Raw genomic sequence first — 72,089 nt, 5'->3', positions numbered from 1 at the left:
TTTCCAGCAATTCCCCTCCCTCCCTTCCATGACCCCCCCTCGCATCCATGCTCCTCTCTCTCCCATGTCCCAGCCTGGCCCGCCCTCTTCTCCCCCCCCCTTCGCATCCATGACCTCCCTTTGCATCCATGCTGTCGTTTCTCCCCTGCCCTCCCGCTCCCATTGTTCAACTGCCCAAACTCTTCTCTCCCCCCAACATCCCTTTTCTTTTTTTTTCTTTTTAAATTTACCTCCGTGGTGGCGGTTCCGGCAGCGCAGCGTCAGGGAAGGAGGCGGCGCTCCCGACGTCTAGCCTTCCCTTCGCTGTGTTCCGCCTTCTTCTGACGTCATCCTTGACGTCAGAAGAAGGCGGAACACAGCGAAGGGAAGGCTAGAGACGTCGGGAGCGCCACCTCCTTCCCTGACACTGCGCTGCCGGAACCGCCACCACGGAGGTAAATTTAAAAAGAAAAAAAAAGAAAAGGGATGTTGCGGGAGGGCGAGCGAGGTGAGCATGGTGCGGTGGCACCCCCCAGAGGGAAGCGCCCCCCTGCCATGCTTACCTCGCTTACCGGGTTAGCACGGCCCTGGCTCTAATAACCTCTTTCACTTCACATTTAAACCATGAAATACATCTGGTCTGGGATTTCACAATTGTATTTTTAAACAAAGTCCATGCCCGAAGTGGAGAGGCATTTTCGATATGACGTCTAAATCCGACTTTGGACATTTTGCTGAAAACGTCCAAAAAACAAATAATTTGAAAATAGTCAATCTTTTTTCTTTGAAAATGACCATTTCCTAGACGTTGTTGTGATTTTTGGACTATTTAAAAAAAAAAAAAAAAAAAACTCCAAGTAAAAAATACACAAAATCAAAGTAATTGTAATGTTGGAGGAGCAAGCTTTCCTAGTAAACTGATCACACAGGCATCCCAGCAGAGCAGTGTGACATCATCGAGGTCACTGCAGTGGACTTCATATAAAAGGTCCTAGGTACAAATATTTCTTTATTTATTTATAGCATTTATACCCCATTCCTTCCCGCTCAATAGCAGGCTCAGTGCGGCTTACACTGTCTATGTACATAGTATCACAGGGATAACACAATTTAAGGGTACGAAGTATCACAGAGGTACTACAATGTATGAGTAAAAAGTGTCATTAGGATATCACTATCACCCCCTTATATTGTATGGTGAGCCCTTCAAAAGCCAAAAAAATCCTACTGTACTCAACTATACACCACTACATTAGCCCTTAAGGCTGTTGGTGTCACCTATATGTGGGTACAGTAGGCTATGGGGGGGGGGGGGGTTAGGGGAGGGCTAGTATTTTCCTCCACAATTGTAATAAAGTGGTTTATGGGTCTGGGCTCCCTTCTCCACAGTGAACTGCACCGACTATGCTATTCCTGGAACCTGTTTGCTACTCAAATAGGACTGACCATAACATCTGAAGCTGTCATTGAGGCTGATATGTACTGTTTCATTTACTGCACATCATTTCAGGGTGAGAGGGAGTCAGTGACTACTGAAGGAGTAAGGAAGAGATGAAGCTACTGGGAGCAAGTGGCCCTCCACAACAACAGAGGCTTGATAAGATTCCCTATCTTCTTCCAAAACACCACTACTGTCTCTTACATGTTCAGTGTACAGCGCTGCATATGTCTAGTAGCACTATAGAAATGATACATAGTAGTAGTAGTAGTAAGTGCTGATGAAGTTTTTATGGGACATGGGAGACTCCAACACACACCTACTGCCCCTCACAAAAAGAACAAGGTTTCAACAGCCCCAACATAATATCACCCAATCCCAGAAAAAAAACATCATGATCAGTTCATGGAGCAGTCAAGGCTGCATTGACAGCAACATATCAGATTCAATCCTGAGTCCAGGAGTAGAAACCATGGGAATGATAGATACAAGAGAAAGACATACAGCACAAGAAGGAACCAGAAAAGGTACAAAACAGGTTCCCTTCTTGAGCCTTTTGCCTCCTCCCTGTAGCCTTTGCACTTGATTGTGGTTTCCTGCCCTACAGCAAGAGACAACAACAAATTTCAAAACTTCTTCCTGTGTACTCCCTGTCTTTGTCAGATATAGCAAAGGAGTTCACACACCATGGGTTGAGAGAAGATGCTCTATGGTTTTGCCACTGGTGTTCACAGCTGGCAGAAAATCTGCATATATATACAATGTTATTTCTGAGCAGTGTGCCTTGTACAATTTGTCCTTCTATTGTCCTGACGTCCAGCACGTCCTGCGCTGAAGAAGACAAAAGCTGGCGGGGGTTGGGGACCCCCACCAGCAAAGGTACCTTGTGGCGGTGGTGACGGGGGGGGGGGGGGGGGTTGAAAGTGGCGGGAGAGGGTCAAACGTAGAAGGGGCCAGTACTAAATCTGTGGGGGCCCATGCCACTATAGCCCCACCTACTGTAACTATGCCCCTGAGTGTTACTACATTTAATGCTATTTATTTTTCACAATAGGTCATAGCCAGGTTGCTTTTTTTATTGCATAGACTTTTTAATCAGTAAATATGATCAAGGATGCATGGAAGTATTTCGCATCTTGTTATATCTATGTATTTTCTCTGTTTGCAGTCTGACCTTCACCCTCCCCCTGGAGACCACTGATATCAGTGTAGCAAAAGCTATCTGTGTGGATACCTAAAACGTCAATCACCACATCTCCAAAGAACAAAAGTCTGCATTTTGACAGCAAAAAGATGGGATGAAACTCACAGAGAAAATATTCAGAGACTGAATTGCCTGTCTATTTCAATTACTCTTTTAATCCGCTCAAATACCTGTGTATCTCTAAGCAGATGGCCAGCCAAGAACTCTTATGATGTAATTTAAATATGTGACCAGCTACCCTACTCCATTTTCAAAAAGCAGAAAAGAACCTAGCCTGAGTTTTTATTGGATCAAATACACAATACCTGACTTCAGCCTATGGTCCAACAAAAAAGTATAAAACCCTGGAACATTTTCAGTTCCCTCTCTGTTCCTTCCTGCTTCTTCCTGATCTGCACCTCTATGGACCTTCACTGAATTCCTGGGCCTTGCTAGACTTCAAACACATCCAAGATAAGACTTTCTCTAGGCTCCAGCAACAACTCTGCAACAAAAAGACTTCTTTCCATTAAAGCCCCCATTATCAAAATGAGTTACTATTAATCCAGTCTAATTTATAATTCAGACTTTCTAACAATATTTATCTTGTGGCATATTTCCCTTGTGTAAAATCTGTAAAAACTGTCTTTTAACATTATTGCATTACCTATACTGTAAATAAACATTTTAAAGGTAAATATCTGGTCTTTATTGTCACGGCTGTGGCCATGCCCTTTTGTCCAGACCCATTGTTTCTCAATATCTGACTCTGCAAAATCTCCAGTCTGCCTGTTCTCTGTTGTTGATGTTCCTGCTAGCCAAGTCTCGCTTTGGTGTCCCTGAAGCCAAGCCTTACTTTGGTCTGCTTACTTCTGCTTCATTTCCTACTTGTGACTTCATCAGCCAACTCCATTATAAGGATCCAAGTACTTTCATGTGTGGTCTTTGCAACAGGTCTATTTTCCCTTTTCTTTTTGTACTGTTGTTGTTTGATTCTGTGGGAACTGGTCTTCTTGGATTACTTTCCTGTTAGCTATGCTCTCTAGCTACGCCTGTTCTGTTTTCCTGTGTGTGTGGTTCTTGTTTGAACCTGAATGGTTTATTTTTCCGTTATTTGCTTTCATGCACAGCCTGTACTGTGCCGGTTGTTGTCATCTTTTTTTCTTGATTACTTTGGTTCTATGCAGCTGTGTCTGCTCTCTCTCTCTCTCTCTCTCTTTCTCTCTCTGCCTGTTTCCCTTTCCCTGCCAGGTTGTGTGTGCTGGCTGAGTTCTGGTAAGAAGTTATTTCTTTGTTTGCTTTCCCTTGTGTCTGCTTTAACCCTTTGTGTGCTGTGTTTATTTGGCTATTTTGAGCACTACTTCTTTGCTGACTTATGTATTTAGAAGCACATTTTCATTTTAGTCTGCTTTATCCCTTTGTGTGCTGTGTTCGTTACCTGGCTCTTATCAGCACTACTCCTTTGCTGATTTGTGTATTAGAAGCAGCCTTTCCCTTTAACCTGCTTTAACTCTTTGTCTGCTATGTTTGTTTCCTGGCTGTTGCGAGTACTGCTCCTTATCTGACTTGTGTATGTCCTTTCCATTTTGCTGGTTTTTCCCTTTGTCTCTAGTGTCTGTTATTTGACGCTGTGGCATTGCCTTATGTATTCCTATGTGTGGCTTCCCTTTATCCTTGAGTGTGTGTGACACAGCCTTGTGTGTCCCAATGAGTGGCATACCTTTATCCTTGAGTGCTGTGTGGCACAGCCGTGAGTTTTCCTTTACTACGGCCGTGTGGCCCTGTCTTGAGATTTCCCTATGTGATTTCTGTTTGAGTTCTCTCTGTTTGGTTCTGTTTGTGATTGAGTGGGTTGCTCTTCTGTTTAGCTGTGACTACTAGCACAGCCCTGAGTGGCCTCTCTGTTTGATTCTATTTGAGTTTGAGTGGGTTGTTCTTCTGTTTAGCTATGACTACTAGCCCAGCCCTGAGCTACCTCTCTGTGTGATATTCTGTTTGAGTTAGTTAGGACTATTCGTCCATATAGCTGTGGTTCTAAGCATAGCCCTGTGCTGTCTCCCTTTGTGGTTTCCCCTATTATCTTTTACTTGTTGATTCTACTATGTGAGCCTGAGTGGGGTTATCTTTTCCCTTCTGTTTCTTTGTGCCTGTTTGTAGGGTGTTTTGACCTCCTGTTTGTGGCACTGCTTAGTGCAGTATGTGTGCACTGATTGAGTAGTACTTGCTCAAGAGATTCTGTTCTGTTTCTTTTCCCTTCCCTCTAGTACAAGTGGGTTCCAGTTTAGCCTTGCAGCCCGTAAGCTTGTCCTTCCTTTGTTCCTGGTTCCTGCTTTAGTCAAGCTCCATTCCTGGTTTTTGCTTTAGCCAGGCTCTAGTTGTACCTTACCTGGAGTGTGCACCATTTATTTGCTATGTCTTGTATCTCATCTGGATTAAGTGTCTGGCCCGCCTCTGCTCTGTGCCTTCCCAGAGGTCTTGTCTGCTGCAGTCCTGTCTGCAGTCCAAGGGCTCACCATCCCGGATTCCATGACATTTATGTTCTGAGCAAATGTCCTTAAACCTTACAGTGCAGGTTAATGTAATTCCCCAAATATATCCCTTCATCAGCCTTCATTCTCTTCCCCCTTTTTAAACTCTTTTTTACATTTTCATGTTATGACAAACCCAAAAGTGAAGTCAATAATTGAGATGTACTCGAGTTTTCATAGTCTGTATATACATGCAAGTCAGAAAATGTGTGAAGTATTGTAATGAGTAAATAGCTGTGTGTCTCTACAGCTAACTGACTGGTGAGGTGAAGTTAGGTCTTGATAGGGATTTGCAAAAGGGAAATATTACTTGTCTTCATTATGTATGCATTATAATTGGTTAAGGTATGTTGTAATACAACAGCAATAATAAATTCTACTTCTTCATACAAGAGTCCTATGTCTCAGTGATTTATTTTGAAAAGGGAGAGATTGATGGTAGATGGGTGAAAGGACAAGAAGGAAGGATAATACAGCATGGGAGGGGTGGGAAGTGTAGCCCCTGGTGTTCCTTGCCCCTGCCTGTGAATTTTAATTTTTCAAATTGTTAAATATTTCAAAGATTTCGAATCAATAAGAGTGTTCTAATGTAAGCCCTGCTATAAGACATTTTTACAATTACAGTAATTAATTTTAAATGTATAAATTTAATTTTCTCAAAGTTAAAGAGTGCATAACTCAACATTCTTTTGATTCAGTTAATAAAAATAAGAACAGCATTAGCTTGGGGTAACTTTTGATCTCAGAGGGTATGGCAAATTTCTTGACCCTTTGACAGTTAACAGGTGTAATTATAGTACCTAAAAGTTGTAGATGGGAAGTAGGACATTAAAGATGACCTGAAAGCCAACAGGTTATGGTTTTGTTGATCACATACAGTTTTATTTTCCTATTACTAAATAGGTCAAGGAATCCTTTGACTTTTTGAATTATATTTACTGTTAGTTAAGAGCTGGATGACAGCACATAGATTGAAACTCATGGAAAAGAGCCAAATTCTGTCTGACCAAGCTGATAGGACTTGCCCTACTGTATTAGGTTATCAATAGAAATCAAACAAAATAAAACATGGAAAAGAAAATATGATGATACCTTTTTTATTGGACATAACTTAATACATTTCTTGATTAGCTTTTGTTGAATAAAAGCATGAAAGATGGGGAGTGGAAAGCTCCATGATTACAACAAGCTGTTTCAACACTAAATCTCCTGAGGCATGAGAAGAAGGTGACGGACATTAAACATCAGCCAAAGGCACGGCTCCAGAAAGTCTGTAAAGAAGGGGGAGCAATAAGGGAAAACAGATGTAGCATGTTCTGCACATGATTAACAGCGTTGTGGTATTCAGAGACTTGCACAGGAATGTTGTATGAGAGAATTAGTCAGATGCCAAAGAAGAATGGTATAAAAACAGAGTGGAACAAAGAAGTAGTAAGCATTCTGACTGCTTTGTCTAGATATGCTTCCTGAATACCTCCATTGAAGGTATCCGGTAGAATTGTAAATAAACTTTTTATATTAAATATGAAATTCGTCTAGCCTTTTCTTCAAAGTGGCGACCACGGCAGGACTGAAGATTTATGCCGCACACGGAAAAGAAAGGGCGAGACGAATGACAAATTAAGTTTTTGTTGTTAATGAAAGTTTTTACAGGATTTGGAGAGCAAGCGTTGTTTAAGCCTGATTTCTGTGTACCACTGATTTGGGAGTGATCAACCTACTGACGTGGACATACAGGTGACGACTCCTGGGCTTGCTAAAAAGAAACGAGAAGACACGTGAGTAAGCTTACATTGTGGACTTATTAGTGGTATATTTGTTAGCTTTGTAGTTTTCTGTTTTGTATATTTCCTCTGTTTAGGTGCATTAGTATATTTTGTAGATTGTGGCTTAATAGGAGAAATTGTAATAGTCAGAATAAAATGGAAGGGAAAGGGGCAGATAAGAAAGAAAAAAAACCCTGTATATACTTTGTATTTAGATTTAGATAGTTCAAAAAAATGCACCCCTTTGCAGCATGTCATAGAATTATTCCCGTTAGAAAAAAAACAGATTGAAGAAACACATGAGAAATGGGTCAAATATGATGCAAAAGATTCTTTTTTGAGCTGGTCTCAGTATGGATCGTTTGATCGTCCAAAATTATTATCTCTCCTGAAATACATACAAGAAAATAAAAATAAGCAGAAAAGTTTAGAGAAACATCTTACAATTTGGAATTTATTTTCTGTAGCAGCAGATCTTTTTCATGGGCAGAAATGTATAAAAGAAATAATCCCCCGTCGTATGAATCTAGCAGGGACACGTTGTGCCCCCTAAGGGCGACTGATAAAATGAAGGAATCAAAGCCAAAGCGCCCTGTGCCATGCGCTGGGTATTTGGCTCTTGATGACCCCCCCAGTGATTCAGAAAGTGAAAAGGGAGGGGATAATGAGGACAGTGATGTGGGGACTAGAGAACAGAAAAGAGAAGCAAAACGAGTAAGAAAAAAAGAAAAGGGGAAAGGTAGCACAGAGGAAGGCAAATATCCCGATTTGAAAACTCTGGCTACGTCTGAAATGTATGATTTGGCCACACGGTGTCATTGTTTGTCTATGTAGATGATATTCTACTGTCTGCTGAGACTGAAGCAGAATGCCTAGAATGGACTAGAAAATTATTTTTGTTATTAGGAGAGTTAGGATATAAATGTAACAAGGAAAAATGTGTTATAGCTCAGTCTACTGTCACCTTTTTAGGACAAAATGTTTCTGCAGAACATAAGGTCATTATACCGGAGGTTATATCTATTTTAAATGAGACTCCGGTACCGCAAACAGTTACCCAGTTACGTGCTGTTTTGGGAATGTTAAATTACTGCAGACAATGGATACCAAATTATACACAAAAAGTAATGAGACTTTATAAACATTTGAAATTGCCCGCAGCCACACCAAAGAATACTCTGATTGTGTTGGACGAGCAGGATAAGATAGTATTGGCTAAGATTGTGAGGGATTTGTTATCCCCAGGACCCTTAGCAGTAATAGATATCCAATCACCTGTGCATCTGTGGGTAAAAGACATGGGAAACAGTTGGGCAGCTATGATTAATCAAAATAATGAAGTAAATACACCAGTAGCTTTTTTATCAGGCTCTTTTAATCATGTGGAAAAGGGAATGAAAGAAATACCAAAGTTACTGACAGCTATAGTGGCTGCAGTAGGCAAATGGAGAGCACAAATGCCTTTTGTTCCTATTGTAATACATACCAACCACACGATTAAAACGCTGTTGAGCCCTAGCCAAACAGCATTGACAGCCACTAGATTTGGAAAATATCAAGCAGTACTTTTAGGACAAGATATAAGAATAATACCATTAACTAAAGAACAGAGAAATAAGATAGATCTGCTTTTTCCTGTCGATCAAGAGATTGAGATTGATACTATAGAAATCCCTACATTTCACTGTCTTACTTTTGAACCCTTATCTGATGGGTTAATATGGTTTACAGATGGAGCTTGTGAAAGGACTGTTGCAGGCTTTGCCTGCGTGCAGGTAGATGAGAATCTAAGAAAGATAATGCAAGTACAATATAAAACCCCTCCTGACCATACTGCACAGCATGCTGAACTTTTGGCTGTTATTACGGCCTTACAACACACTGATATGACTCAAAATGTCACCATATATACTGATAGTGGTTACGTTGCAAGTTCACTACAGTATCATATATTAAAATGGCAACGTAGGGGGATGATAACCAGTGCAGGTAAAAATTTACAACATTACACATATTGGAAATTGCTGTTTGAAATTTTGGCAAGAAGGGAACGTGAAGGTAGAAAAACTGCAGTTGTGTGGACCCCGGCCCACACTGAAAGGCCAACCTTTGAGGCACTAGGTAATGCAATGGCTGATGCAGCAGCAACGGAGGTGGTTAAGCAAAGTGAAAAGATTTTGTATAATACTAGACAGACACAGGAAGGGCCACTTACGAATGTAGATAAGATTGAAATGTGGCAGCCAGAGGAACAGGAAAGTGAAAAATGGTTGAAGAAAGGATGTATGAAATTGGGAAGTGAATGGTTTAATGAGGAAGAAGGATTACCTTGCATGCCAATGAGCCAGGCGATTAAGGTATTGACTGGGTGGCATGCAACCATGCATTGGAACAGAGAAACAATGAAACAACAATTTGAACAAAGATTTTGGACTTTTGAAAATTGATAACTTGATTCAACAGGTTGTGCAAAATTGCATGGTATGTAATACTAATATACCTAAAAGAGGCCCTAAAATATCGCCTGGGACACTTCCAATACCAGAAGGCCCAGCAAAAGAATGGTATATTGATTTCACTGATATGATTGTTCCAGTGCAGGGAAAAAGATATTTGTTAGTTTGGGTGGATGCTTTTTCAAGGTGGATAGAAGCATTTCCATGTAAGAGGGAGACTGCGCATGAAGTTGTGCAATGTTTAATAACACATATTTTGCCAAGACATGGTTGTCCAACTAAAGTGATTTCTGATAATGGAACACATTTTAACAACGCTATTCTGGAAGAAATGGCAACAGTCATGCAATTGACACACAGAAAGATATCAGTGTACCGTCCTACCTCCAATGGACTGGTGGAACGATACAATGGTATATTGAAAACTAAATTGAGAGTATTACTGAAGGCTTTAAACAAGGAAACAGCAGGTAAACCATATACCTGGCTTGATTTGTTACCATTAGCTTTGATGGTTATGCGGGCTCAACCTAATACCCGTACTAAATTGACCCCATTCCAAATTCAGACAGGACGTCATTTCTTCCCAATGCAGACGGCAAGTACTGATAATACAGCTCAGTACTGGCAAAAGCTACAACCAATGTTGAACCTGACGAGTGATATGATCCGAACAAATGTAGCATCACAGGCAGGGACTACTAATGATGTTTGTGCTTTTAAAGTAGGTGATCTAGTACTAAGAAAGAACTTTACACATAAAACGTGGAAGGATCCTGTGTATGTAGGGCCTTTTGCTATCACGGCCCTTACTCAGACCGCTGCCCGTCTGGAAGGTCATACTTCTTGGATACACTTATCAGATATTCGACGAACTAATAATATTGAAATGGACAAAGAATAAACAAACATCATGTCCCTCAACATGATGGTATTGGGATGATGTTGTTTGTTAATGGACAATGAACACATATGAGAATAAACTTGTTACAGCGGCCAAGATGTTGAATTTGACTGATTGTATCATATGTGCCCACATCCTTGTCCTTGCCAGCTATGATATATGGGACTACAATGATAAAGTGGGTGGGCACCGTTATCCCAATAATACCTGTGTAAGGGATGGTGCAAACCTTCATTGGACAAATGAGACTATTTATAAGCAAGCCTTGCTTATGGACAAGTACCCACAGACATCATTTTGGTGTCTGATTAATAGTATGACAACTGGAAACATTCCCCCGATAAAGTGCAATTACACGCACAATGTTGTAACAGGTAATTGGTCTATAGAAGGAAGTACAGTGATCGTAAATGTCACAGCCACCAAAGAAAAGTGTGGCAATAAAACAAGCTGCAATAAGACTTTAACTCAATGGTATGTAACAACTGATTCAATGAATGTTATGCTTTTAATTTGTGTAATTTTTAATGCCACATCAGCTAATGAAAAGTAAGAATGAATGACAGTGTATTCCCCTTTGATGAAGCTCACTGTCCTATAAATTATATACCTCAAGAGATATAAATTTTGTACCCTAGTACAATTGAATCTGTTTAATGCTGTGTAACATGTGTATTAGCATGTTTGCAAAGATGTGCCAGGATGCTTTTAAAATGACAATGGTAACTGAAATCAGAATAGAACTTTAATATGTCAGCCAAAAATATTGAAAAAGCGTGCAGAAACTGAATGCCACAAACAGGGGGGAGGAGATTTAGAAGGGAGGTAAAAAGAAACAGACTGGAGCTGAAACAGATGTATGAGTCCTGGAACACACCAGAACTCAAGGGAGGATTTGTTGAATAAAAGCATGAAAGATGGGAGTGGAAAGCTCCATGATTACAACAAGCTGTTTCAACACTAAATCTCCTGAGGCATGAGAAGAAGGTGACGGACATTAAATATCAGCCAAAGGCACGGCTCCAGAAAGTCTGTAAAGAAGGGGGAGCAATAAGGGAAAACAGATGTAGCATGTTCTGCACATGATTAACAGCGTTGTGGTATTCAGAGACTTGCACAGGAATGTTGTATGAGAGAATTAGTCAGATGCCAAAGAAGAATGGTATAAAAACAGAGTGGAACAAAGAAGTAGTAAGCATTCTGACTGCTTTGTCTAGATATGCTTCCTGAATACCTCCATTGAAGGTATCCGGTAGAATTGTAAATAAACTTTTTATATTAAATATGAAATTCGTCTAGCCTTTTCTTCACTTTCAAAGGTTGCCCTTCTTCGTGTATTGAAACTAGGAGAGACAACTATCCCTATTGTACGAGAAGTTAACCAGTTTTGAATTATTCTTGATTCTACTCTTTCTTTAAAAAGAAAAAAAATTGTTGATCCTTGGTTAAAAAATATAACGGTTGTAAGAAGACTAAATGATTTGTTGTCCGAGTTAAATTATAGAAAAGTAGTGCAGGCATTAATTATGCCATTAATTGACTACAATAATTCTTTACTTCTAGAAGTTTTGCTGAAACATTAACAGCACAGAATGCTATAGCTAGACTTCTGTCTAATACCTTGAGATTTGACCATAATTTCCCTAGCGCTACAAACATTTCACTGGTTACCTGCTGGTCTTGATTTTCAAAGCAATAAAAATGAAGTCCCCCTGCCTTTGGAAACAGTACTGAGGGTGTTTTGTCCATCCTGAGCATTGTGCTCTGCAGAGAAACTTTTACTAGATGTTCGAGCTTTCAAACATATCAGACTAGATGATTACAGGCAAATAATATTTTCCATAGAGGATGCTCAATTTGGAATATGTTTCTAGTACATTTGTGTAGAAGGAAAACATACAGCTTCAAAAACAATTTTTTGTTTCAAAAGGCTCTTAATTGAAGATGGTGATAGTAATGGTGATTTGGTCATGCTAGAATGATTTTACTATTTATAAGAAGTTAATAGGTTTTAGGATGTCTCTTCATTTTAGCTATTTTTGATAAATATGTGTATAATGATATAACCCTCCTAGTATCTAGGATAGTGTGGTATAGAAACTGTGAAATAAAATAAATAAATACTGAGCAGATAGACTGTTTTGGAGCCTGTTACTATCTGTATAGGGGATGAGCATTTATGAGTAAAGAACTTATAAGTTTGACAGCAGCAAATACATTTTTACCATCCTTTGAAAATTTGCCTCAATGTTTACAGACTATTTTAAAGGTATTCAGTTTTCACAATTCAATCATTTCAACAATTTGGATCAATTTTCAACTTTCCTCATGGGGCGGGGACACAAGATCATGATAAATAAATCCTCCTCCTTATGGTATTTTTTAATGATATTTCTTTTCCTATTATATGTCCCCTTGTATTCAGGTCAGGTCTGAGCAGAATAATGTAACACTTGGGGATGAATATACAACCCAGTAGTCCAGCACTAGAAGCCAGAATTGCAAATATTTCCACAGCCACCATGGATTTGCCTTTGGTGCTCAGGTATGATGGGATGAAGGACACCCAAACACTACAGAACACCAGCATGCTGAAAGTGATAAACTTAGCCTCATTAAAACTATCTGGAACCTTCCTTACTAGGAAAGCCACACTGAAACTAAGAAATGCCAAAAAGAACATGTACCCAATCACACTATAAAATGCTGTAGTGGACCCCTCATTGCACTGTAAAACAATCTTTCCAGTAACAGATTGTGTGTCAAATTCAGGGAACGGAGGAGAGATGAGCAGCCATACAGTGCATATCACAATTTCACCAGAGGTGCAGAGAAGAACTAGATAGCTGGACACTCTTGTCCTAACCCATTTTCTTAAATTGCTGCCGGGTTTGTTGGCACCAAAGGCAATGACTACTGTAACAGTTTTTGCTAATACAGTCGAAACAGCAATTGTAAATATTATCCCAAAAGCAGATTGCCTGAAAAGACAGGTCAGTGTCTCAGGCTGTCCAATGAATACCAAGGCACAGAGGAAAGAGAACATGAGGGAGATGAGGAGGATGTAGCTGAGGTTCTGGTTATTGGCTTTCACTACTGGTGTGTCCTGATATTTAATTAAGATTCCCAACACTAGGACAGTGATAATGAATAAGAGAATAGAAATTGAAGACAAAGTTTCACCCAAAGGATCATCATAGGACAAGAAATCAATGTCTCTTGGTAAACACTCATCCTTCTTCTCACTGGGCCACCGATCTTCAGGGCACTTCAAGCAGTTCTCTGCATCTATGAAACATACATTTCTTAAAGATTAATTTGTAAATATTTAATTACCAACAAATCAGAGTTGTGAGAGAGTGTGAGGGGAGATATAAGACTTGAGGGTTGGCAGGGTACTGGGAGGATGAAGGGCACCACCTCATCTCTCACCTCAGGTGACAGACTGACTTGGGCCATCCCTGTGCACAGATACACAAAGGTAAGAATGAAAGGCATAACATTAGTTGGGTCATTTTTTTAACAATAGTTTGCATATGCTTCCACTATAGCATGTGGCTGTTTTATTTTTCCCCAGCTAGGTCTGTGCACACAATCACCCCTATTCTATAAATGAAGCTCAAAACTGTGTGTATAGAAATATGGATATTTGCCCAATTTGTGCACACAATTTAATAGAGCAATGAGCCAATTAGTGCCAATAATTGAGTGCTAACAGTTGATTACTGGTCTTAATTAGCCACATCTAAATATTTTGACATGGATCCTTGTGCTAAGCGCTATTCTATAAATGGCAAACAATTCAGAATAGAGAATATTTATTTATTTATTTATTTATTTATTTATGTATTACATTTGTATCCCACATTTCCCACCTATTTGCAGGCTTAATGTGGCAAACATAGTACCATAGGTGTTTGCCAAGAACGGCAGAGAAACAAATACAAGGTGATATTGTGGGCAAGTAAAGGGTCCATTTCTTTCAGGCATAAGGGAATCAGAGAGAGGGAAGGTTAAATAGTGTCCAATACAATCACTGGATTTGCTGCATTGTAGGGCGTTGGCACCTATGTTGGGTCAATAGTGTATGCCTTTCTAAATAGGTAGGTTTTTAGTGATTTCCTGAAGTTTAGATGGTCGTAGATTGTTTTCACTCCTTTTGGCAGTGCATTCCATAGTTTTGTACCTAAATAGGAGAAGCTGGATGCATAGGTTGTTTTGTATTTGAGATCTTTGCAGCATGGATAATGGAGGTTTAGATATGTTCGAGATAATCCGGAACTGTTCCTATTTGGCAGGTCTATGAGGTCAATCATGTATCCTGGGACTGCGCCGTAGATAATTTTGTGGATCAGGGTACAGAATTTGAAGGTAATGCGCTCCTTAATAGGGAGCCAGTGCACTTTTTCTCAGAAGGGTCTGGCACTTTCGAATCGGGTCTTACCGAATATCAGCCTGGCTGCTGTATTCTGGGCTGTCTGGAGTTTCTTTGTGAGTTGATCTTTGCATCCCGCGTAGATTCCGTTACAGTAATCTGCATGGCTTAATACCATTGATTGTATTAATTTACAAAATGTTCCTCTGGGAAGAAGGGTTTTAGGCATTTAAGTTTCCACATTGAATGGAACATTTTCTTTGTTGTGGAGTTTACTTGGCTTTCAAGAGTAAGGTTGCGGTCAATTATGACGCCGAGTATTTTTCAGTTGTCTGGGATAGGGAGGGTATGGTCTGGGTTGTTTATGGCTGTGGGGGTGAGCTTATTGTATTGAGATGATAAGACAAGGCTGTGTGGTTTTTCAGAGTTCAATTTCAGTTGGAAGAAATTTGCCCATGAGACCATTGTGTTCAAGCCGAGCTTGATTTCATTGGTAATTTCTGCCAAATCATATTTGAAGGGAATATAGATTGTAACGTCGTCTGCATAAATGAACGGGTTCAGGCCTATGTTGGATAAGGCTTTGGCCAGTGGGATCATCATTATATTGAAGAGTATTGGTGATAGTGGAGAGCCTTGAGGTACTAGGCAGCCAGATTTCCATGGAGGCGATATGTTTGAATTTGATTTTACTTGATATGTTCTGGTGGTTAGGAAACCTTTGATCCAGTTAAGTATATGTCCACCAATCTCGAAGTGATCTAATAGTTTTAGTAGTATGTTGTGGTTTACCATATCAAAAGCGCTTGACATGTCAAATTGGAGGAGGAGGATGTTTTTACCTGTGGCTATTTCCCGCTTGAATTTGGCCAGTAGAGTGACTAGTACAGTTTTGGTGCTCTGAAGGGGGCGGAATCCTGATTGTGACTCATGTAAAAATGAGACCTTGTCCAGATATTCAGTGAGCTGTTTGGTAACTAGGCTTTCCATCAGTTTGACTACTAATGGGATGCAACTGGGCGGTAGTTGGTGAGATCATTTGTTTTTTTTCTTGGTGTCTTTTGGTAAAGTGGTGAGTAGGATGCTGCCGTATTCCTCAGGGAATAAACCTTTTTGTAACATGTAATTTAGAAAGTGTGGTCTGCTAAGAAACAGTCGGGTGCGGATTTAAGTAGATGGCGGGGGCAGATGTCTAGTTTACAGTGGGTATTGGAGAACCTATAAGTCGCCTGTGTGACTGATTCAATGGTGAGGAGAGCAATGGTGTATGGTCTGCTGTGTATTCGCAAAAGGTTGGGTTCATTCCATTGATGAAGTTAAAGTTATCGAGGTCGGAAATGTGCTGAGGGAATAGTGTGCTAGAGAATAGCTTTCAGTGCTCAATGTTTGGCACCTGAATTGGTGCCATTCACTGAATCTAGTCCAATATGTGTTGCTACATAGAATGCTACATTGTTTCAGAAGCTAAGAGGCCATAGCCAAAAATTACCTTTATTGCATAAATCTGAATATTAAATATGATGTAGGATGCATAGAAATATTTATCATCTTGCTATATCAATGTATTTTCTAAGTTTCCAGTACCTATAGATGTATATCTGGTTCACATTAACATTAGGTATTTTATATTTATAAAACACTGTGATGTGTTTTGTCTACCTGTGGTATTAGAATACATCCCTTCAGAGCAGGCGAAACAGTCAAAGCAGCAGATCGGCTTCTCAGGATCAATGACTTTCCTGTATCCAGGAATACAGCTCTCAGAGCACACAGAGCGGGGGACCTAAGGAGAGGAAGAAAGAGAGAAATAGTCATAATCTCCAATCAGCAGTTGCCTCTCTCTATAAGAGAGCTTGTCTGCTATATCTGCTTCCAATACTTCTGATGTACTAATGACAACATGCTAAATATCCCCCAGTAAATAGAGCATTTCAGAGGTATCACACAACAGTTACATGAGACGTAATTTAAAGACAGACTGGGAATGTTTTCAACAAAGAGCAGGAATATTTATTCTATAATTATAAAAACGTGTGATTGCAAACTTTTTCAAATCCTTTTCTTCCTATGCCTTTTCTAAGCTGCCCTGTTCCCACATTATAAACCCTACTACAAACAGGATGGTGTCAGGCCTGGTTAAAGGGAGTTTTCCATCTGATGGCGGTAAGGTTCACAAAGAGTTGCTTGTCCTTGGGAGCTGAGGGCTTGAAACGTCCAACATGGATCCAGGCGGTTGTCAAATTAGGGAACTGAAAGACTTGCATGATGTCATAGTAAGTTGCAACATGTCTTTTGTCATCAAAGAAGATTTCACGTCCATCTGGGTCTTTAAAGTGAACCTCTTTTAGGTATTGGTTGAGCTAGAAAGATAATGTATAGTTAGAAATATGTTTTTTTTAGAGAGGGCTTGTCATGGGTGGAGAATGAACATAGTGGCATTAACCAGGTTGTGCTTTCATATTAGCAAATACTAATTGATTATCAGACACTAATGGACCCTTTTATAAAGGCGTATATGTTTCTACACACGTCCAGCACGTGTCAAATCGGCATTACCGCCTGGCTAGCATGTGTGCCTGATGGTAATTCCAAGTTTGGCGCATACCCAAAACACGTGATAGAAAATAGCTGGCAGTTGGCACATGCATGGATAACACATGAGCTCTTACCACTATGTCAATGCGAGTCATTAAGGGCTCAGGCTGTAAATAGACATGTGCTGGTTTTAGTTTTGCCACACATCCATTTCCTGCCCCTCCCCCCAAAAAAAACCCTTTTTTCCAGACGCAGTGGACAAATGGTTCAGCGAGCGTCCAATATGAGCAGACACAGTACCGTAGGCCACTTTTTGGTGCACCTTTATAAAAGAGCCCCTTAATTTAAGAGCCTTTAGTGCATCCTAAATGGAAGGTATTAAAGGCTTCCACATTAATTTTTTTTCAATCACTGCCTACTAATACAAATATTAGCATAAGGCCAGAAAAATATAATTTAAAAAACATATTTTATGTCCACTCTAGAAATGGGATTAGTGTGGGGAAAGTGCCCGCGTTAGCACTCCTTACGTCTATTTCTTAGGGCAGCTTAGTAGAAAGGCCCCTTAACTTATGACTGCAAGGTGGCATTCACAAGAGCATGGGTATGTCATGGATGTGTTGCTTAGGGCTCCTTTTACTAAGTGGCAGTAAACCCAATGCAGGCTTACCGCTCGCTAAACAGGAAGTACCGTTCAGCCATCGCAGCAGCCCAGCGGTACTTCCCATCCCTAGCTCACTGTCATTTCTTGCGCTACAAAAATGTATTTATTTTTGTTGTGCCAGAGTGTACCCGGTGGTACTCAGGCAGTGCCACGTGCTGACTGGTTACCACCAGGTTATCGCGGGAGCCCTTACTGCTTCCCCCAAAATGTCTGCGCTGCAAGTGCTTTACTTGCGATATGGCCATTTCGTGCAGGAAAGTGAGACTTCCTTTTACCAGGTGCAGTAAAAGGTGGCATTGGCACGAATGAAAAACACAGGTCGACGCCACCGCAGACACCTCTTTCCCGCAGCTTGGTAAAAGGGGCCCTTAGTGAGGTGCACAAATTATAGAAGATGTTGTACATAGAACATTACAAGCTTAGTTGAAATTTCAATAAGATATCTCACCTAAATTTTGGTATGCAAAAGTCGATTTATGTTTGTATTTTATAAGTGATTTATGGAATAGTTGTTAAGGTTGGTTTTTGTGTCATCTAGATTTTAGCACCATTCTATAGGTGATTTTTTGGTTTCTGTTTTTGTTTTTTTAAAGTATCACTCTGTGTCAGATGAAAAGTTGGTGGAGTCCAGCATCCTGTGTCAAGTGACATTTTCGAACGTGGATGGTCATCTCTAAGGGGGCCCATCTGTAAGGACGGTGCCACAAAGGGGCGGGGAAACCCGTATTATCGAAACAAGATGGGCGTCCATCTTTCATTTCGATAATACAGTCGGGGACGCCCAAATCTCAAAATTTAGGTCGACCTTAGAGATTGTTGACCTAAATGTTGAGATCGTCGACCTTAGAGATGGTTATCCCCAGTTTTCGGCAATAATGGAAATCGAGGACGCCCATTTCAAAAATGACCAAATCCAAGCCCTTTGGTCATAGGAGGAGCCAGCATTCGTAGTGCACTGGTCCCCCTGACATGCCTGGACACCAACTGGGCACCCTAGTGGGCACTAAAGTGGACATCAGAAATTGCTCCCAGGTACATAGCTCCCTTACCTTGTGTGCTGAGCACCAAATCCCACTCCCCACAACTATACACCACTACCATAGCCCTTAGGGATGAAGGAGGGTACCTACATGTGGGTACAGTGGGTTTTGGGTGGGTGTGGGAGGGATCACATTTACCACCACAAGTGAAACAGGTAGGGGGAGGATGTGCCTTGGTATCCCCATTGATTTCTAGGTTATTGGACCTACACTCCCAGTGGTCCCACAATTACCAGAAAGCAATCACAAACCTAACACACAAACCATCAGGATTCTTTATCAGTCCAGACAGATAGAAAAAACAAACAAATGTGTTTATTCTCACACTGGAACAATAAACAAAAAATGTGCAATTAACATACAATAACAGGTAGCTGAAATATGGATCTTTTATAACACTATCTATATATTTGCATACTGGCTAAACAATACCTGGGAAGACCAGGACATATAATTCACTGAGCCTCAGCAAAGAAATCTGTCTCTCTTTCTTTCTGGCTAGGACTGAAGCAATAGCTAGCATCTGCTGGATAATAATTTTCAAAACTCCAAGCCTATGAGAGCCCAGAACAGTAAAGTTTCAAATAAAAACTGGTTACATCACTACAGCCACTTCCTATTACCTGTGTGCCAAATAAAGAAAGAGGAGTCAGTTCTCTGTAATAGCTTTAAGCAAAAAAACCATGCACCATCTGCTGGCCAAACAGGAGAAATACACTTCAGAACATAATGCAGGAAAATATTCAATACATTTTACATTTAGCTCACACCTTTTTCAGTAGTAGCTCAAGGTGAATTACATTCAGATATGCTGGATATTTCTCTGTCCCAGGAAGGTTCACAATCTAAGTTTGTACCTGAAACAATGGAGGGTTAATTGACTTGCCCAAGATCACAAGGAGCAACAGTGGAATTTGAACCAGCCACCTCTGTATTTCAAGACAGTTACTTCAACCACTAGGCCACTCCTTCACTCCTACATGCTTAAAACACACTGTTTCTACACACCTCCCTCCTAAAGAGGGAAACCCTTGATTGTGGCCTCCACAGAGTACTCATTGGGTCTTGATAATCCAGTGTTAGGGTGGTTCTGATTTTTCTTTTCTAGAGAGGCCATCAGCATTACCGTGTTCATTGCCTTTCCAGTGCTGTATAGTGAAGTTGAATATTTGCAGGGACAGGCTCCATGAAGTAACTTCCAATTCGCTCATTCTGCCTCGCCTCACCCTATGCTTGGAACAACCTTCCTGAGCCCTTATGCCAAGCCTCCTCCCTGCCCATCTTCAAGTCTTTGCTTAAAACCCACCTCTTCAATGCTGCATTCGGCACCTAACTCTTACCGTTCAGTAAATGCAGACTGCCCCAATTTGACCGCCCCTATCGGACTGTCCGTTCACTTGTCTCTTAGATTGTAAGCTCCTTGAGCAGGGACCGTCTCTCTATGTTAAATTGTACAGCGCTGCGTAACCCTAGTAGCGCTTTAGAAATGTTAAGTAGTAGTAGTAGTACTTGCTTTTTATTTTGGGAAGTGGGCCAGTTTTGTATAGCTTCCACCTTCGCTGGTTCAGGCTTCAGCTATCCACATCTACTCTGTGCCCTAAATATTCACTTCTGCTGTTCCCATCTGCAGTGGCGTTCCTAGCCTGGCTGACACCCAGGGCGGATTGCCGATATGCCCCCCCCCCGGGTGCATTTTTACCTGCCGGGGGGGGGGGGGTGCCACGCACCTGTTAGCTCTGAGTCTGCTCGTTCCCTCCCTGCTGCTCCCTCTGCCCCGGAACAGGAAGTAACAGGCGCGTGGCACCCCCTAATGGTGTGCACCAGGGGCGGACCGCCCCTACCGCCCCCCCCCCCTTTGGTACGCCACTGCCCATCTGACATTTGCTGGGTTTTATAGTCAGCCGGGCCTCCCTAATCCAGTCCAGTATTCCACTTAAATGGATCAGGAGGTCATCCCAAGTCTGACTGTACACAGCAATATCATCAAGATAAGCCCTAGCATGCTCCTGGAGTCCATCTAACAGATGATTCACTAAGGACTAAAATGTACCAGGGGTATTTTTCATTCCAAAAGGCATTACAGTAAACTCATACAAATGAAATGGGGTAATAATTGCTGATCGCTCCTGAGCAGTAGCTGTTAAGGGGATCTGCCATAGCTAAGGTCCATTTTCGTCAGTTTCTGGGCCCCAGCTAAATGGTCTAGTAACTCGTCCATGTGGGGCATCTGATAGGCGTCAGATACAGTACAATTTTTTTTATTTTATTTTATTTATTGCATTTGTATCCCACATTTTCCCACCTTTTTGCGGGTTCAGTGTGGCTTACAATATGAGTTGAATGTTGGAAATACAATTTGTTACAGATAGTTATGGATTACATTGTGCAGAGTTATGCGAAACAATTGAGGTGTCGTTAAGGAATGTAATAATGGAACATAGACATTACAACTTTGGAAGGAAACAATGGGAGCTTAGAGGGCGATAAAAAGGCATGAAGGCGTATGGTATATATCTTTCTGTGAGTAAAGGTATGAGTGATGTGATAATATGGGAATGAAAATTCAGAGGTGAATGTATGATGCGCATTAGTGAACAGTAAGTGTGGACTTTATGTGTTTTGTTTCTTTCCGTAAATTTTTTCGAAAAGATGGGTCTTCAATAATCTGTGGAAGGAAGCTTGCTCATTGGTTGTTCTTAGGTTGCGCGGCAGTGTATTCCAACACTGCGTGCTCATGTGAGAAAAGGTTGACGCGTGTAGCGCTTTGTATTTCACGCCTTTGCAATTGGGGAAGTGGAGGTTAAGGAAGGTTCGGGATGGTCTTTTGGCGTTTCTGGGTGGTAAGTCTATCAACTCAGACATGTAGGCTGGGGCTTCGCCGTGAATGATTTTGTGGACTAATGTGCATACTTTAAAAGTGACGCGTTCCTTGAGTCTCCTGTAAATCAACACAGAAAAGGAGGTTGTGCCATCTTTCTTGGGAACAAGAACTATGGGAGAGGCCCAGGAACCATGAGGCTTCTTGATAACTCCTAGGGCTAGCATCACGTCAATCTCCTGGCTTCATTTGCCTCCCCATCTCAGCAGATATTCAATAGGGACCCTGCTTCAGCAGGTCATGGCCACCTGTGTTTACATTGTGATTAGCTAAATAGGTAAGTCCTGGTTTAGTGGAAAACACATCTGCATACTTTTGCAGTACTGCTTCTAACACTATCTCTGGGTGGTGGTGAATTGCTCTCCCACTACAATTTATTGTATAGATCCCTCGGGTAAGGTCTCTGCTAAGAGGTCAGGTATGGGCTCACTATCCTGACACTCTTCCAGTAGACTGCAAACAGCTAGCACCATAGCTTTGTGATTTGCATAGGCCTTTAACTACTACTACTACTACTACTAACTAGCATTTCTAAAGCGCTACTAGGGTTACGCAGCGCTGTACAGTTTAAACATAGAAGGACGGTCCCTGCTCAAAGAGCTTACAATCTAAAAGACAAGAGAACAATCTAAAGACAAGTGAACAATCTAGAGGACGAGTGAACAGTTAATCTGATAGGGTGGATAGATTGGGGCATTCTATATATCTCGAGCGGTTAGGCGCCGAAGGCAGCATTGAAGAGGTGAGTTTTAAGCAGAGATTTGAAGATGGGTAGGGAGGGGGCATGGCGTGTGGGTAAAGGAAGATTGTTCCAGGCATAGGGTGAGGCAAGGCAGAATGAGCGGAGCCTGGAGTTGGCAGTGGTGGAGAAGGGTACTGAGAGAAGGGCTTTGTCCTGTGAGCGGAGGTTACGGTTAACATATTTACACTGCTTTCTGTGTTGAGAGTCCATAGATATAACATAGTCATTCAGGCATCTTATCACCTTGTAAGGTCCTACCAATTAGCTTGAAGTTTATTCTGACAAACTGGGACCAAAACAAGTACCTGCTGGCCCTCATAAAACTCTCTATTTTGGGCCATATGATCATATCAGGTCTTTTGCTTAGTCTGGGCTGCCTGCAAGCTATCTCTAACAAAGCCCACAAGTTCTTCTAATCTCTGCCGCATATTAACTACATATTCAATTACAGGGGTGTCAGAGGTATCAACTTTCCCTTCCCAATGTTCTGTTATTAGGTCAAGGGACCCTCTCACCTTCTGGCCATAAAGCAACTCAAATGGGGAGAACCCTGTAGACTCTTGAGGTACTTCTCTGTATGTAGGGTAAGTATTTTTCTCAGTCTGCCTCCTGTTTCTACAAAAGTCTTTAAAATGTGTTTTAACGTACCATTAAATCTCTCCACCAACCCATTAGTCTCAGGGTGATATGTGACATGTACAGATTTCATTCCACAGATTTTGGAGCAGCTCAGACATAAACTTAGTCCCTTGGTCTGAGAGTATTTCTCATAGATATCCTACCTGGGAAAATGTTTCTAACAGCACAGTGGCAGTTTTCTCTGGAGGATAAGGCTACCGCTTCAGGATATTTGGTAGATATAACATAGTTATTCAGGTGCCTTATGACCTTGTAAGATCCTACAAATTAGCTTGAAGTTTACTCTGACAAACTGGGACCAAAAGAAGTACCTGCTGGCCCTCATAAAACTCTCTATTTTTGGACCTTATGATCATACCAGGTCTTTTGCTTAGTCTGGGCTGCCTGCAAGCTTTCTCTAACAAGCCCACAAGATAGTCCTTGAAATGCCTCAAGCATAGGCGGTCGATGGCCCAACTGTTTGGGGAGGCTAAAGGGGGCGGGGTTAGGGGTGGGGCTTAAATCCATAATTGTCTGATAACACACAGAAAAAAATAAATAAATAAAATAAAAGTCACAATTAATACCTTTTATAAATTTAGATATTAGATATGTATCATATGTCAAAGAATAAAGTGGTTGCTCAAAGCATATACTAACCACAATCGCTCAACTGTAAAACACTATGCACAAATTTGTGCAAAAACACACTCAGAACCTTATTGTACCATAACACTAGGCAGACCCTAATACACCAATATACCAATCATATTTTTATTTATTTTATTTTATTGCTTTTGTATCCCACATTTTCCCACCTATTTGCGGGCTCAGTGTGGCTTACAATACATTGTGATTGATGGAAGTACAGCTTGTTACAATTCAATATTGGGTTACATTGTGGAGAATTAAGGGAAGACAAAGTCAATTCAGAATATCATTTGGGGGATACATCAATGGAATGTAACAAAGGGGGATGATAAGACGATAGAACAGTAGCCTGAGAACGTTAAGGTGTAACAGTTTTATCTGTGGGTGGAGCTTTAGGTGTGGTGAAAGTATGGGGAGGAGAATTCACGGGAAGTGTATTGATGCATTTCTATTAGTGTGTATGGACTTCATGTGTTTTGATCCTTACAGTAAATTTTCTCAAAGAGATGAGTCTTCAATAGCTTGCGGAAGTCGGTTAATTTGTAGATTGTTTTCAGGTTGCGTGGTAGTGTATTCCAGAATTGTGTGCTCATATAAGAGAAGGTTGATGCATGTAGTACTTTGTATTTTATGCCATTGCACTTAGGGAAGTGGAGATTGAGGAAAGTTCAGGATGATCTTTTAGCGTTTCTGGGTGGCAGGTCTATTAAGTCAGACATGTATGCAGGGGCTTCACCATGAATGATTTTGTGAACTAAGGTGCATACTTTAAAGGTAATACGTTCCGTGAGTGGGAGCCAGTGTAGTTTCTCACGTAAGGGTTTTGCACTTTCGTATTTTGATTTTCCGAAGATGAGTCTGGCTGCAGTATTCTGGGCTGTTTGAAGTTTCCTCAATATTTGCTCTTTGCAGCCTGCTTATAGTGAGTTGCAGTAGTCCAGATGGCTGAGCACGAGTGATTGCACTAGGCTGCAGAAGACAGATCTCGGAAAGAATGGTTTAATTCTTTTCAGTTTCCACATGGAGTAGAACATCTTTTTGGTTGTGTTGTTCGCATGAGTCTCAAGTGTTAAGTGGCGGTCGATAGTGACTCCAAGGATTTTTAAGGTTTCTGAGATTGGTAGATTAAGTTTAGGTGTGTTAATTTCGGTAAATGTTTTCATGTTGTATTGGGAGGTAAGTATGAGGCATTGAGTTTTTTTTCTGCGTTCAGTTTCAATCGGAATGCATCTGCCCAGGTGTTCATGATGTGTAGACTTTGGTTGATTTCGTTGGAGATTTCATTAATGTCTTGTTTGAAAGGAATATATATCGTTACATCATCGGCATATAAGTATGGGTTAAAGTTATGGTTCGATAGAGGTTTTGCCAAGGGAACCATCATTAGGTTGAAAATAGTTGGCGAGAAGGGGGATCCCTGTGGTACTCTACATTCAGGTGTCCATGCTGCAGACGTAGTTGAATTTGATGTGACCTGATATGAGCGTAAGGTTAAGAACCCCTTGAACCAGTTTAGGACATTGCCTCCGATGTCAAAATATTCGAGTATGTGTAGTAGGATTCCATGGTCAACCATATCAAAGGCACTTGACATGTCGAATTGTAAGAGGAGTATGTTGGTGCCGGTTGCGATCATTTGTTTAAATTTGGTCATTATGGTAATTAATACTGTTTCTATGCTGTGGTTTGACCGGAATCCTGATTGGGCGTCATGCAGCACTGAGAACTTGTTGAGATAGTTTGTGAGTTGTTTGGTTACCATCCCTTCGGTTATTTTGATTATTAGTGGTATTGATGCCACTGGTCTGTAGTTAGTTATTTCGCTTGCGTGTTTCTTTGTGTCTTTGGGTATTGGGGTGAGTAGAATCTTTCCTTTCTCCTTTGGAAAAAGTCCATTTTGTAACATGAAGTTCACGTGGTTTGTTAGATCCATTATGAATTGTTGAGGAGCTAACTTCATGAGGTTGTTTGGGCAAATATCTAGTTTGCATTGGGATTTAATGAATCTTTTAAGCGTTTTAGAGATGAGGTCCTCTGAAAGTAATTCGAATTCGGTCCAGATCCTGTCTGCTGGATATATTCCGTCTTCTGGGTCTAGACAGTTTAGGAGTGTGGAGTATTCAGTAGGGCTGGTGGGTATTTTGAGTCGCAATTGTATAATTTTCTCCTTGAAGTATTTCGCGAGGTCATCGACTCCTGGTGTATCTTTGTTGTTGTTTGTAACTGGTGTGGTGTCTAGTAGTTTATTTACAAGGTTGAAGAGTTTGTGTGTGTCTTTATAGTTTGGTCCAATCATTATTTTGTAGTGAAGTCTTTTAGTCTGTTTTATAGTGTATTTGTATTTCCTCCGAAGTGATTTCCAGGCATTCAGTGTGTGTTCATCTTTCTTTTTGTTCCATGTGCGTTCTAGTTTTCTGACTTGTGTTTTGAGTTCTTTCAGCTCTTCTGTGAACCATGAGTTTGATTTTTTCCTATGTGATGTTCCGGTTTGGATTGGTGTGATTGAGTCTAATGTAGTCTTACATATGTCATCCCATTCTTGGAGGAATTGAATGGTGTTGGTGTATGTTAACCATTCGTTTTGGTAGACCTGTTGCCAGAATGTTGTGGGGTCTATTTTTCCTCTTGTGGTGTATGTTGTTCGTTCATGTTTGTTGACTGTGTTTCTGTGTATTTTTCGCCAGTGGAGGGAGACGTGTGCTTTGTGGTGGTCTGTCCATGGTGTGGGTGTCCATCTTGTGTCTGTAAGTAGGAGAGTTGAGTCTGGGTCGAATTTGTGTGTAATGATGTCTAGTGTGTGTCCTTTTTTGTGTGTTGTTTGATTATTAGGTGCGTGTAGATCCCAGAGTTTTAGGAATTCTTTGCATTCTTGTGTGCCTGTTGAAGTGTCGTCTTCAAGGTGCAGGTTGATGTCTCCTATTATGAGGATGTTTGAGGCTGAGACACATGTGTTTGAGTTGAAGTCCATGAGTTGTGTTTGGGAGTCTTTCCATTTTCCTGGTGGTCTGTAGAATAGGATTGTATTGAGGTGTCCTTGTAAGTTCGGATGGGTGATTCTTGTCGAGGCGATTTCGAGTTGTGGTGAGGTAGATTCGCCAGTGGTTGTGATGATGAACTCGGATTTGTAGATTATGGCTATTCCGCCACCTCTTTTTCCATTTCTTGTCCAGTGGGTGATTTTGTATTCTGGTGGGCAAGTCTCTATGATGGCGGGATCTGTAGGACCGTGGAACCATGTTTCCATTATGAATAGAAGGTCTAGATTCTCTATGGTAATCCAGTGTAGTATGTCTACTGAGTTGCTTATTGCTGATCTAGCGTTAATGTATCCTATTCGGATTGAGCGGTATGCAGACCGTCAACAATATGAAACAAGGGATCATAATATCACAATTCTCATGTAGAGCCACAAAACACCCTTTTAGGGTGGATAGTGTTCACAATGAGCTCCTTTTATTAACTACTATATGTAGATCCTTCAAGAGGTAGTGTGTCATGATTTACGCTGTACACCCTTTCTGATGTTTTGGTGCCACCTCAGTAAGGTCAACACACAATCTCTCCACTGCAAAACACTATACACAAACTTGTGCAAAAACACACTCATAACCTTAGCAAACCATAACAGCACTAATTCCAAGGACAGGACGAGCTACAACCTTATGCATGGAAAGGCAGCACTGTAATTACACCGGGCTCTAAAACCTAGTGAAACAAAAAAAAACCCCAAAAAGGGCTGTATATACTACACACTAGTAGAATACTGCACCTTGATTACACATGAAAAACACATGACACAACAGATATGAAGGCAAAACTGGAAAGTTACCTCAAGAAGTCAGACTCAGCATGCAGCAATACTAGAAAAATTGAAACTTACATGCAAAATATCACAGATGCACATTTCCAAAAGCTGACATATTCCAGTTAATAAATTCTGAATAAAATACTTTTTTCTACCTTTGTTGTCTGATCATTTAGTTTTTCTATTCGCTTGGTCCCAGGGTCTTCTTTCCATTTGATATTTTTTCTCTCAACATGTCCACCATCCTCCTGTGTCCTTATGTGTCCTGTCTACCATCTGTAGCCCTGTCCCTATCCTTTCTCCAGTTTCAGCATCTGCCCTCAAAGTGTTCCGATCCAGCCCTTAAATTCAGCAATTTTCCCCTCCATCCATAACCAGCATTTCTCCCCTCCCCTCCATCCATGTACATGTACTTCTGTCTTTCCTTCCCTCCATCCTTGTCCAACATTTCTCCTCTGTTCCCTGCCCTCCACTCCATCCATGTCCAGATTTCTCCTCTCTTCCCTCCCCTCCATCCATCCATACATCCATGTCCAGCACCTTCCCTCTTTCTCATACCCTTCTATCCAGTGTCATCCCTCTTTCTTTCTCCATCCTTCTACCCATTACCCTCTCCCAATCCTTCTGTCTATTGTCTCCCTCTCTTTCCATCCATTGTCTCCCTCTATATCTCCTTCCTTCTAAACAGTTCTCTCTCTTGACCCTTTTCCATTCAGCATGTCCTCTCTATCCCCATCCTTCCAGTGTCTTTCCTCTTTCCCTCTCTACCCTTACGTCCAGTGTCTTCCCTCTTTCTGCCCCCTCTTTCCAGCTTTTCCCTCTTTATCCCTCCTTTCATTCAGCATTTCTCCGTCTGACAGCTAGGGTCTCCCCCAGTTTCTCCCCAGCAGCTTCTCTCTCCTGCCCATGTCCCCTCTTTCTCCCCATCTCTCTCTGGCTCTTCCCTGCTCTTTTCCATGTCCCTGGCTTTCCCCTGCTCTCTTCCATGCAGGGCCATGCCAAGGGTCTGTGGCACCCCCCTGCAGAAGATCATTTGGCACCCCCAGCACCCCCCGCAGACGAATAGTTGGCACACGCTCGCCCCCCCCCCCCGTGAAAATGATCGCTGCACTCCCATCCACGCTCCTCTCTCCCCTGCCCTCCCGCTCCCATGTCCCAACTGCCCGCCTTCTTCTTCCCCCCCAAGATCCCTTTTAAATTTACCTCCGTCCGGCAGCGAAGGCGCAGTGTCAGTGAAGGAGGCGGCGCTCCCGACGTCTCTACTAGTCTTCCCTTCGCTCAATGTCCCGCCTTCTTCTGACATCATTTCCTTGACATCAGAAGAAGGCGGAACACTGAGCGAAGGGAAGTCTAGTAGAGACGTCGGGAGCGCCGCCTCCTTCGCTGACGCTGCACCTTCGCTGCCAGACGGAGGTAAATTTAAAAGGGATCTTGTTGGGGGGGAGAAGAGGGTGGGCAGTTGGGACATGGGAGCGGGAGGGCGAGGTAAGCATGGTGCGGCGGGGCGCCCCCCCCAGAGGACGGCGCCCTCCTGCCGTGCTTACCTCGCTTACTGTGTTGGCACGGCCCTGCTTCCTTGTCCCCTTTTTCTCTCCCCATCTCTCTCTGGCTCTCCCCTGCTCTCTTCCATGTCTCCTCTTTCTCTCCCCATCTCTCTCTGGCTCTCCCCTACACTTTTCCACTTCCTCTCTCTCTCCTCCAGCTTCCTCATGCATCTCTCCTCTTCCTCATGCATCCCACCTTTCTCTTCCCTCCCCTTCTTGCTTCCATCACTCTTACTCCTTTCTCCACCCCCCCTTTTCCCATTCCCATGCCCTGCCATTGCTTTCCTTCCTCTCTCTTCCCCTTAGATGTGGCATCTCACATCCTCCTCTCTCCACCCCCCTTTCCCTTTGGTTGGTCTGTCTGTCTGGCATCGCTTCCCCTCCTCCCCAGACTAGTGCGGTACCATATCGCTCTCCCCCTCCGCTCCTGTCACGTCGTCTTTCAACTTCGAGGCTTCCTTCCCGTAGCAGCAGCAGCAGCATCAGCAATGATGTACGCGCCGTTGCTTTCAGCCTGCCCCGGAAGCACTCTCTGTACAGCTTCAGTGTTGGAGGGACGCTGTCCAGAGAAGGCTTCCGGGGCAGGCTGAAAGCAGCGGCACTTACATCATTGCTGATGCTGCTGATGCTACAGGAAGGAAGCCTCGAAGTTGAAAGACGACATGACAGGAGCGGAGGGGGAGAGCGGCACCGCACTAGTCGGGGGGATGGGGGTAAAGATCGGGACCGGTACGCACCAGTCGGGTGGGAGGGATCCGGAAGACGACGTGACAGGAGCGGAGGGGGACAGCGATAACGCACGAGTCGGGGGTAAAGATCGGGACCGTCGCGCACCAGTCGGGGGGGGGGGGGGAAGGAGCCGGGAGGGAGATGTTCACGAGCTGCACCCGCCCCGCCCTTGCTGCACTTCTGACTGGGGAGGCTTAGCCTCCCCAAGTCTCTTATACCGGGCACCTATGGCCTCAAGTGCTCTCTACCAGTGATCTTTCCTCCCAGACAATGCACCCAGTCTTCTGAGGAATCTCATTGAGGCAGCACATTTTTCAAAAGCAGTTAGATATCCATCTATGTCTCCTCTTGTACCATCAAACTGTGAAAACAAGTTGGGTCCAATTCAGGTTGTGGATCCTGCCTCGGCCCTTGGCACAGGGGTTGTGCTTGAACTTTGGAGGTGAGCCATTTCCATCTCTATCTTTAATTTCTGCAGCTGTAACTCCCACTCCACATGCTGCTGTTCCCACTCCTCTCGCTGCTGTCGCTTCTCCTGTTCTTCTCACCGCTGGCGCTTTTCCAGATCCTCTCACTGCAGCTGGTCTAGTCGCTGCCACTTTAATATGGTGTGGCATTGGGCCCTGCGAACTCTCAGGTCTTAGCCCAAAAGGGATTCTACTCTTCCCCCAGGAGAACTCTGTGCAGGCCTCTCCTGCATCTTCTCCCCACTGAGGTTATTCGGTTGCTCTTGTGTTAGGTTAGGCATCTCCAGTGTCTGCAAGCTGTTGCCAGTCACCATCAGCACACTGCTAATCTCATAAAACTACCAAAAAATAACTTGAACTGGAAGGGACAATGGGGGCCCAGCACCGGGGCCTTTCTCTCTCCTACTCCTGATGGGACCCAATTGTTTGCATCCCAACAGCTTATCCTCATATGGCAAAGATTTATTACTTGTTACTGGGTGTAAAGAAGAATTTGAATCAAGCAGTAAGAACGGAAGAGCCATTAGAGGTTATGGATTTGAATTTAACCCAAACTTTAGAAGACGAAAATAAAAGATTGAGAACAGCAACACTGATTGTGACTTTTATATTACAACCAGATAGAGATTGGATATTAAAACAATTTTTTCTTAACAGATAACTACTTTTCCTGATTACTAAGGTCAGAATATTCCCAGATGTTTCTAGGGTTGCTCAAAAGAAACAAGAATTTCTTAAATTTCCTAATGGACAAGTCCATAAACCGCTACTAAACGGACTTGGAAAAATCCCAAATCCCAGGAATAACATGTATAGAATGTTTGTACGTTTGGGAAGCTTGCCAGGTGCCTTTGGCCTGGATTGGCCGCTGTCGTGCACAAGATGCTGGGCCCGATGGACCCTTGGTCTTTTCCCAGTATGGCATTACTTATGTACTTATGTGCCCAAAAGCTTTGCAACTGGGAGCTTTATTTTAGTTCAATTTTCCATCTAAATGTGTATTAAAGCTAAACTAAGTAAAATATGTATTTAATGATGCTAAACAGTTAAGTTTGTTCGTTGATTCTAAAATGGTGACTACACCTAAGTCAAACTAATTAATTGTATTTACGTCAACTCCGTGATTTAAAGTAATTAACCTGGAACCTCCCTTGTAAGCCTCTAATTGTGAAAACTTGTAGAGTTAATTTCTATAATTTCCTAAGAATTGAGAACTGCCCCTGATAGTGGACTATAGATGAGTGAAGGATTGTGATTTCTTGTAATATTGAGTGTAAAGAATATGTAATTAATATGGAATAGTCATCTTTTCTGTAAGATTTGTTCTTGGAAATTTTACAAAATGAAAAAAAAAACACTGTTTCTTCATGCTATCCCCCTACCTTTTGATATAGAAACTCCTCTAAATGTGAATTTTTAACTTATTATTTTGTAATGAGACAAAGGCAATGATCATAGAGTCTGAAAAGATGGTTAAAAGAAAAGCAACAATCTCCAAATCACCAAGGTAGACATATTTTTTAGCAACAACGTTAAGAATAGAAGAATCACTCTTATGACAAAGACCATTAGTGCCCAATGTTCCCATAATAAAATCCCATATGGGAACGTTGGGCACTAATGGGTTAACTTTAAAGAAAGAGTAAAAAGGACATAAAACCATTAGGGATAAATGGGTATAAGTCCATGCAGTATACCTTGAGGATTCACATTTATGGTACAATTGTCAGATCCAGATAGCAGAACTGGCAAACATTCACTTCACAGTCTATTCCAGCACAGACACGCAGTCTTTTAAGTTTATTTTTATTCAACCAAAACTCCCAACTGATAGGGTATTTTACTTTTCATTTTCTTGTCTCTTTCCATATCATCTCAACTGAAACCTCCCCTATGCATTGTATTAAACTATTCCTTTGTCTTATATTATCTCTCCCTTGTCATTGCAAAAACCCACAAATTTTTTAATGGCCCTTTTAAAAAAGCTTAGGGTATGCTGAGAAGTCTGTTTTATAACAATGAGCTTCTTAGCATTTAGTAAATAATCATTTTGTTAGTGAATGCTAAGTTTTAGAATAGAAAAAGGACCCTGAAATTTCTAATGGTGCCCTGATTAAATATGTTTTCTCAGGTACAAGAATTGCTGTATTTCTCTGCCATCCTATTTGGTCAACAAACTACTCCCTCTGTAACAAACCCAAACACTTCCCTGGAGTAAGTGACTGTCAGTGTCCAGTTGTAGCCATTATCTCTTGCTGAATTCTTCAAGGAATTAAGCTGGAATTGTTAGTCTTACCTAGTTATGCACAGGTGTACAAGACAAATATCTTTATCTATCTATCTCTCTATCGAGGATTGTAAAAAAAAAATTACAAGAGGTCCATATGAAACTGACAGTCTGGGCATCTAAATGGCAGATAACTTTTAACATGGGCAAGTGCAAAATGATGCATCTGGGAAAGAGGAACCTGAATTAAAGCTATGTAATGCAAGCTTTCACATTAGGAGTCACCGACCAGGATAGGCATCTAAGTTGTCATCATTGATGATACATTGAAACCCTCTGCTCAGTGTGCAGTGATGGATAAGAAAGTAAATAGAATGGTAGGTATTATTAGGAAAGGAATGAGGACATTATAAAGCCTTTGTATAGCTCCATGGTATGACCGCTCCTCAAATATTGCATTCAATTCTGGTCACCGCATCTCAAAAAAGATATAGAAGAATTAGAAAAGATACAGAGAAGGGCCGTGAAAATGATAAAGGGGATGGGGTGTCTTCCCTATGAGGAAAGGCTAAAGTGGCTAGGGCTCTTCAGCTTGTAGAAAAGAAGGCTGAGGGGAGATATGATAGAGGTCTACGAAATAATGAGTGGAGTAGAACGGGAAGATGTGAATTGCTTGTTTACTGTTTCCAAAAATACTAGGACTAGGAGGCATGCAATGAAGCTATAAAGTAGTAAATTAAAACAAATCAGAGAAAATATATCTTCATTAAATGTGTAAACTCTGGAATTCACTTCCATAGAATGTAGTAAAAGCAATTAGTTTAGCGGGGTTTAAAAAAAAGGTTTGGATGGCTTCCACTGTTTATTTCTACAACAAGCAGCATAAAATGTATTGTATTGTTTTGAGATCTTGCCAGGTACTTGTGACCTGGATTGGCCACTGTTGGAAACAGGTTGCTGGGCTTGATGGACCTTCTGTCTGTACCAGTATTGCAATACTTATGTACTTATAGATACATTTGATCTATACACCTGTGTACCCCTAGGTAAGTATTATTGTTTTAGGGCAATGTAATCTATAGTGCATAAAATTTTGCAACATTGAGATCTATTTCAAAATAGTGAAAACTAATTTTGAAAAGTGTATACTACTATGGTGAAATGGTGCATATTATTGATGATTAAAAAACATAGAAAGTCACGGGGTAATGTGAGTATTATATTTCTCATTTCACAACTTATATCCTGTATATACTTGACTATATATCTATCTGAAGATAAACTGAGATAACATTTGTCCCTTAGAAAAAGGGTGTGTGGGGGGGAAGTATGAACTCAAATATAAACTGAGGGGTTTTATTCAAGTATTCCTTTCTTCCCTCCCTCCCCCATAGTATCCTGTATTCCTCACCTCCTCTTCATTCCCCTTTCCTGCTTTCCCTGAGGTGTCACTCCTTGGCCGTCCCAACCAAACGAAAAGGTCTCTCACTTTATCCCTCCCTCACCCCATACTCCTGAGCTCAGAAAACCCCCTCCCATACACAACCTTAGGCCCACTCCCAGGCCTATTATAGTGGTCTGGTGGACAGTCATGGCAAGGGTGATCCCAGCTCACTGCTGCCAATGCTGTCTTCCTTAAGCAAAATGGCTGCCGTGACTTCCAGCAACTGCTTTGCAAGATTGCTGCAGAAGATGGTGGAAGCCATTTTGAGATTGGGGCTGGCACAGAAAGGAATGTCCTGCCTGTGATGAATCCAACACCAAAATGGCTGAAATGACCTCCAGTTTGAAAAATGCCAGACAACATGGGGGAAGGCTTGAATATAAACTATGATATATTTTTTGACGGTTTATTTAAACTAAAGAATTAGTTTTATAGCTGAATATATATTGTACATCCATACATAGGCGGTCGGTGGCCCAACTGTTTGGGGAGGCTAAAGGGGCGAGGTTAGGGGTGGGGCCAGGGGTGGAGCTTAAATCCATAATTGTCTGATAACACACAGGAAAAAAAAAATAAATAAAAATAAAAGTCACAATTAATACCTTTTATTAAATTTAGATATTAGATATGTATCATATGTCAAAGATTAAAGTGGTTGCTCAAAGCATATTCTAACCACAATCGCTCAACTGCAAAACACTATGCACAACTTTGTGCAAAAACACACTCAGAACCTTACTGTACCATAAATATTACACTGGGCAGAACCTAATACACCAATATACCACCCATACGGAAAATGTAGACCATCAACAATATGAAACAAGGGATCATATCATCCCAATTCTCATGTAGAGCCACAAAACACCCTAATTCATGTTTAGTATGGGATAAAATGCCATAAATAAGTAATTAAATATAAATTTTTAATGTTGAGCACCTGATTCTCAAAGTGGACATATTCCAAACACTACAATGAAAATAAAATTATCTTTTCTACCTTTGTTGTCTGGTGACTTTTTCTGATCATGCTGGCCCAGTATCCGATTCTGCTGCTATCTGTCCTCAGTGCACGTCAGGAAGTCATCCTCGTTAAATATCTCCCTGGCAACCCAGGACACCTCCAGCCAACCCCCCTGCTCTCCCAGCAGTAAGGTAAACAAATTAAACCAGAAACAAATTTCTACAACTGGTTACACAAGGCTAGAGGGCTTTCACTGCAGCTCCTGCTGTGAGGATGGAGGTAAATTAACAATTTAAACCCCTCAGGGCAGCGGGACTCCACAGCTGATCCATCCTGCTGCAGCAGGGGAGGCTTAGCCTCTCCAAGCCTCTCAATACCAGGCGCCTATGCATCCATAGACTCATTAATAGTTGCATCTGCTTCATTAGCTTAATCTTCCCACAGCTCAGTCCCTCTCAATTCTCCATGGCTCCTTGTATCTGTTAGACACTTGGGTCAAAAAGACAGCTGTGCTCCCCAGAGCCCTAGAACCCCCCTTTTCCCCTTTCTCCAGTGTGCAAAAATGAACAGAAATATGGCTCCAGGCTACATACTTTTTCATCTCTATCCCCTAGTTTTTATATTTGATTTTCATCTCTTTTTAATCTTTAGAAAGATTATTTTTGTAGTCTTCATTTACAACCAAACTAAAAAATTTAATTGCAGCTTTCCATATGGATTTATATTAAAATTATATATTGTGTTATGTACATTAATAATCTACAATACTTAGGCCAATAATTCTATATATACAATACCAAAATATCAGCACTGAAAACCAGCTACACACTTAAATTTAAGTACCATTTATAGAATAGCATTTAACACCAGGATCTGTGCTGATTTTTGAGCATGAAGATTAACACCAAGTTAAACCTGCTGTGTATACTCACACCTACATTGGGTGCGTATCGCTGTTATTCTGAATTACTGTGGCAAATTGGAGGAACAGCCCTGATCCACCTATAACCCTCCTATAGCCACACCCCCTTTTTGGATTTACAATTTAAATTTACATGCTTATCCTGGTGCTTAAGGAAGCATGTGCAAATTTAAATTAATACCAATTAGCAACAAAATTAGGGGTCTGTTTACAATGCAGTGCTAGCAGCCGTCCATACGCTAGTTCCGACATGGCCTATTCAAAGTGGGCTGTATCGACCAGCGCATGGACAGCTGCTAGCGCTGCATAGTAAACAGGAGCATTTGTTTATGAGTACCTAATAATCAGCACAAATTGGCTCATTTGGCAATTAAATTACATGTGCAAATTGGGAGTGTGCCAAAATTTGCTTTGGCAATGTTGGACACAATATATAGAATCTGGGGGTTAGCGAAAATGGATATTACTGTAAGCAAAAATAAACATTACACTTGCTAGAAAAAGTAAACCTGCAGATTTTACCTGCCATGGCTTAAATTCCATTTTAAGACTATTTCCAAGTTGGGACTTTGCTGTATAAAAGTTGTGTAAAGCATGAGCCAGGGCGTAGATCATATTATAAAGATTATATGGGAAATTATCCGTATCAAGTCCTGTGCCATCAATGTTAAACAGCGTCTCCGAAACTGTGATGTTTGCATGGTTTTTGAGCAAATCACAATTAAATATATCTTTGAACATAGATAAGAAAGTTGGTTTCAGGAATGTAGAGGAGTTGAGATTTTGGAAGCAATGTTCAGAACCTGGAATATCTCCTTTTGGGATTGAAAACCTTAGGGAGCCATTCAATGGAGTACATCTTGCAGGTGCAGTATTAAGAGATATGCTATTAACAGAAGAAGTCTCCACAGAGAAGATAAACAGTTTCATATCTGTAAATTTATCAGGGATGAGACAGAATACTTCTATTGTGAATATGTGTGTAGTGAGCATAATAATAACATTCACCTTTGATTTGTAGATCTTGTTGAAAATCTCATGAATTCTTTTCACTATTCCTTTAGAAGAGGAAATCATAAAATTTGGAATAGATTCCAAAAAATCTACACAGCCCCCACCCCTGATAATCTGTCTCTTCAGTTCCTCACTGTACATTATATCAGTCTCATCAGTTGAGGTGAGAATCCCCACCCAACTCCATCCAAAGAGTCTCAGAAGTGGAGTCAAACCATGGTAATCAGAATAATCATTTGGAAAACTATGATACAAGTATGGGAACTCAACTTGTTCATTCAGTGATGTTTCTGTCAATCCGTAACTGATCTAGGATGGAAAAGGTCAAAGGATTTCAAGTTTATAGATGTTAACACTTATTTGAGAGACTTTATACAAAACATTCAATTTGTGCAGTCAATCAGACAATCCAATGAAGGGTCACATAGAAAAAATTAACCCATCTCTGTACAATTTATAGAATACTAGGATTTTGTGTGTTAGAACTACTGTGCTAAGTAGCATGATATAATTTACACAACATGATATACACAACTTGTAGAACACATAAATGAAAGAGGGCATTTAACGATGAAGAGTATGGGTAGGTATAACTTTACAGAATACTGTGAGATACAAGCCACAGTGCCACATTTAGGTGTGAACATTTACCTCTGTCATTGATTTTGCTGTACAATTGTTATATTTCACCCCAAGTTTATAAACGTAAGTGAGGGCATTCTGCTCTCTGTATATCCATGGCGCAACTTGAAGGTGAAACATGGCCACATTAGGCTTTTAAAAAATGGCTTGTTTTGTTCTTCATAATACTAGTGTTTCTTAACTGTGGTATTCATATCTTTTTATCCATTTTATCTTGTTGGGCAGACTGGATGGGTTGTTCAGGTCTTTATCTGCAGTCATTTACTGTGTTACTTTTACCAAGCTGTGGGAAAAAAGGGCACTGAGGTGGCCACTTGCAGAGGCTACCTTTACAACTGGGGGAAAAAGACTTCTTCCAGTGCAGGCCCATTTCCTGAGGAAGGCAGTAAAGAATCTAGCGGTAACCTTCAGTGGTAGAAAACACAAAACAATTTTCTAGCCCGAGAAATGGTGTACGGTGGGGGACCCCACAATTATCTAAAATATGAACAGGTCAAAAAACGCAATACCAACATAAATGTTTATAAGTTGGAACATAAATTTTATGCGAGCTATTTCAGAATTATAAACATTTATTGTTCTTGATGATGTCACAGAGTCAGGTGTCCATTGCTAGATTCATCATGGTTTTTTGATGGCACATCAACCACTCAAAAATTAAGGGGACTTTGATTTTTATGGATATAGACATGCGTTCTACTTCTCAACTGAGAAGTACACATTTATTTTTTTAGCTCCGCCAACAACATGCCCAGACCACACCCCAATGACAAATGCATGCTTTTTTTGTTGTTTTAGATGATTATATCCCAAATGTTAAAAATTAATTAGCAAGATAATTCTTTTCAAATAGAAACTTGAAAACTGAAAAGTAATGAATAAAAGAAATTATAATTTATGTAACAAGTGGATTTTTCAGAGGGGCATTTTCAATGTGATGTCCAGGTCCAACTGAAGAATTGTTGGTGAAAAAAATCTAAATATTTTCACTCTTTACATAGCAATGTTCAAGTTGGAAAAAATGTCTATTTGTATGTTTCAAAAATTACTAATTTCTAGACATTTTTGTGCTCAGTATTTCTTTAGTTACTATTTTCAGAAACAAAATGTCCTAGAGAAAAATGTTCAAAAAGAATTCATAAGGAAGGCTGTGTGGCACCATTTCTAGTAATCTGGCCACACAGTCTTCCCAGAAAAGCAAAGGGGCAGTCTAATGGTCAGTGCAGTGGACTTTACAGAAAGGGACCCAGGTACAAATTCCACCTTTTTGTTTTTGAGCCCTCCAGGACCACCTGTAGGCCTACTTTACTTAACTATACATCACTACAAAAGCCTTCATGTCTGATGGTGTCTCCTATCTATAGTTACAGTTGGTATTTTGTGGGTTTTGGAAGGCCCACAATTTCCACCACAAGTTTACTAGTTAGGGTGGGATATATACCTGGGTCTCTTTCTCTACAGTGTGTGGTGCTCTAATAGAAGAGGCCATGATATTTGAAATGGTCACAGATCCTGGTATCTACATCTTTTGGGGGGGGGGGGGGGGGGTTGACAAGTGCAGTATTCTGAGAACCTGGGAATGTGGGTTCAACAAGCCACAGGACCGTCTATCACCCCAGGTATAAAATAAGTACCTGTATATAATATGTAAACCACTTTGATGATAACCATGGAAATGCAGTATATCAAATCCCATTACCCCATTTCCCTCTCATGCCCCAATATCTCCAGTGGTCTGTTAAGCCAATCTTTGACATTTAAAAAGGTACATATAAAAAAAAATTCCCTAGATACTTTTATTTTGTTCCATTATCCCAGGAAAATATCCAAAGTCAGTATCCACCCAAACCCCACCTAAAATATGCCTCAGCACACTCCCAACACCACCACCACCCATCTTGTGAAATAGATTAAGTGCATAGAAATCAGTCTCAAATCTGAGTTTGAAAATCACATCTTGGACATCTCCCATAAAAAAACATCCATCTGGGGCTTTGTGCAACATTAGAGATAATGTTCTTTTTTTTTTTTTTAAATCAGCACCTAGGTATATTAATTTCCTTCAAGAAATGTGTACCAATTCAATGCTGTAGAAAAACAATACTTTCCTCCAACATAAATGCTAGCTATCTGATAATGAACTGGGGTGGTCAGAGTTGAAGCAAAATGTGGACATTGGGTAAAACAGAACCCAGTATTTAATGCCAGTAGGTAAATACAAGCTGACAATGACAGTCCAATTTCAGGGCTGACCCAAAAGTACATTCAGACTATGAACTGATAGCAAACTGAATAACATTGGGAATGTGGTTTTGCTTTCTTAACTTTATCAGTTTCGCTGTCTGGTTAAAGCAGCTAAATAGTTAACCTTTGGTAATGTTAATGCTCTGCTATGTACTGACCCAGAACTGTCTGGATACCACCAAGGTGGTCAGAGAAAACTCATCAACAGCACCATCTAATCATTGACTGTAATATCCTTCTTAATAACACTTATAGGATTAGCAAAACCTGCAAATCTGCTAAATGCCTTTGAGTATCACCCCTAGAATTAACATTCGATATACTAGGAAGTTCTACATATGGTGTGTAACAGTCCAGCTCATTTTTGAAACTTTTTGCCGGCAATCTTACGACAGAAATTGGGAGATCACTGGCAATTTCGCAAAAGCGGCAAAATCCATATTATGGAAAGGTGCATTATTGACAGCATCGCCGCTTTCCCTTCGCCGCGCCGGTGAAAGTTCAAGGGGGTGTGTTGCCGGGATAGCGAAGGCGGGACATGGGCGGGCATGGGTGTGGCTACTAGACGGCCGGCTTTCGCGGATAATGGATAAATAAAACCAGACTATAATCAGTATTTCGCCGGGTTTACTTGGTCCTTTCATTTTCACAACCAAGCCTCAAAAAGATGCCCCAACTGACCAGATGACCACCGGATGGAATAGGGAATGACCTCCAAGTACTCTCCCAGTGGTCACCAACCCCTCCCCACTAAAAAAATAAGAACAAACACCTTTTTTGCCAGCCTGTATGCCAGCCTCAAATGTCATACCCAGCACCCTGACAGCAGTATGCAGGTCCCTAGAACAGTGTTTGTTGGGTGCAGTGGACTTCAGACGGGCAGACCCAGGCCCATCCCCCATTTCACCGGGCCAAACCGTATTATTGAAAAAAAGATGGCTGGCCATCTTTTTCAAAAATACGGTTCTGGCCAACTTTTACTTCGCCGCCAAAATAGATCTCCGGCGACCTATTTCGCCGGCAACATTCCATTATTCCCCTCAGTATGTGCTATTTCTGTATGATTGTTTGGCATGGAAAAGCATTAGAACAGAAGCAAGACACCAAAAAGGGTCAAAAACTGCTGATCCATACAGAACTATAATTATGCGCTCTGTTATTTAATAGCGCCTAAGTGTTTCCATGTGGATCTGAAAAGGGGGTGTAAAGATGGGATGGAAATGATCAGGTCAGAGTCGTTCCCTTAAAATACGCATGGTGTTAAGAATTACTGGGATCCACACCCAATTTTCACACTGGGATTTACATCGGGTTTCAGTTGGTATCTTGCTTCTGTTCTCATGCCCCCCCCCCCCCCCAAAAAAAAAAAAAAAAAACTAGCCCATAATATAGACAATGGCCAAGACAAGTCTACATCAACATACCGCACTAGAAATTTACTCAATTATTAACCCTGTCTTTGGCTTTCTTAATTCCCTTTGGGATCTACAAGTGATAGATTATTAGAAAATAATCAAAGTTACAAGTACTGTATATTTCTCAGTATTATTAAGGGATGATTGAAAAATTCACTATAGGTGTAATACAACTATATATTGGTAATATTTAGTCTAATCCCTGCAAACAAACTTAGGTTATTTCTGCCAGTTTCTTGTGAATCATTGTGACTTATCCAAAGCATAATTTTGTGTAAGGAATTTCCTGTGAATTCTGTTCAGAGATTCATGAGAATTTGACAAGTAAGTGTTGAATTTTAACAATTCTAATATCCCAGTAAGATAGCAAAACAAAAAACCCAACAGCAATAATCCAGGATAACAAAAGATGAACAGGGGAAAAGAGAAGTTAACACACCAACATTTTAGAGATTATAAATTGAGACTGGTTTTTGCTATACCTGTGGGTATCTATAGATCCCTGTGAGTCTGGCAACTGCATGTGATGCCAATGAAGGGAGTCTTCCAATGAAACCTACAACATGGCTCTTTGGATAACATGTATAGCCAGGAACAAGTTCTTTCTTTCCAGATAATATGCTCAGAATACCACACAGTGAAAACCAAGCATCAGAGCAGGAGTCAATGATATGCAAGCCCAGGGTGATATTGGGTAAGATTTCTGCATTTTGGTTGATCTCCTCGATGGCAATAAAAAAAGTCAAGAGATGCCGAAGGTAACTGAAGGGGTCGACTCTGTGAGCAAACAAACACATCTGAGAAGCATAAGCTATATATAAACTATACAACTGTGGTATCATATCCTACCTTATGCTATGAGTTTATCTTGTTGGGGAAACAGCAAAAGTAGAGGCTGACAAATGCGCAAACCAATAGGGAGATAATATCAAAAACCAGTTTATTCAGAATATTCATATCAATGACCCGACACAGTCCGTGTTTCGGCGCCAAAGCGCCTGCCTCAGGGGTCACAATCAACTTTCTCTGAGAAGAAGCTGATAGGCTTGAATGATTCCTTTATGTATGCAAGTTAATCCACAGAGAGAACAAAAGAACAGCCAACTGATCAGCAAACACCATGTGACAAGAAAGTTCTCAGAGAAAGTTGATTCTGACCCCTGAGGCAGGCGCTTTGGCGCCGAAACACGGACCGTGTCGGGTCCTTGATATGAATATTCTGAATAAACTGGTTTTTTATATTATCTCCCTATTGGTTTGCGCATTTGTCAGCCTCTAATTTTGCTGTTTTGCTTTGACTTTCCGTGGAGGCTCCTCCTGTCTTCTTGGATTTGTTTATTACTACTACTACTATTTAGCATTTCTATAGCGCTACAAGGCATACGCAGCGCTGCACAACCATAGAAGAAAGACAGTCCCTGCTCAAAGAGCTCACAATCTAATAGACAAAAAATAAATAAAGTAATCAAATCAATTAATGTGTACAGGAAGGAAGAGAGGAGGGTAGGTGGAGGCGAGTGGTTACAAGTGGTTACGAGTCAAAAGCAATGTTAAAGAGGTGGGCTTTCAGTCTAGATTTAAAGGTGGCCAAGGATGGGGCAAGACGTAGGGGCTCAGGGAGTTTATTCCAGGCGTAGGGTGCAGCGAGACAGAAGGCGCGAAGTCTGGAGTCTTGTTGGTAACACTGGATGGACCAAACAGGTCACCATTATCTGACGTCATCTACTATGTTACTATAAAAATTTATACTAACACAGTATATTCCTGATTTACAGGAACCCCTCCTTTTCCACTACCAAAATATATCCAGCAATTCTGCCACTGAATCTAAGCTAAACCCTGGAAGATCTTATGTTTGTGTAGTACTGAGATCCTCCAAAGATCTGCTGAAACATATTAATTATTAACTGCTTAACCCCTGAATATTTTCTTATTATAACTCATATACAAGCATACACTCAATGCTAACTTGCAGAAATGTTTGATCTTTCCATGAAGGATCATAAGCCTCTCACTGTTCCATTGCCTTCAGTATGACATCATGCACCATGCTATTTTGGGACCTGGGGTTAGAAGCAGGGCTGGAACTTATGAAAGCTTAAAGTCAAAAGCAGCTCAAGAGTTCCAATAAGATTGAAACAGGATGGAACTATGCAAAGCAGAGAGCTCTGTTTGGGAAATACGTAGAGGACAATAGTTTACAAAGATCAGGTATAAAACACGGGTTAGAGTTATTTTGGGCTCAATTTTTCTGTAATTTGGCAACATATGTGCATAAATAGCATGTTGTAATATCCTGACAGGAGTAAAGGAATGTTTTTTTGCCGGATGAACAGAACTGTAGTTTCATTCTGTTTTTTACAATTTTATACCGCTATTTATTTTATGGTCCAATTTAGAGTTTCTTTAATTTCATCTTATTATTCTCATGTGATTTACAGTTTCTTTGGATGTTTATCTTTTCAATACATGATTTTTATGTCTCCGTTTTTTAAAACCTTATTGTTTTATCAGTCATTACCATTTATATGATTTTTCTAAGTTTTATATATTTTTGTGTACTGCTATTTATACGACCGTTCTAGGTTCTATTTATTTGAATGTATTATAATTGTATACCTCTCTTGATTTGTAGACACCTGAAGCAGGCGTTTTACGCCAAAACATGGCTCCGTGTCAAGTCTTTTTACATTTTCTTCTAATTAAACATTTTATTACTCTTACCCACGGTGTCTTGGGAGTGTCGTGTTGATCTTGCTACTTTTTTGCTGTTCTTATAGATTTATTAATAAGACAGATCCCACTTTGAAGATTTGTCTCCCTGCAGGTGCTTTTTAGAGTTAGAATTATCTGGACTTTCAAATACTGGTTCATATTTGATTATTTTTTACTATAATTGTGGAAATTCTTTTGAAGAAGTATATAGTGTTTATTTGTTTTAGCAAAAACAGTAGATCTCAAAACTCCAAGATGTGCAAGATGTACATTTATTCACACTAAAATAATACATAAATAATTAAAAGCCCAACATGGTCATGTTTCATATGTAAAAATCATAAATAATTGTTAACCATCCATCTTTACCAATACATACCCAGTGGTGTTGACATACTGGTTTTAAACTACTAAAAACGAAAGAGAAATTATAAACGTTTTGAAGATAATTGAAAAATAAATAAATAATAAAAATTACATACTAAATAATATTGTGATTGTGCTATGATAGAGGCATCCTATTGATTCTCTGAAAACAGCATATGGGACAGAGGAGATAATACACATATCAAAATAAATGTACTTCTATTCCCATTTGTCAGAGTTAAGGCACATATTTTCCTCAAAATTTACAAAGTCAAATGAAACCTCATTACAGCAAAGTACTAGTGTTTCACCTACTTAATACATAATGTTCCACTTACTGATAGCTACAGCAAAACCCACAAAATCAGAAAGCAAAGCAAATAATTCTACCAACCACATTTCCAAAAGCACAAAAATGGTAGTGAATGTAACAGAACACAGATACAGCTTAATAAAAGATCCTCAAGGAGTTAAAGCAAATAAAAAACTTAGAGCCCTGTTTACCAAGGTGCGCTTGAGCCATGCTAGCGTTTTTAGTGCACATTAAAAACATTAGCACACGCTATCCGTGTAGATGGCCATAATATTCCTATGGAGATTTGCATGGTTAGCATGTGCTACAAATGCTACTGCACCTTGGTAAACAGGTCCCTTAATATGTAAAGCCGTGAAAACAAGGTACGACCACCTAAACTTCCTGAAATCACTAAAAACCAACTTGTTCAAAAAGGCATACCCCACCGATCCTACCTAAGTGCCTAAACCCTGCATCACATCGAAACCAAAGCTTGTAATGAACATTGCATAACTCTTCTTATCTGTGATTCCCCCAACGTGTCTATAACACATGAACCTTATTCAACCACAACATCACTTTGTATTTGTTTCTTTACCGGAGATGGCGAACGCCATTACGGTACTATGTAAGCCACATTGAGCCTGCAAATAGGTGGGAAAATGTGGGATACAAATGTAATAAATAAATAAATAAATAAAATAAATAAATAATGTTCCAATTGCTGATAGCTAGAGCAAACTCAACAAAAGCAAAAAGCAATACAAACAGTTCTATCAAACGCAATTCCAATATTGCTATGAGGATCCTTTATTAAACCAGCTGTTGATGTGCTTTGGTAGGTTAACCACTGTTGCTGCTGCTGCTTTTGATGGGAGATGTATATGTGAATGATTCGTTACTTAGCACTATTTGAAATATGTTTGAAAGAACTGTTTGTATTGCTTTTGTGACATTTTCTATAGCTATTAGCAAGTGGAACATTATATATTAAGTATTTGAGACACTAGTACTTTGTTGTAATGAAGTTTAATTGACTTTGTAAACTTTGAGGAAGATGTGTGCCTTAACTCTAGAGAGTCCATCTTTTATCAGACATGTGTGAATAGAAGCGCATTCATTTAATAAGTATATTATCTCCTTTTTCCCATAGGCTGCTTTGACAGGATAAATGTAGGATGCCTCTATCATAGCAACATCACAATACTATTTAGGGTCTTGTTTACTAAGGTGTGCTAGTGTTTTTAGCATGTGCTAAATGTTATATTTGCCCAGATATCTTTGTACATTAATTGTAATAATACTCTGTTCATCTCATGCCGTTAATGACGACTGTCATTGTGGCATAATGTAAGCCACATTGAGCCTGCAAAGAGGTGGGAAAATGTGGGATACAAATGCAGCAAATAAATAAATAAGTATTTCTATGAGTGACTTAGCATTTAGCACATGCTAAAAATGCTAACATGCCCTTACCACGGCTTAAGAAACAGGGCCCTTAGTGTGTAATTTACAGTAGATTCATTAGGTATTTGTTTTATTGAGTTTATTTGTTTTTGCATGAGTCCTAAAAGTGGGGAAGTGGGCTATAAGCTAATATAAATATAAATTGACCCCTACTGATTGAAGAGGCTGTTGGTAGACCACAGTCACTAACACTAGTTACATTTTCTACATTGCCTACAGATGATCCAGCTCACAAAGTTGGCAACTTCATAGGCAGGAGCCAAACTTCAATCTCTTGAATAGTCTACATGAAGTTTCAGAAAATGTTATATGATTTGCTTATGTATAAAAGATTAAAATGCTGTTCTTTAAGGCATCTTTTAAGGAAGAGAACAGTTAGCATAAATCTGTTGCATGTTAGTGATCTGTTGAGTCAAGACTCTGTCATGCATAATTGTAAAAGATTTCACTTTGTTTCAGATGATTCTATGCAAAAAAAATGTAAGTTAATACTTACTTTCTGCAGGATTCAATTTCATTGGTGTTTCTAAAGTTTAAGGATGTCTTCCATGCAGGGTAGCTGATCTTAATTATTCCACCCAAGATCAGGTCACCTTCCAGAAAGTAGCTCTGGTCTGTATAATAACCTTTCTCATGCGCAAGGATAGTTGTCTGGCATCGGCTAACTATTGCATACACTCTCATCAAGACCTTACTCAATCCTAGAAATAAGAGACATAAAATCATTTTCTCAATCAAAAGTCTTCTGGGCCAGCTCTAGTTGTATCTACATCAAAGCTTTTTTGTAACTTTGTCTTAACAGAGTCATCCTTTACTGAATGCAGAAGGAATACAGAGCTTCCCCTTAAAATAATGTGTTCTGCTGTCTCTCTTGACTCTAGTGATTTGTTGCTTGATCTACACAAACATCTATTTCAGGAGAAACTATGATTAGTTTCTCTGTCCTTGGTCCATGGTGCCCTCTAATTGCAGGCCACATGTATATAAAAATACAGAGCTGTGATGATACATTGGTTCAGGTCTCCTGTGGACTGGTCTAAGATAGACTAACATAATTGTCCATTTCAGCTAATTCAATAGAGGGAAACATGAACTTCTAAACTTGTTATTGATCCTGTGTTCCCATAATTATGTTTGAGCGAAGAATGACACTGTGAATGAGAAAGTTGAGAAAAACAACTCTCAGAAAATGTCATCATAACATGCCATCATTAGGTTACTTTAAAGGGTTCGCTAAGAAAGAGAAATATTTAGAATAATTTTCTTTTCATCAACAACTTTGCACAACTTCTTCTCACCCTCATGCACATTCAGTCACATCTCACTCTTACACTTTTACAAACAGCTCCATTTCTCAGTAACCTTTTAAACACTTGCAATTTCTATATATCAAAATAAAAATCTGCCATGTTCAGCCATGTTCCAATATGATTTTTAGCTGCCCAAAAGTCCCCACACTGAGAGCAGGACTGTAAATTGCATAACATACATTGTGTTAAAATGCAAGACAACATGTAAATTCTCATATCAACGTCAATGTCTGATATTTATATGCAAATAACTTGGGATCAATATTCAAAAACCTGCTAAGATCAGACATTAACTATGGTAGTTAGGGGGACTTATACATTTTAGTCTGCCACTTAACTTAGTACAGTCTTCACTATGAAAAGCCTTATGCACAAAAGTTCAGAACCATGTCAAGAAATGCTTCCAACCCTGATTCTACTGTACTTATTGATCAGGAAAACACAAGGGATCAATTGTGTGTGGTGGATGGACTTGGGGCATTCTGGGACCAACCTCACTTAGAAATATATTGATCAATATTTAACCAGTTCCAGTGGGCCTTTTTTTTTTTTTTTTTAACTGTTGGCTGAATTCAACCCAGATATCAAGTGCTGGTCTGTGTTTGAGAACTGGCATTGAAGATTCAGACATGACCAGACATTTGTTTCCCAATGGCAGTTAGATAGGTCCTCGCTGATATGCAGCCATTACCCACATAGTCCTGCCTGAATATTGATAGGACTACACTGAGAGGGATCAGGGAGTTCCCCTAAACCACCCTATTTGGTTCCAATCTACCTTGGTCCTTAGCCCCTATTCTAATCCCCTGCACCTGAGCATATCTCCATCTGATCCCCTGCTTAAGCGTGAAACTCTCCTGATGTGGCACCCCCTGGTTCTGATTCCTGCCCCATTTCTGATCCCACCTTACCACTGCAATCTGGTCCCCAACGGCTCAGCATCCCCAGTGGTGCACTCACTGGCTTACTCATCGGACCCGGATGTTGAAGATGTTAGTCCATTGGACCAGAAGTGGGTGCAGCAAGAGGGTGTTCCTTTACCCCTCTTATCACTTTATTTCCTCTTTCTCACCATTTTAAATCAGGACAAAAAGCAGCAGGAAAATCATCAAGTATTGATGTTGTCATTAATTTTGACTTACATGCAGATCTGCCTATGTGCTATTCAGTAATACTAAAAGCTTTGAATATCATTGAGAGGACATTAACAGACTTATTTTTGAAAGAGATCGCCGGCAATCTTCCGACACAAATCGGGAGATCGCCGGCGATATCTCAAAAGCGGCCAAATCAGTATAATCGAAATCCGCATGTCGGTGGCAAAGCGAAGGCAGGACATGGGCGGGCATGGACGGGGTTAACAGATGGCCAGCTTTAGCCCATAATGGAAAAAAAAGCGGCTTTAAGGAGCATTTCACCGGTGTGACTTGGTCCTTTCATTTTCACAACCGAGTCACAAAAAGGTGCCCTAACTGACCAGATGACCATCAGAGGGAATCGGGAATCACTGTCCCGTACTCCCCCAGTGGTCACCAACCCCCTCCCACAAAAAAAACAAACAAAAATAACTATTTTGCCAGCCTCAAATGTGATACCCAGCTCCCTGACAGCAGTATGCAAGTCCCTGGAGCAGTTTTTAATGGGTGCAGTGCACTTAAGGCAGGCAGACCCAGGTCCATCCCCCCCTACCAGTTACACTTGTGGTGCTAAGTGATGAGCCCTCCAAACCCCCCAAAACCCACTGTACCCACATGTAGGTGCCCCCCTTCACCCATAAGGGCTATGGTAATGGTGTAGAGTTGTGGGGAGTGGGTTTAGGGGGTATTTGGGGGGGCTCAAGGTAAGGGAGCTATGCACCTGGGAGCTATTTGTGTATTTTTAAAATTTTTTAGGGTGCCCGGTTGGTGTCCTGGCATGTCATGGGGACCAGTGCACTACAAATGCTGGCTCCTCCCACAACCAAATGCCTTGGATGTAGCCAGGGTTGAGATGACTGTCACACAGCAAATCAGCTGATCCCACAAGGAAGGAAGAGAGAAAAGAATCAAGAAGATCCTGTAGCAATGGAACAAATCCAAAGACAATCAGAAAATGTTTGTGAGAATATTTCACGGGGACCGAACAGGAAAAAGATGAGGAATTAGCAGCAGGAAGCAGAAGAGAAGAGAGAACCTGCAGGTGACTCACTAGAAAGAGTCCCAAAGTATGAGAGAAATTGCAGGGAGCTTAGTAACATCCATGGGCACCAGAGACACTTAGCAGAGAGACCCTTTCAAAATAATAATAGTAGTAGCATGACTTCTATCCTTGAGAAAGGAGAGGAGAAAAGAAAAAAAGACCAGAAAGGATTTATATGTATTACATCTAAGAAGAGTATCTGTTTCGTATGTCCTCATGGTCTGATGAGCTTCCCCTGGTCTTCAAAGCTCCAAATACAGAAAAGAAGTTACAAAAAAGACAAACGAGCAAAACCATTTATATGTACTGAGTGTAAGGAAAGCTTTGCTTGGCTTTCAGAGCTAAAACAACACCAACTGCTGCACATTGGAGACAAACAATTTACATGTAAATGCTTCAAGAACCTTTCAGAGCTCAAAGGACACCAAATGAGCCACATGGGAGTGAAACAATTTACATGTCCCGAGTATAACAGAAATTTCGCTTGGTGTTCAAGATTAAAAAATCACCAAATACTTCACATGGGAGAGAAACCATTCACATGTACAGAGTGTAACAAAAGCTTCTTTCGCTTTTCACATCTAAAATTTCACCGAGTGATCCACACAGGAGAAAAAACATTCACATGTATCGAGTGTAACAAAAGCTTCTCTCAATTTTCGAATCTAAAACATCACCAGTTGATCCACACAGGAGAAAAACGGTTCATATGAACAGAGTGTAACAAAAGCTTCTCTTTTTTTTCAAATCTAAGATATCACCAAATGATGCACAGGGGAAAGAAACCATTTACATGTACTGAGTGTAATAAAAGCTTCATTCAACTTTCACTGTTAAAATATCACCGAATGGTGCACAAGGGAGAAAAACCATTTACATGTTCTGAGTGTAGCAAAAGCTTCATTCACCTTTCACGGTTAAAATGTCACCAAATGGTGCATAGGGGAGAGAAACCATTCATATGTACAGAGTGTAACAAAAGCTTCTCTTACTTTTCAAATCTAAAATATCACCAAATGATACACAGAGGAGAAAAGCCATTTACATGTACCGAGTGTAATAAAAGCTTCAGGTAGCTTTCACAGCTAAAAATGCACCAAAAGAATCACACAGGAGAGAAACCATATACATGTACCGAGTGTAATAAAAGCTTCAGGCAGCTTTCCCACCTGAAAATTCACCAAAAGAATCATACGGGAGAGAAACCATTTACTTGTACTGAGTGTAATAAAAGTTTTACCCAACTTTCATATCTAAAATATCACCAAAGGATTCACACTGGAGAGAAGCCACTTACATGTACTGAATGTAATAAAAGCTTCACTCACCTTTCATCTCTAAGATATCATGAAAAGATACACAAGGGAAACAAACCATTTATATGTACTGAATGTAATAAAAGCTTCACACCAGCTTTCAGACCTACAAAAACATCAAAAGCTGAGTGTAATGAAAGCTTCACTCAGTTTTGAGACCTAAGAAACCCCCAAAAGATCCACACTGCAGTAGTAGATTTGAGAGACTGAGATTATACTCCAAATATCCTGGCTTAGGAGTGAGGTTTATTCCTTCAGTATGCACAATATAAATCCATTTAGATAAATTGCCCTAGAGAAACATGTCATGATTGTAATAAAAGCTTTGTTCTTTCGAATCTAAAACAAAAGCACACCAAATGAACCACATTGAAGGCAAACGGGGTTAAAGGGAACGCAGTATAAATTCAGCAGCAGTCACTGGTGGATTGTTGTGCATCTCTGAGAGGGTGAGAATATTTTTTCTCCCTCAGTCATTCATGTGGTCACCATTGTATAACATCTTTAGTGAACCTCAGCTGTGCACGCATCAACCTTTTCTTATATGAGCACGCAATTCTGGAATACACTACCACGCAACCTGAAAACGATCTACGAACTAACCAACTTCCGCAAATTATTGAAGACTCATCTCTTTGATAAAATTTATTGAAAGGATCAAAATACATGAAGTCCACACACACTGTTAGTAATGCATCAATACATTCTCTTCTGAATTCCCATCCCCCGTAATGTTACCACATTTATACCTTTACTCACAGAAAAATGTTATACCGAATGTTCTCCTACTTTTGTTTTGTTGCCCTATCAGTTTCCCGTTGTTTCTTTCCATTGTTCTTTTCCATTGTTCTATTCCCTTAACGATACTCTGACTTTGTCTTCGCATAACTCCTCACAATGTAATCCATAACCGAGTTGTAACAAATTGTATTTCCATCATTCACAATGTATTGTAAGCCACACTGAACCCGCAAATAGGTGGGAAAATGTGGGATACAAATGCAATAAATAAATAAATAAAAAATGGCCGCTTTTAGCTTCCATATCTTTGATTCCTCTCTCTCCTTCTCTGCCCATATTCAACAGATCGTCAAAACCTGTCGCTTCTTTATCTACAATATTAGCAAAATTCCGCCTTCCTTTCTGAATACGCTGCCAGAACCCTTATCCACACCCTTGTCGCCTCTTGCTTAGACTATTGCAGTTTACTTCTCACTGGTCTTCCACTCAGCCATCTCTCTCCTCTCCAATCTGTCCAAAATTCTGCGGCACGACTTGTTTTCCGCCAGAATCGTTATACCCCACACTAGCCCGCTCCTCAAGTCACTTCACTGGCTCCCTGTCCGCTTCCGCATTCAGTTTAAACTTCTCGTACTGACTTTTAAATGCATCCACTCTGCAGCCCCCATTACCTCTCCGCTCTCATCTCTCCCTACATTCCTCCCCGTGAACTCCGCTCACTGGACAAATCTCTCGTCGTCCTCCTTCTCCTCCACTGCTAACTCCAGGCTTCGCTCATTTTCTCTAGCGGCACCTTATGCCTGGAATAGACTTCCTGGACCTATATGTCTAGCTCCATCTCTATCTGTTTTCAAATCTATTTTATTTTGTTACATTTGTACCCCGCGCTTTCCCACTCATGGCAGGCTCAATGCGGCTTACATATTATATACAGGTACTTATTTGTACCTGGGGCAATGGAGGGTTAAGTGACTTGCCCAGAGTCACAAGGAACTGCCTGTGCCTGAAGTGGGAATCGAACTCAGTTCCCCAGTTCCCAAGGACCAGAGTCCACCACCCTAACCACTAGGCCACTCCTCCACTATGCTGAAAACCCACCTTTTCACTGCTGCTTTTGGCTCCTAGCCACAATTGCGCTCCCCTCGTCCCTTCCTCCCTTCTCACCCATTACTTCCCTAACCCGTAACTTTCTTGTCTGTCTGTATTATTTAGATTGTAAGCTCTTTTGAGCAGGGACTGTCTCTTTGTATTGTGTTCAGCGCTGCGTGCGTCTGGTAGCGCTATACAAATGTTGCTAATAATAATAATAATAATTATTATTATTATTGCTGAAAAACAAAAGTGGCCATCTCAAACCCAGCTAAATCCAAGGCCTTTGGCCAATTCCAACCGTATTATCTAAACAAAAGATGGCCGGCCATCTTTTTCGATAATACGGTTCCGGCCAGCTGTTGCGCCGCCACCAAAATAGATTGCCAGCGGTCTATTTCGCCGGCGCCGTTCCATTATGCCCCTCTAAGGGGCAGGATCACCACATGTCACATTCGTTGGCGTAGACTGGGGGGGCGAGGGGGGGCAGTGCCCCCCCAAATGACAAAGATGACGAAGATGACATAATCTTCTTTCCTGCAGCGGCGAACGGGTGGATGATGCGTAAAAGCAGCAAGCAAGCAGTCAGACTCGACTCCGTCCATCACTTCCTAAATCCTGCCCTCTCAGCGTCCCGCTCGCCTGAAAGGAAATGCCATCAGAGGAAGGTGAGACGCGGAGAGGGCAGGATTCAGGAAGCGAAGGACGGAGTCGAGCCTGGCTGCTTGCTTGCTTGCTGCTTTTACGCGACGCTCGCTGTGTCCTGGGACTCCTAATCCCTCTCTGGAATTTAAAAAAAGGAGGTTTGCCCATTTCAGGTACTCGGAAAACAGATCGGGCTGGAATAGTTTGCAGCCATTAACTAAGGTTCACAGAGTGTATAGTAAAGCAGAATAGTAATACTCATTATGAACCTGCTTATCGCGCCAAATCCTAATAGTGTATCTAAGCTCTAAGATTTTAGCAGTCAGAGCGCTATTTCCGTTATACAGTTCCAGCTGTATACTCTGAAATGCAGTATAGCAGGTTTTTCAGTGTCACATAGTTACTGAGAGGAGACCTCATTTGAACTCATAGAATTTCTTAACTTACAGTCCTAGCAAACAACAGATGCTCCAGGAAAAAAAAAATTTGGAACATTATCTTTTATGGCTGTTACTCAGGAAATTATTTCATAAGTACATAAGTACATAAGTAATGCCATACTGGGAAAAGACCAAGGGTCCATCGAGCCCAGCATCCTGTCCACGACAGCGGCCAATCCAGGCCAAGGGCACCTGGCAAGCTTCCCAAACGTACAAACATTCTATACATGTTATTCCTGGAATTTTGGAGTTTTCCAAGTCCGTTTAGTAGCGGTTTATGGATTTGTCCTTTAGGAAACCGTCCAACCCCTTTTTAAACTCTGCTAAGCTAACCGCCTTCACCACTTTCTCCGGCAACGAATTCCAGAGTTTAATTACACGTTGGGTGAAGAAAACTTTTCTCCGATTTGTTTTAAATTTACTACACTGTAGTTTCATCGCATGCCCCCTAGTCCTAGTATTTTTGGAAAGCGTGAACAGACGCTTCACATCCACCTGTTCCACTGCACTCATTATTTTATATACCTCTATCATGTCTCCCCTCAGCCGTCTCTTCTCCAAGCTGTATAGCCCTAGCCTCCTTAGTCTTTCTTCATAGGGAAGTCGTCCCATCCCCGCTATCATTTTAGTCGCCCTTTGCTGCACCTTTTCCAATTCTACTATATCTTTCTTGAGATGCGGCGACCAGAATTGAACACAATACTCAAGGTGCAGTCGCACCATGGAGCGATACAACGGCATTATAACATCCTCACACCTGTTTTCCATACCTTTCCTGATAATACCCAACATTCTATTCGCTTTCTTAGCCGCAGCAGCACACTGAGCAGAAGGTTTCAGTGTGTTATCGACGACGACACCCACATTCTGGCAAGACTACCTTCCTCCCTCCATATTAGCATATTCATGTGAATAAATATATATATATGCAAATGAATATGCTAATATGCTCCGCCCCAGCCTTTGCCCCCCCCCCCCCAAATGAAACAGTCAAACTACGACCATTCCAAACAGGTTCATTCTTATGTTAGTCACTATTGCATTGACAAAGTATTTCTTTGCATTCCAGGGCACATTTTTTCACCAATCCAAAGACACTGCTATCCAATGCACTGGACCTGGAAAACCTGTACGTTGCTCATTTTGAAGATACTTTTCTAACAGACTATCCGTTCACCTATGAGGTCTGATTTTATAAATGGTACATTGATGACATTATCATATGAAAGGGATCTATTTCACCTGACTCAACACCAGAAATCAACATTTGAGATTTCATATGCAATACCATTATGACACCATTTCTCTTTTAGATATTTTAATTCACAAAACTTCATATTCATTCACTACTACCATAAATAGAAAACTGACAAATAAAAACACATATCTCCATTTTGAAAAGCTCTTATCAGTAGGCATTGAAACATCATCCACCATATTCACAATTCCTTAGGTTGAGATGACTGTGTACAGAATTTTGGTGACTTCAAAGAGGATACCCTGAGAGGTCAATTAGAGAAGGATATCACAAAGCCTTCACAACCGAACGTGAAACCTTACTTGCATCACAAGAAGAGAGATCACTGCCGGACCTGGCATGCACTCTGAAATTAGTTCATTTATCTTACCACATTAAAAGGATTATTAAAAGGTTTTGGTCAATTCTTGAAAATCACTCATGTTTCAAGAATAAAACCATCATTTTTGTACGAACTCGTAACAAGAACCTTTGAGATATTTTGGTACCATCTACATTGCCTGCTGGTATTATACCTACTTCCGTCAGCATTAAGGGGCATTATCTGTGTGGACACTGCTCAATTTGCACACATTCAATGAAGATTACAGATTTAACAGATCCAGAAACCAGCAAAAAGTTCAGCTTAAAACATTATTCAGATTGTAATACTTCTTCTGTAGTTTACGTGATCACAGGGGGCGTATCTGCGTGGGGCCTCAGGGGCCTGGGCCCCCGCAGATTTTGCCCTGGACCCCCCTACCGCCATCAACCCTCCCCCACTGCCGTTCTTACTTTTGCTGGCGGGGGACCCCAACCCCCGCCAGCCGAGGTCTGCTTCCACCTGCCGCTGCCGTAAAAACTTCTTCTTCAGCCGGCGGGGGACCCCAAACCCCCGCTAGCCGCCCCGCGGTGTTTAAAATTCATCTTCGGCCTCCGTGGCCGTGTTGCTGTGATAGGCGCTGTTGAAATCCACTTCGGAGTCTGACGTCGCAGCACGTACAACGTACAACGACGTCAGACTCCGAAGTGGATTTCAACAGCGCCTATCACAGCAGCACGGCCACGGAGGCCGAAGATGAATTTTAAACACCGCGGGGCGGCTGGCGGGGGTTTGGGGTCCCCCGCCGGCTGAAGAAGAAGTTTTTACGGCAGCGGCAGGTGGAAGCAGACCTCGGCTGGCGGGGGTTGGGGTCCCCCGCCAGCAAAAGTAAGAACGGCAGCGGGGGAGGGTTGGCGGCGGGAGGGGGGTGGAGAGAGTCATTGGTGGCGGTGGGGGCTCGGCGGTGGGGGCTCGGCGGCGGCGGGGGCGGCGGGGGGGGCTAAAATGTGCCCCCTCCCTCTGGCTCTGGCCCCCCCTACCGCCGGAGTCCAGATACGCCCCTGCGTGATCATATACCCATGCAATGGAAAAACGAAAAGAAAATGGTCCTAACAAGAATCATAGAACACAGAAGTTGAATCAAACACTGTATCCAGTCTGCGTCACTCACTGAAAATTAGCAAACAGCTGACCACACAATTGAAGATTTAAAAGTCTTTGTTTTAAAACATTTGACCATCAAATGGCACCAAGGTGATATAGAAACCATACTAGAGGAGAACAGAAATTCATTTTCTACTCAGTAGTTTACAGCCTGTGGGTTTCAAGTATGAAATCAATTACATCCTGTAGATCTGATTTTGTCATCTACTGTATAATATACCCATCTGAGAAGCTTTATGTAGGTCAAACTTCACGTCCATTATATGTAAGACTGGTGGAACACAAGAGTGCTATTGGGACCCCCCCAAAAAACTTCACTTTTAGCTAATCATTTTATCATGTTTAAACATGTGTTTGAAATGCTTTGGTGTCTTGTGTTACAACAGGTTAATGTGTTTCTACATTAAATAGAGCAAAATGAAAATTGGAATAAACCACACAAGAAACTAAGGGGTCCTTTTACAAAGCTGCGGTAAAAGTGGCCTGAGGTAGTGTGAATGCATGGCATTACTGTGCACCAAGGCCACTTCTTACAGCAGCTGGAATTGTCCTAAAGGGAGATCAAAATAAAAATATTGGCAAGCAGCGATTTGCTGTCTGAGCCCTCATCACCACCTATTAAAGAGGAGGTAAGGCCTCACGCACTAAACAATGGTAATTGGCCATTTAAATTGCTTTGAATGTCAGACTCAATAACGTTGTTGTAATGGAAATACATTGGTATCATCACCGTAAGAGAATTATGGAGAATCAAGAAATTATAATTACCTGGGAAATCCTCATTTCCACAAATCAAAAAAGTTAGATGCAAGGAACTCATTATAATGGCAAAAACACCACACCGGCATTGATGATAGAGGTATTGGCTTCAAGCAATTAAATCTGTGAATTAGATGGAGAAGGACAAGGTCCTTAAATATGGTTTATGATATATTTAACAATATACTGCCATTCATGTATACACAGCAATGTGGTTAATACTAAGTACTAAAAAATACATTCAGATACAAAGACAAAGTAGCAGAAATATTTTTCATTGTATTGGGAGCAACAGGCTTGATTTAAATTTCAAGCAAAGCTAGATAGGTTGTCTATATACGTTACATCTAAGCAGTGGATTTTCCTCAAGTCCATTTTAATAATGGTCTATTGACTTTTCCTTTAGGAAGCCATCCAAACGTTTTTTTAAACCCCGCTGAGATCATACTTCACATACTGTGAATTAGGAATGGTGTCATGGAGGGGCATAATCGAACGTCGCCGGCGATCTATTTTGGCGGCGGCGCAACAGCTGGCCAGAGCCGTATTATCGAAAAATATGGGTGGCCATCTTTTTTTTTCGATAATACAGTTTAGCCCGGCCAAATGCCAGAGTTCGCTGGGTCTGAGATGGCCGGTTTTGTTTTTCAGCGATAATGGAAAAAATGCCGTTCATCTCAAACCTGGCAAAATCCAAGGCATTTGGTCATGGGAGGAGCCAGCATTTGTAATGCACTGGTCCCCCGCACCTGCCAGGGGACCCTAGGGGGCACTTCTAAAAATGTTTTAAAAATACAAAAAAAAAAAGCTCCCAGGTGCATAGCTCCCTTACCTTGGATGCGGAGCCCCCCAAGTCCCCCCCCAAACCCACTCCCCACACCTCTACTCCATTACCATAGCCCTTATGGGTGAAGGGGGGCACATACATGTGGGTACAGTGGGTGTTGGGGGAGTTTGGAGGGCTCAACACTAAGCACCACAAGTGGAACAGGTAGTGGGGGTGGACGTGGGTCTGCCTGCCTTAAGTGCTCTGCACCCATTCAAAACTGCTCCAGGGACTTGCATACTGCTGTCAGGGAGCTGGGTATGACATTTGAGGCTGGCATACAGGCTGGCAAAAAAGTGTTTTATTTTTTTTAGTGTGGGAGAGGGTTGGTGACCACTGGGGGAGTATGGGGAGGTCATCCCCCATTCTCTCCAGTGGTCATCTGGTCAGTTGGGGCACCTTTTTGAGGCTTGGTCGTGAAAATTAAAGGACCAAGTAAACCCGGCGAAATACTGCTTAACGCCGCTTTTTTCCCATTATCCGCGAAAGCCGGTCATCTGGTAGCCACGCCCATGCTTGCCCATGTCCCGCCTTCGCTTCGCCAGCGACATGCCCCTTTGAACTTTCGCCGGCGAGGCGACGGGAAAGCGGTGATGCTGTCAAAAAAGCAGCTTTCGATTATACCGATTTCGCCACTTTTCCGAGATCACCGGCCATCTCTCGATTTATGTCGGAAGATGGCCGGTGATCACTTTCGAAAATAAGCAGGATTGTATGCACAAAAATAGCAAATTTGTCAAACTTAACAAATATCCCTGGAGAGTTCTGCCGTAAAAACTCTAGGGCTGCATAGAAGTCATTGATCAGTCAATGGAATGTTTGCTTTTTTAAAGGTTTGATTTTAATAATAAATAAGTAAAGCTATTTTCATATCTCCACTCCTCACTCCAACTATTCAGCTTGTGGTGGTCCAAAAATTGACACAAAGTGCAGGTGGGCATTTTATTTTCCAAAACGTCCAAACTGTTATTTTTGAAACATATATTTCAGATTTTTTTTTCAAGCTGTTCATATGCAGTACAGTGCACTCCATTTAAGTCCACGTCGGATAAGCGCATGCTCTGTTTAACTGCATGCTGTATTTCGCTCCAGTTTTTGGCGCCGTCAATTTCTATGGGGACAAACTTCGGTTTAGCGCACCACTGATAAGTGCAAGATTCGCTTATATGCATGGTTTAAGACCGCTCCTCTGCAGGAATGGCTCTGCATAAGCATGCGCACGGAATATGGAAGCCGATTGGCGCGCGACAACTACCGAGATTTCAAATTTACTGCTCCTTTAACTGCCACAGGCAGAATAAGCAAAAGAAAGTTGTTAGAGTGTACACTAGATTCGTCGTCATCATCACAGCGGAACTGTAAGACTTTAACACTGGCTGAACGAACAGAAGTTCTTAAAAAATTAGAAAACAAACAAAGTCAAGCATCTATTGCTAAAGAATATGGTGTCAATCCCAGTCAAATATCACATGTCTTGAAGCAGATAGATCAGCTCCTGGAAGACTGGCAAAACAATACAAATCCACACAGGAAACGTAAAAGGGCGGGAAAAGCTGAGGAGGTAGAAGATGCTCTTCTTCGGTGGTTTTCTCGAGTCAGGAGCAGAAAGTTTCCTGTCAGTGGTCCACTGCTTATGGAGAAAGCTAATCAGCTAGCTGAAAGTCTTGGACTAACTGAATTCAAAGCCACTGTTGGATGGTTGGAAAGATGGAAGGAGAGGAACAACATAAAATTCAAGAAACAGCATGGTGAGAAACAAGACGCTGTTGACTTTGGTGCTGAAAATTGGGTTGTTTCAGTTCTACCTACCATCTTGAACGAGTTTGCACCTCGTGACATTTTCATTGCTGATGAAAACGGTCTCTACTGGCGAGCGATTCCTGATGGAACACTTGCATTCAAACATGCCGAAACTACTGGAGGTAAAACGTCGAAGGACCGACTGACGATCTTCCTTTGCTGCAATATGGATGGGAGTGAGAAGTTGGAACCCCCCGTCATTGGAAAGAGCAAACAGATCCGTTACTTCAAGAAAGTTAAGCAACTTCCTGTGTCATACAAGGCTAACGCAAATTCATGGATGATTGGGGAAATTTGGAAGCAGTGGCTAAAGAAGTTAGACACTAGAATGCGGGCACAAAAGCGTCAGATTTTGTTGCTTTGTGATAATTGTGCTGCACACAGGGATAATGTCAGACTGTCTAACATCAAGGTAGTCTTCTTGTCACCAAACACTACCTCTCTGATCCAACCTATGGATCAGGGCATAATAGCCAATTTCAAACAACATTATTGGGCTCTTGTGCTATATCGTCTGATGAGCGTTATGGATGACCAGACTGGCAAGGATAAACATGCTGTTGAACTGGCTCGTAATCTATCACTGTTGGATTCCCTACATATGCAGAAAGAAGCCTGGAATCATGTTACACAGGCAACCATTCTGAACTGCTACAAGCGGGCAGGCTTTGTTAAGGATGTGAAAAGGGACATATTAGATGCAGCTGTTGCAAACGCGTCAGATGAACAGGTTATTGACATCCCAGCCGGTGTTACTGAAGAGGAGTTTCATCGCTATGTAGCTGTTGATTACGATCTACAAACAGCTGACGACAGCACTGATGTGAAGATATGCGCCTACACGCGGGCAACAACGGCCGATGATGAAACAGGAGATGAAATGAGCAGCAAGGCACATGCTGACGAAATTCAACAACCTCCTCCTGTCACTTTTGCAAGAGCGCTGGAAAGTCTCAACACCGTGTGGGCCTATCTGGAGGCCACTGGATGTCAGTGCTATGACTGTTTTTACCATCTGGCAGACGTAGTCTATGGAACTCACAGACCCAATAGAGTACAGAGGACTATAACTGATTACTTCAAGTAAGCCTAACGTCAGTTAACGGAGACTGTATACTGTACTTATAATAATAAACAGTACTGTACATATGTTTTTCAGATGTCAAGCTTCTTTGGGTCACAACGGTTAAGTGCACACTCCGGTTAACTGCATGCATTTCTTTGGTCCCAGACCTTTGCACTTAAGCGTATTGCACTGTATATCCAAATCACAAGGGGGCATTTTGAGAGCGTTTTTCTGCTATAATGAAACAAAGCAAAAATGTCCATGGCTATAATTTAGACGTTTTGGTCTACACTTGTTTTTATCACAACTAAGTCAGAAAAAGGTGTCCTAAATATAACCTGGTGGGTTATATTTATTTTTTTTAATTTTTACCTGGGGTCCGGGGGAGGCCCCCGGCTTCCAGTGATTGTTGGTGGCCAGTGCTGTATCTCCAGAAGTGGTTGGTTTCACTGTTGTTCTTAAGCTATACCGCTGCACCCGTTAGGAAACATTCTGTTATTAGTTTATGTTTAAATGTATTTTTATGCAACAAAAGAACCTAATGTTTTAACTCCACATTTTCTACTCCCCAAATTGGGTTTAAATAAACAACTAGTAACTTACCATCTGTCTGGTTACTGAGTCCTAATATCCTTTTAGTTTTCTTTCTTCTCCATGGTCTAGGACTTTGGAGCTGAGGTTAGTTTAATTGTCTCTGAGATCAGAGGTGAACTGCAGGCTTGAGGTATTCAGCTACAGGTAATAGTAGAGCTTGCAGGGCCTTCTGAGACAAGAAGCTACATAAAATTACCAGATGACCACTGTAAGGACTAATGCATGACCCCCATTACTCTCCCAATGGTCACTGACCCCCTTCCACCAGAAATATGAAAGAAGCAGTAAAGTTCTATGACAGTTTCATATGTTATGGCCAGTTCTATTAGAGCAGCAAGCAGGTCCCTGGAGTAGCCTGATGGTCACTGCAGTACAATGTAGAGTAGGGAATCCAGGCTCATATCCCTCTCCAGTGACACCCCAAACCCCACTTTCCCCCTGGGTTTCAGTTCCACCCCCCCCCCCCCCCCACCCTCTTCTCCCTCAACAGCCCTCCTTGGTTTCCTTCCATCCAGCCATAGCTTAAAACTGATTTTACTAACCTGGCTGAAGTTGTGACTGCAAAAGAAGCAGAGTACAGCCGGCTCTCTTTCAGCTTTCCCCTTCTCTCTCAGCGTCCCGCCCTTGCATAAACAGGAAATGAGGGCGGGACCACAGCTGAGAGAGAAGGAGGAAGCTGAAGGCTAGCCGGCTGTACTCTGCTTCTTTTGCAATCACGACTTCAGGCAGATTAGCAAAATGAATTTTAAGCTATGGCTGGGCGGCAGGAAACCAAGGAAGACTGTTGAGGGAGAAGAGGGAGGGGGACTGGAACTCATAGGAGAGGGGGAGGAGGAGAAGGGGTCTGGAACTCGGAGGGGGTACCGTTAGGGGCTTCACGGCTGACGTGTCTGTTGGTGGCCGCTGCCGTTCAGCTGTCCGTGTGAGAATCTGTTTCTAGGCACGCGGGTTGAGCTATTTTGTTGAGTCTGTTTGTGTGCCTCGTGCTGCTGTTGTGCGGTTGGTCAGTGCTGCGTGTGACGTACCCGGAAGTACGTGACATCAATTCAGGTGATGGATACAGCCTTACAGAGAGCACAAATGCTTCAAGGCTTCATTTTCTAAGCTTCAGAACGTTGGAGGTGCTTTTTATTATATAGGATATATATATCTATATATATATATATAGATATATATATACATATACATCCACAGGAGGAAGAGAAGAGATGAAGCTACTGAGAAAAGGAGCGAGTGGCCCTCCACAACAACAGAGGCTTGGTCTCTTACATGTTCAATGTCTAGTAGCACTATAGAAATGATCAGTGTGTTTTTTCTAGAGAAAAAGGTGCCGGTACTCAAATGCTAGGCCACCCTTGAGGGTTGGGGTGATCATTGAGGGACCCACCCCACAATAGCCAGCTGCTCTACAACCAGTCACAGAATCTATGACAAGGCAGAATTGGTGTGTAGGCCCTAAGCTCTTTCATTAAAACTTGGGGACCATGGGCCAAATTTTAGCAGACAATGAAAAAGGTGCCGGTACTCAGCACCCCCTAAAAAAAAGCCCTGGAAATGATACATAGAAGTAGTAGTAGTAAGTGCTGATGAAGTATTTATGGGACATGGGAGACCACAACACACATCTACTGCCCCTCACAAAAAGAACAAGGTTTCAACAGCCCCAACATAATATCACCCAATCTCAGAAAAAAAACATCATGACCAGTTCATGGAGCAGTCAAGGCTGCATTGACAGCAACATATCAGATTCAATCCTGAGTCCAGGAGTAGAAACCATGGGAATGATAGATACAAGAGAAAGACATACAGCACAAGAAGGAACCAGAAAAGGTACAAAACAGGTTCCCTTCTTGAGCCTTTTGCCTCCTCCCTGCAGCCTTTGCACTTGATTGTGGCTTCCTGCCCTACAGCAAGAGACAACAACAAATTTCAAAACTTCTTCCTGTGTACTCCCTGTCTGTGTCAGATATAGCAAAGGAGTTCACACACCATGGGTTGAGAGAAGATGCTCTATGGTTTTGCCACTGGTGTTCACAGCTGGCAGAAAATCTGCATATATATACAATGTTATTTCTGAGCAGTGTGCCTTGTACAATTTGTCCTTTTATTGTCACAGTACATTAAATACAGTTCTATGAATCTTACAGACTGGCCGCAGCAACAGAGGCAAGAACAGCTAAAGAAGAAAGAAAAGAACAAAGATAGGAGTAAAGGCAACAACAGTACAAGGCTGATGGAGTTTCTCTCCGGTCAGCATTTAGTCAAGCAGTGGTCAGCATTTTTTAAGCGTTAACTATTGTCGGCTAAATTAGACCTAGATATTCAATGTTGGGCCATAAAGAAGTATGACTATTTTTAGGGGGATGTTTTCTAAGCTGTGATGCAAAGAAGTTCATATCATTGACTGTGTTCAGGATCACTGAGTTAAAAGTTGCCAGTTTGCCAAAGTTACAGTAAAAAGTTGGAGTTTTTTATTAACCCTCCTAGTGTGTCACGTGGTTCCTGGACTGGAGAACTGACTGGAACCCGAAAACTGGAACAATGTCAAACCCCCGAATCGCCATTCCGAACCATTACCCACCCCGTCTCAACTACAAGGAGACTGGAAGAAAGTGCAGGGCACGTGTGGTCTGTGAGTGAGCAGAGACTGTAGAGTTGAAGAAGTGTGAGAGATTGTTTTTGTGGCCCAGGTCCAGAGCTAGTACCGGGTGAGACCCGGGTTCCATGTGTTATGCAGGTCATGGCTGAATATTATCTAGAAACCGCATAAGACCAGAGGCTAGCGCAGACCAACTAAACCTCAGATAGTCAATGCTGGGGAGCAGACATGACCTGACATTGAATATCCAAGGCTAAATCTGTCAAAGGCAGTAAGAATTAAAAGTGCTAATTACCATGGGCTAAGCATTGATTAGAGTGTGGCTGTTTTCCTCTATCCTAATAGTTACAGTTTGCTACTACAAATGAGTGAAATAAATAAGGAATTGGTTTAAATAAGCCTCTTGTCCATTTGGTTCTTTAAAAGATATACAATCTGAAAATTTCCTCATTGATTTTCTTTCCAAAAATGAATACGAGTTCCTAATAAAAATCGGATCAGGTGCAGGTCATTTTTTTCATTATTTGTTTGCTTTTTAAAAACATTTTTAATCTGTAGCAATTTACAATTCAGGGTGAAATACAAAGAATGCATGGATAATTATAATTGACAACAACATGAAAACATAACAATAATTAACTAAAAATAAAGTAGTAACTGTGAAGAAAAATGCAAAGAAACGTATAAAAGATCCTTATTTGTAACTCACATACATTCTCCAAATTCAGACAACATATGCAGCAAACTGTGTGGACTCATTTTGTTGCTCACCATTGAGAAAACATGACCAGCATGGTTCTGGTGTGGTGGACAGGAAAGGAAATATTTGATGAGGTCTGGCCAGAGAGTGACCTAGTGGGCCTAGTATGCCCAAGGGACTGGGCTCTGACTTTCATAGGGTCTACGAGGTCCACCTGACTGAAGGTTTTATGCTGGTATGCTTTCAAGGGGGTGGGAGGCTCTTGCCAACTTCAGAAGCCACAGCATTTGTAAGCCACACATGCTAAGAGGGGCCCATCCCCTGGTGGCAATGGAGGTGCTACTGGTACTAAACAACAATTCTGGTTCTTTTCTAAACTAAATATACACCTTATCTCAAGAGTGATGGAAAATTGTAGCTAATTTTTAGGTGTTGCCTCATTAGCAGGAAGATGATCAAAGCCCCGCGCTGTTCCAAACAGCGCTCTAAAAATAGCGCTGGAACAGCGCGGGGCTTTACCGCACGGATGATCAGAGATAATGCATGCAAATTTAACCAAAGCAATTATCTTTGATCATGGGGTAGAAGTGCGGGAGAATTGTGCCTGAGCATGCGCTCACCACAATCCTCCTGCACTTGTTTGACAGATCTGGGCTGTCAAAAGCCCAAACCTGTCAAACACAGGGGCTGGAGATCTATGGGACCACCAGGACCTGATTACCCCTGCCCCGAGCAAGGCAAAACGGGAGCTGGAGGTCCGGCGGACCTCCGGTCCCCCCGACGATCCCACCCCCCCAGGTTCAGGGAGGGCTGGAGATCCCAACCCCCCGAAAATGGTCCCTGGTGGTCTAGTGGCCGCCGCCGCCTCCCCCAGCGACTGGGGGGATGGAGGTCCGCTGGACCTCCAGCCTCCCCCAACCAAACACAACCCAACCTAACTCCCAGCATTGGCAAGGGTCCACTCTGCCATCCGATCCGATGCCCTCCCTCCCTCTCTGCCTGTCCGCCCCCATACCTGGGTTGGAGGAAGGACACAGCCTGCCTCCCTCCTCTTCCTACGACGCTGCAAAATGGCGGTGCCCAGCCCTGTCCAGTGCATCCTGGGATGCACTAGGCGGGGCTACACACCATATAAGGGAGAACTATGCTCTCTAGCTACGCCTCTTCTGTTTCCCTGTGTGTGTGATTCTTGTTTGAACCTGAATGGTTTATTTTTCTGTTTTTTGCTTTCACGCACAGCCTGTACTGTTTGTGTGTGTAGTTCTTGCCTAGGTTTGTTCAGAGAGCCGGTTGTTGTCATCTTCTTTCCTGTGTCTGCTCTCTCTCTCTCTGCCTGTTTCCCTTTCCCTTCCAGGTTTTTTTTTTTTTTGTTACATTTGTACCCTGCGCTTTCCCACTCATGGCAGGCTCAATGCGGCTTACATGGGGCAATGGAGGGTTAAGTGACTTGCCCAGAGTCACAAGGAGCTGCCTGTGCCTGAAGTGGGAATTGAACTCAGTTCCCCAGGACCAAAGTCCACCACCCTAACCACTAGGCCACTCCCTTGTGTCTGCTTTAACCCTTTGTGTGCTGTGTTTGTTATTTGGCTCTTCTGAGCACTGCTTCTTTCTGACATGTATTTAGAAGCAGCTTTTCCCTTTAGTCTGCTTTAACCCTTTGCGTGCTGTGTTTGTTTCCTAGCTCTTATGAGCACTACTCCTTTGCTGACTTATGTATTTAGAAGCAGCTTTTCCCTTTAGACTGCTTTAACCCTTTGTGTGCTGTGTTTGTTACCTGGCTCTTATGAGCACTACTCCTTTGCTGATTTGTGTATTAGAAGCAGCCTTTCCCTTTAGCATACTTTAACTCTTTGTCTGCTGTGTTTGTTTCCTGGCTGTTGTGAGTACTGTTCCTTATCTGACTTGTGTATGTAAAAGCAGCCTTTCCATTTTACCTCCCATTTGTCTCTACTACTACTACTACTATTTAGCATTTCTATAGCGCTACAAGGCATACGCAGCGCTGTACAAACATAGAAGAAAGACAGTCCCTGCTCAAAGAGCTTACAATCTAATAGACAAAAAACAAAGTAAGCAAATCAAATCAATTAATGTGAACGGGAAGGAAGAGAGGAGGGTAGGTGGAGGCGAGTGGTTACAAGTGGTTACGAGTCAAAAGCAATGTTAAAGAGGTGGGTTTTCAGTCTAGATTTAAAGGTGGCCAAGGATGGGGCAAGACGTAGGGGCTCAGGAAGTTTATTCCAGGCGTAGGGTGCAGCGAGACAGAAGGCGCGAAGTCTGGAGTTGGCAGTAGTGGAGAAGGGAACAGATAAGAAGGATTTATCCATGGAGCGGAGTGCACGGGAAGGGGTGTAGGGAAGGACGAGTGTGGAGAGATACTGGGGAGCAGCAGAGTGAATACATGTATAGGTTAGTAGAAGAAGTTTGAACAGGATGCGAAAACGGATAGGGAGCCAGTGAAGGGTCTTGAGGAGAGGGGTAGTATGAGTAAAGCGACCCTGGCGGAAGATGAGACGGGCAGCAGAGTTCTGAACCGACTGGAGAGGGGAGAGGTGACTAAGTGGGAGGCCAGCAAGAAGCAGATTGCAGTAGTCTAAACGAGAGGTGACAAGGGTGTGGATGAGGGTTTTGGTAGAGTGCTCGGAAAGAAAGGGGCGGATTTTACGGATGTTGTAAAGAAAGAAACGACAGGTCTTGGCGGTCTGCTGGATATGAGCAGAGAAGGAGAGAGAAGAGTCAAATATGACCCCAAGGTTTTGAGCTGAGGAGACAGGGAGAATGAGAGAGCCATCAACAGAAATAGAAAACGGAGGAAGCGGGGAGATGGGTTTGGGGGGGAAAATGAGAAGCTCGGTTTTGGTCATATTTAATTTCAGGTGGCGTTGAGACATCCAGGCAGCAATGTCAGACAAGCACGCTGAAACTTTGGTTTGGATGCAAGGTGAGATATCAGGGGTAGAAAGGTAGATTTGGGAGTCATCAGCATAGAGATGGTAGGAAAAGCCATGGGATGAGATTAATGAACCAAGGGAAGAAGTGTAGATAGAAAAGAGGAGGGGACCAAGAACAGAACCCTGAGGTACGCCGACAGGCAGAGGGTTAGAAGTAGAAGAGGATCCACCAGAGTGAACACTAAAGGTGCGGAGGGAGAGGTAGGAAGAGAACCAGGAAAGGACAGAGCCCTGGAATCCAAGTGAGGACAGGGTATCGAGAAGTATGTTGTGATCAACAGTGTCAAAAGCAGCGGAAAGATCAAGAAGAATGAGGATGGAATATTGACCTCTGGATTTAGCCAGTAATAGGTCATTGGAGACTTTAGTAAGCGCAGTTTCGGTTGAGCGGAGAGGGCGAAAACCAGATTGTAATGGGTCAAGAATAGCATGTGAGGAGAGAAAATGAAGGCAGCGGCGGTGAACAGCACGCTCAAGTAATTTGGAGAGAAAAGGAAGGAGGGAGATGGGTCGGTAATTAGAGGGACAAGTAGGGTCAAGTGAAGGCTTCTTAAGGAGAGGTGTGACCACAGCATGTTTAAAGGCAGCAGGGACAGTCGAAGTGGAAAGTGAGAGGTTGAGAATGTGACAGATAAAAGGAATAAGAGTAGGAGAGATGGCATTAAGAAGGTGGGTGGGAATGGGATCAGAGGAACAGGTGGTACATTTTGAGGAAGAAAGGAGAAGTGTAGTTTCCTCAATAGTAACTTCAGGAAAGGAGGAAAGGGAATGAGGGGAAGGAGAGAGAGGGGAATGGACTAGTGGAGGGAGAGCTGGTGAGGTAGAGAAAGCAAGGTTTATCTTTTCAACCTTGTTGTGAAAGAATTCAGCAAGGGTCTGAGGAGATAATGAAGGGGGAGTTGAGGGAGGGGGCACCTTGAGGAGAGAGTTCAATGTGGTGAAGAGAAGTCGAGGATTAGAGCCAAGAGAGTTGGCTGTTATTTGACTCTGTGGCATTGCCTTGTGTATTCCTATGCATGGCTTCCCTTTATCCTTGGATGTGTGTGGCACAGCCATGAGTGTTCCTTTATGATGGCCGTGTGGCCCTGTCTTGAGATTTTCCTGTGTGCTTTCTGTTTGAGTTCTCTCTGTGAGGTTTCTGTTTGAGTGGGTTGCTCTTCTGTTTAGCTGTGACTACTAGCACAACCCTGAGCAGCCTCTCTGTGTGGCACAAGTGGGCTATTCTTTCGTTTAGCTGTGACTACTAGCACAGCCGTGAGTGGCCTCTCTGTTTGGTTCTATTTGAGTGGGTGGTTCTTCCGTTTAGCTATGACTACTAGCTCAGCCTTGAGCTGCCTCTCTATGTGGAATGAGTGGACGGCTCTTCTGTTTAGCTGTAACTACTAGCACAACCCTGAGCAGCCTCTCTGTGTGGCACAAGTGGGCTATTCTTCTGTTTAGCTGTGACTACTAGCTCAGCCAAGCTGCCTCTCTATGTGGAATGAGTGGACGGCTCTTCCGTTTAGCTGTAACTACTAGCTCAGCCCTGAGCTACCTCTCTGTATGATATTCTGTTTGAGTTAGTTGGACTATTCATCCATATAGCTGTGGTTCTAAGCACAGCCCTGTGCTGTCTCCCTTTGTGGTTTCCCCTGTTATCTTTTACTTGTTGATTCTACTATGTGAGCCTGAGTGGGGTTGTCTTTTCCCTTCTGTTTCTTTGACTGTTTGTAGGGTGTTTTGACCTCCTATTTGTGGCACTGTTTAGTGCAGTGTGTGTACACTGCTTGAGTAGTACTTGCTCAAGAGATTCCATTCTGTTTCTTTTCCCTTCCCTCTAGTACGAGTAGGTTCCAGTTTGGCCTTGCAGCCCGTATGCTTGTCCTTCCTTTGTTCCTGGTTCCTGCATTAGTCAAGCTCTATTCCTGGTTTTTGCTTTAGCCAGGCTCTAGTTCTACCTTGCCTGGAGTGTGTACTGTTTATTTGCTATGTCTTGTACCTCATCTGGATTAAGTGTCTGGCTCACCTCTGCTCTGTGCCTTCCCAGAGGTCTTGTCTGCTGCAGTCCTGTCTGCAGTCCAAGGGCTCACCATTCCGGATTGCATGACATTTATGTTCTGAGAAAATGTCCTTAAACCTTACAGTGCAAGTTAATGTAATTCCCCAAATATATCCCTTCATCAGCCTTCATTCCTTCCCCCCTTTTTAAACTCTTTTTTTACATTTCCATATTATGACAAACCCAAAAGTGAAGTGAATAATTGAGATGTACTCGAGTTTTCATAGTCTGTATATACATGCAAGTCAGAAAATGTGTGAAGTATTGTAATGAGTAAATAGCTGTGTGTCTCTACAGCTAACTGACTGGTGAGGTGAAGTTAGGTCTTGATAGGGATTTGCAAATGGGAAATATGACTTGTCTTCATTATGTATGCATTATAATTGGTTAAGATATGTTGTAATGCAGCAGCAATAATAAATTCTACTTCTTCATACAAGAGTCCTATGTCTCAGTGATTTATTTTGAAAAGGGAGAGATTGATGGTAGATGGGTGAAAGGACAAGGAAGGATAATACAGCATGTGAGGGGTAGGAAGTGTAGCCCCTGGTGTTCCTTGCCCCTGCCTGTGAATTTTAAATTTTCAAATTGTTAAATATTTCAAAGTTTTTGAATCAATAAGAGTGTTCTAATGTAAGCCCTGCTATAAGACATTTTAACAATTACAGTAACTAATTTTAAATGTATACATTTTAATTATTTCAAGGTTTGTAATAAATAAGAGTGCATAAATAAACATTATTTTGATTCAGTTAATACAAATAAGCACAACATTAGCTTGGGGGTAACTTTTGACCTCAGAGGGTATGGCAAATTTATTGACCCTTTGACAGTTAACAGCAGGGCTTTTTTTTGAGGGGGTACTTGGGGGTACTGAGTACCGGCACCTTTTCCATTGTCTGCTAAAATTGACCCATTGTCCCCAAATTCTAATGAAAGAGCTCAGAGATTCCACGGCGCTCGGGAGTCAGCCCAATCAGCAGGCGAAAGCTGAGCTACCCGGGCCCTTCACAGACAAGCTCCCGACAAGGTTCATTGAGAGCCCAGAGGACTGAGAGTCGATGGAGAGCAGACGGGGTCTCCTTGGGTTGGAGCAAAACAGACTGTAAGTCAAACCACCAGACTGCCTTACTAGCATATCTTAGTAATATTAAGTGTAATGATTCATCTATCTTTTAATCACCATACCATTTCTCAATTGTACTTATGCTGTTATATTGTTATGTTTGTCCCACCATACACACCCACCCCATCCAACCTAAATATTTCACCAGCATGATCAACGAGGAACTAAAGAAACTAAAGAAAGAAACCAGGAAATTAGAAAAGGCATGGAGCAAATCAAAAGATGACCTCACCTTTAATGCGTGGAAATTATCACAAAAGAAATACAAGGATGACATTAAACGAGCCAAAAGAGCATATTTCACAAAACAAATCATAACCACCAGAACCGACATAAAAAAATAATATACAATCATAAAAAATCTTCTCAATACGAACCCAGTAATGACTTCACCCTCAAACTATCCATCTGCTGACCAGATGGCCAAATACTTCAACGAAAAATCACTAATCTATGCAAAACAATTCCACATGATGACACCAACATCGACATTTTCCTAGACGGACCCGACCCTGACTCTGATGATATCCCAGCAGACCGATACTGGACACATTTCGCTCCCCTTAGCACCAAAGAAATCTCTTCAGCACTATCCAAACTCTCCAAGTCCCACTGCCACCTGGATCCATGTCCCAATTATCTGATGAAGAATGCCCCAGAACGACTCATAACAGAACTCACCACCCACCTAAACTTCCTACTTCAACAAGGTTCCTTCCCATCTGAACACGGCAATATTCTACTCACACCAATTCCTAAAAAAACCCAAAAACCAGCAAATGACATCACTAACTACCGACCTGTGGCTTCCATCCCTCTCCTAACCAAACTGATGGAAAACAGAGTGACCTTCCAACTCAACGAATTCATACAATAATTCTCTATACTACATGAATCACAATCAGGTTTTTGACCTGCGCACAGCACAGAAACAGTGCTACTCACCCTGGTATCCAAGTTCAAACATGAAATCTCAATTGGCAACAAAATACTTCTGCAGTTTGACCTGTCCAGCGCATTTGACATGGTAGACCATGACATCCTGACAAAATTACTGGACAAACTAGGGATCGGCGGAAACATCATTAAATGGATAAAAAGCTTCATCACCACCAGATCCTATCAGGTCAAATCAACCTCATCAATATCTCCCACATGGTCCCCAAAA

General features: G+C 41.8%; 2 protein-coding genes across 2 annotated transcripts; both read right to left on the bottom strand.

Moving 5' to 3' along the window:
- Positions 1-12,597: 12,597 nt before the first annotated feature.
- Positions 12,598-16,531, bottom strand: LOC115458246 (vomeronasal type-2 receptor 26-like). Its single transcript, XM_030188105.1, has 3 exons — positions 16,520-16,531; positions 16,289-16,412; positions 12,598-13,542 (listed from the first exon to the last, which is right to left on the bottom strand). The coding sequence occupies exons 1-3, from the start codon at positions 16,529-16,531 to the stop codon at positions 12,602-12,604; spliced, it is 1,077 nt and encodes a 358-aa protein (XP_030043965.1). The 3' UTR covers positions 12,598-12,601.
- On the bottom strand, positions 16,500-61,538 carry LOC115457752 (extracellular calcium-sensing receptor-like). The gene is made up of 4 exons (XM_030187329.1): positions 61,514-61,538; positions 46,514-46,718; positions 41,657-41,951; positions 16,500-16,989 (listed from the first exon to the last, which is right to left on the bottom strand). The coding sequence occupies exons 2-4, from the start codon at positions 46,699-46,701 to the stop codon at positions 16,756-16,758; spliced, it is 717 nt and encodes a 238-aa protein (XP_030043189.1). The 5' UTR covers positions 46,702-46,718; positions 61,514-61,538; the 3' UTR covers positions 16,500-16,755.
- Positions 61,539-72,089: the final 10,551 nt, after the last annotated feature.

This window comes from Microcaecilia unicolor, chromosome 14 (genome assembly GCF_901765095.1).
Source record: "Microcaecilia unicolor chromosome 14, aMicUni1.1, whole genome shotgun sequence".
Taxonomy (NCBI): domain Eukaryota; kingdom Metazoa; phylum Chordata; class Amphibia; order Gymnophiona; family Siphonopidae; genus Microcaecilia; species Microcaecilia unicolor.
This window is presented reverse-complemented; position numbering and strand designations above follow the sequence as displayed.

Excerpts from the sequence above, each read along its gene's own strand:
- LOC115457752 (XM_030187329.1), bottom strand. The coding sequence starts at position 46,701 with ATGAGAGTGTATGCAATAGTTAGCCGATGCCAGACAACTATCCTTGCG. Across the intron at positions 41,952-46,513 it reads GAAATTGAATCCTGCAGAAA|AGTCGACCCCTTCAGTTACC; the intron begins GTAAGTATTAAC and ends GTTTGCTCACAG. Across the intron at positions 16,990-41,656 it reads GGATCTATAGATACCCACAG|CTCAACCAATACCTAAAAGA; the intron begins GTATAGCAAAAA and ends TTATCTTTCTAG.
- LOC115458246 (XM_030188105.1), bottom strand. Across the intron at positions 13,543-16,288 it reads GATGTATTCTAATACCACAG|ATGCAGAGAACTGCTTGAAG; the intron begins GTAGACAAAACA and ends TATGTTTCATAG.